The following is a 72,089-nucleotide window of genomic DNA, read 5'->3' on the forward strand; positions in this document are numbered from 1 at the left end:
TAAAAGTGCACAATAAAAATTGTTGTTTTTTTTAAATCTTACAACATAAATAATTGAACCACTTACTCATAATATGCAGGAAAAAAATTGTATTGTTAAGGTACATCATAAATTGTAACAAATTTGTTCACCAAAAATTGTATTTTAGCAAAAACATAAAATTTGTATGTAAATCACACAGGAATAAATCATATTAAATATGCACAGATTAAATTGTAATTTAAGTACACTTGATGTGCAAAAAACACATAGAAATTTGTACTTATAAGTACAACAAAATTATAGGGAGTCGAAAAGTGAGTTTAAAATCCTCCACTATGCACAAACATGTAGAGAGAAAAACTTATTGTGTAACCCATTAACAAATATAGACAAGTTAGAAGGTTCGCTTTTCCCACAGAAGTCCCCTGGATACATTGTTTCTAATAATGCAAAGGATTCTGGGTAAGACATGCAAATGAGGTTCACAATGACTCCCTTTTTTACTTCAAGGGATATGAAACCCAATTTTTTTCTTTCATATTTCAGATAGAGCATACAATTTTAAGCAACTTTCTAATTTACTCCTAATATCAGTATTTCGTCGTTCTCTTGATATCTTTATTTAAAAAGCAGAAATGTAAGCTTAGGAGCCGAACCCATTTTAAGTTGAGCCCCTGGGTAGCGCTTGCTGATTGGTGGCTAAATGTAGCAGGGTTAGTTTTGAGAAATCGGCATGGTGCATTTCAAGTTCTAAGAATTAGAAATTGCATAATTTTCAAAGCTAAATTATATGAAAAGGGGGCAAAATAATTAATGGAAATATATTGCACAAAATCTAAAAGGACAAGATTACAAGTCGTGCGGTATGGGTTTTCCGTGCTCGATATGGTCTTTTCGCAATCAACTTCCATTGCGCAGGTATTATAAGTCTTGAGAAATCGCGATTGTGCACGCTAAATCGCCTTTTACGCAACAATCCTTTCCGTGCTCGAAGAGCTGTAGTTGACATTTTTCCGCAACATAAAAGTTTCACGAAACACTTCAAAAATACATTACAAAGTACAGTTACACTCATATTAACACTGTCTTTTAAAAATATTTTATAAAAATATTGCACACCAAAGTTATAAGGGCTAAAAGAGATCTCGGGTGTTACAATATCTCAGAGGGATTTTCAAAGAGATATTCGCATATAGATCTCGAGATATCTAGACATATATATATTCATCTACATATCTCGCAATAAATAGATATATCAGTCCAAGAATCATCTCATATATAGAGAAATATTTATTTATAAATAAATAGAACATATTCCGTTACGAAAACATTTTCGCAATATGAAATATTCGCATTTCCATGTACACTTTTTGAGGAGAATACGTCATGGGCTTTGCGCAACAGATTAGGATCTTAGTTTTTTTTTCCTATTTGTCTTCTCCATTAACTTCTATGGGAGAATACATGAACACGCACGCAATTTAGCTTTTTGGATTACACGGGTTAACACGCGTGCAAAATAAGTTATTTTACAATTTGTAATACCTGTGCAACCCCAGATCTTAGTTTTTTTTTTCCTATTTGTCTTCTCCATTAACTTCTATGGGAGAATACATGAACACGCACGCAATTTAGCTTTTTGGATTACACGGGTTAACACGCGTGCAAAATAAGTTATTTTACAATTTGTAATACCTGCGCAACCCCAGATGAGAAAAAGCCATAACGCGCGTGGTGTTTTCGCATCGGCAAAAAACAGATTTGCAGCGCGAATTATAATCTTGCCCATGGAGTAAAACTATTTTTTTGGAGAGTATTGCAAGTGGCTATTCTATATCTTTTAGGCCATTGTTTTGTTTTTTTGGTCAAAATCTATCTCCTACTATAAAGTAAAGATCTGGTGACTGCTAATATTAGGATATCAGTATGTTTGATGTGTTTTCCAGTAATTGTTCTGCTTGGAGACACACAGTACAAAAGTTTGCTAACTACAGTATGTGTCATTTGTATTTTGTAGTAATAGGACAACATTCCTAATCATAAATAAAGAACATTACAGCACTTCAGTAAACAGCATTCACTTATAGTCTCAGGTACAATAATGGGGGAGAGGGGAGGGGGAGGTTTGTGTGACTGGGGGGGGGGGGGTCGGCGGTTGGAAATTCCAGAATACTCCACCCTAACCCTGTCCCTATATAAATGGGTTATTGGTGAAGCAGCCATCACAAGAGGGAGACAGAATCAGAGGACAAGATGATGCACTTACTGTTGCTTCTCCTGGGAGTTTTACAAATCCATGCTGCCTCTCTGGTGAGTAAAAGACACAGCATCACAATTGTCTATTGCAGAAACCATAAACATTTACTTACAAATATGTAGAGATGCAGATATGTGGAGAAGTGATGTGGTATGTATGAGAAGCTGGCTGTTATTTAAAGGGATATAAAACTCAAACATTTTCAGAGCAGGCGGACAAGTTATGCAGCAGCGGTCTTTAGACCGCTGATTCATAACTTCTGTTTCCGGCGAGCCTGAAGGCTTTATTATTCGCCCCAGAGAATACAGTTTTTTTAAAAAGTTTACAATTTACTTCTATTATCAAATTTGCTTAGTTCTGATATTCTTTGTTGAAGAGCTACCTAGGTAGGCATCTGGATGACTACATGGCAATAAATAGTGCTGCTATCAAGTGCTCTTGCCAAGGGATAACATTCTTGCAGATCTGCTGCCATAGAGTGCTGGCTCTTAAGCATACGGCCCTGCTTTTCAACAAAAGATACCAAGTGAACGAAGAAACAATTATAATCAAAGTCAATTAGAAAGTTGTTTAAAATTGCAGGCTCTATCTGCATCATGAAAGACAAATTTGGGGTTTTATGTCCCTTTAATAATACAATAAAAGTTTTATCATTAAAAGCACTATCATACCACAAAAGACAGCAAGGGACAGTGGACTAAATTAATGCCACTGTGATAATTTTGGTGCAGACAGTGGTGTATTTAGTACTTTAGAAGTCAATTAGAAAGTTGTTTAAAATCACAGGCTCTATCTGAATCATGAAAGAAAATGTTAAGTTTCATGTCCTTTTAAAGGTACTTTATTATTTATAAGACAATTCTTTGATCTTGCTATAGAATAAGATATCAGCCAAGTCTAAACATTTGTAAAATAAATTAACATCTTGTTTGATGCAAATGTTTTTCAAAAGCCAAACGCCACATTTAGAGGATCCAATCTGGGCTTGAGTCTGCAAACAACAGGGCTAACCATGGCCATATTATTAGTATGAAGCACAAGGTTTTGTTTCATCTGTTAAAGCCAGCTAGGGAAATATATGTAGCAGGGTAAGCCTTAAGAAGTCAGCTGGGTGCGTTTTTAGTTCTGAGAATTAGAAAAGCCATCATTTTCAGACCTAGATTACATGAACAGGGGACCAAATACATAATGAAAGTATATTGCAAAGTTGTTTTACTGTACATAACTAAAGATTTCATATTAAAATCTAAAGCTGTTTACTTTCCCTTCAGATGGGGTGTATTCTGGGTTTGAGGGATTATTATTGTTAAAAAGTATCTGTCTGTCTATCTGTCTATCTATCTATCTTTATCTGTCCGTCTATATGTATATCTATCTGTTTGTCTGTGTGTCTATCTGTTTGACTATCTATAGGTATATCTGTCTGTCCATCTATTTATTTTAACTTTATCTATCTATCTATCTATCTATCTATATCTATCTATCTATCTATCTATCTCTCTATCTATCTGTTTGTCTGTGTATCTATCTCTCTATCTATCTGTTTGTCTGTGTATCTATCTCTCTATCATAAATCTATATACTGTATCTATTTCTGTCCTATCTATCTATATCTGTCCTATTTATCTATATATTTCCTATCTATCTATATCTGTCCTATCTATTTATCTATCTATCTATCTATCTATCTATCTATATCTATCTATCTATCTGTTTGTCTGTGTATCTATCTCTCTATCTTAAATCTATATACTGTATCTATTTCTGTCCTATCTATCTATATCTGTCCTATCTATCTATATATTTCCTATCTATCTATATCTATCTATCTATCTATCTATCTATCTGTCTAGCTATCCATATGTCTGTCTATCTATTTATCTATCTATCTATATCTATCTATCTATCATCTATATGTCTGTCTGTCTATCTATCTGTCTGTCTATCTATCTGTCTGTCTACCTATCTATCTGTCTAGCTATCCATATGTTTATCTATCTATCTATCTATCTATCTATCTATCTATCTATCTATCTATCTATCTATCTATCTATCTTGAAATGTTCATATAAACTGTTATGAATAGTAAACAACTTTGCAACACACTTCAATTATTATTTATTTTGCTCCCTTTCATGTAGTTTAGCTCTGAAAATTGCAGATATTTTAATTCTCAGAACTTAAATTGCACCCAACTTATCAAGGCTAACTCTGCTACATATATATTCCTAATGGGATTTAACTAATAATTTTGGCAAAACAATGCATTTTATACTTACATTATGGGCTAGATTTAACAAGCAGTGGATGCTCCTGTGTCCTCCCAAAGTTTCCGGCTCATGAAACTGAAGTTAGGAAGCAGCGGTCATACAGCTGTCGGCATTAAGCAGTGTCGGGCGGACATGATTGGCTACATTGAATCATGTCCGCCCATCATTTAATAAATCTACCCCATAGACTGGCTATTGCTAAATAATTGTAGTAAAATGATGTTAATTTGTTTGAAAATGTTTAGACTTGGCTGATCTGTTATTCTATAGCAACACAACAAAAATGTCTTGTAATGTCCTGATAAGTAGTGAATTCCACTAAACACAGTGTTCGTCTCTCCATGGGGCATATTTACCAAGCTCCGTATGGAGCTTGAAGGACCGTGTTTCTGGCGAGCCTTCAGACTCGACAGAAACACCAGTCATGAAGTAGCGGTCTAAAGACCGCTGCTCCATAACCTGTCCGTCTGCTCTGAGGAGGTGGACAGACATCACCGCAATTCAACCCGATCGAATATGATCGGGTTGATTGACACCCCCCCTGCTAGTGGCCGATTGGCCGCAAATATGCAGGGGGTGGCTTTCCACCAGCAGTTCACAAGAGCTACTGGTGCAATGCTGAAAGCGGAGAGTAAATTGGAACGTTTTTTAAAATTACGTGCCCTATCTGAAACATGAAAGTTTAATTTTGACTAGACAGTCCCTTTAATTTTGCTTTTACTGTTACTTTTAATTAAATGCTTGGTAAAATGTGACATTTGGTTGATATTATTGCCATAAATCAATACAGGTATACCTCACTTTACAGCGCTTCACTTTACAGCGATTCGCTAATACAGGGCTTTGTGGAGCTGAAATTTAACCTCCAAGGATTTTGAAACTGTGCTGTAATCATTGTGAGATTGCGAGAAAAGTGACTGGCACCATTTTGTTATGCTTAGTTCACTCTGTTAACAGCATTACAGTGCAATCTGTGTCTCAGTGTTATAGTCTGGCAAATTTTACTACAGTAATTGTCACTATTTTACAGGTACAGTATTTATGGAATACTAATTGAATACTGTGCTGTGCTAGTGTTAAACTAAACGTAGCACTACTGCATCCCTAATATATGTTAGTTCAAACATGTTTTTAAGATTTTCAACACTGAAACGAAAGCTAAAACTGCCTTGTTTCACTTTAAGGCGGTTTTCACTTTACAGCGGGGCTCCGGTCCCTAACCCGCTGTATGAGTGGGGTATACCTGTAGAAAGTTACATGTATTTTAAACGTCATTGTGATGTATATTTACATTCTATTGACTTTACGTAGAGATTGCAAACAGCAGAACTCAGAAATGTGGTATATTTGCAGATGTGTGCATGCATTGTGGGTATTTTGTACTCATTTGCCTATTCCTTATTGATTGGTAAATAACGTTACCCCTCCCATGAAGAAAGTGATGTCATAATGAGTCTTTTAGTTCTCTTATTCTCACAAATTTGTGAATCTGATATTTCTTACTTATAGAGCTCGTGGCTCAGTTTGGTTTTCTGAAAAATAAGTGGGTACATTTTTCTCAGATTCTACCAATACACAATCTTTTACAGACGGTGAACTCTACGGGGTCTGTGGATGAATCGGGGGTCTGTCAGTGCTCGGTGATCTTACCAGATACAAGCTTTCCAACATATCGGATGGAGATACTGGAATCATCCAATTATAACCTAAGTATCAGCGTCCAGCAGGAAATCACCAAGGTATGGAGAAGGAAGGTTACTGCTATGACACTGTTGTAATTTTTATTCTTACCAAGGAATCAGCCGCACAAACATTTAAAGGCTTCACTAAAACACAGAAGAATAGCATAATCAATACATGCATAATAAAAAAAGACAATGCAAAAGCATTCAGTTTGAATTTCAAATGAGTAGTAGATTTTTTTCTGACAAATGTCAAAATTTATTGCATTCTTCTTCTTAAAGTGAATGTAAAGTTTAATGAATAAGTGCCCGTTTTTTAAAAAAATACTCTTAAAAACAGAGGAACTTTCATTCATTAAACTTTACATTGAAGCATATTTTTTTATAATACTTACCTTTTATTTATGAAAACAGACCGGTGATCTTACGCCCGCAGCTACTTAGCAGAGCGATGATGAATCCGGCTTCCTCCAATCGTTGCGTTCCCCCCAAGGCATCCAGCTCGTGAGGCCATGCAACGATTGGAGGAAGCCGGATTTTTCATCGATATGCTAAGTATAGCAGGATCTGCAGGCGGAGGATCGCCGGTCTGTTTTTATAAATAAAGGTAAGTATTTTAAAAAAAAGATTAAAGTTTATTAGGAGAGCGCCACCTAGTGTAATTCCAAAAAAATAATACCTATATCTATATATATATGATAGATATGTAGTGATGCAGATACTGAACAACAGCTATTCTAACAAAGATAAAACTTTTTTAGGGAGACAGAAACAGCGCTAGTTTCAGTTAATAAATTAAAATATTCAAAAATGTATAATTCTGCTAAAGATTATTTTCATAAAATCTCAATAAAAAGTACAGTGCACATCTAAAGTTCTTTCAAATGTAACAATTCTAACGATGAATGCAAGTAATATGATACAAATTTAGCAAAGAACGCTTGATCAATAGACAATATAGCAGTATATATTCCTTACTGCGAAGATCAAGCAACCGTCTAAAGGCTTTACTTAAATAAAAAATGTTAAAAACACATTGCAGGATTTATATATAAATATATACAGTTAGTATAAGCCAGCTGCGTTGTTCGGTGTGTGTTAAATATCGCCATTTAGTAAACCCCGCTTTTTTAACAATATTCCTGTTACAATTAGGTAGACAGAATGTTTGCAAAGTATAAAAACAACAACATAAAAATAAAACAAGACAAACCTTGTAAAAAACATACATAGAGCGAATTTTGTAGAACACTTGGCTGGCCAGACCTGTGTTTGTTCGCTACCACTACGCGTTTCTGGATCACGCCCCTTCCTCAGGTGTAACTCTCCATTAAGACTGTTGATATGTCTCAGGAGTGTCCTCTAGTAATGTTGGTGTCTTTATCAGCAGCAGTTGCCACCAATGTGTTACATATTGTAATTAGGAATATTAATAATTAAAATCAATCATAAAATTATCGTCAGCAATATCTCCAATTAATTTAGCAGAATCTTGTCAATACACTCCAGTAAGATGTTACATTTCTGTAGTGTATTTCAAAATGCTATTATGATATCTAGAAATTATAACGATAAAATTATTATAAAAATGTATATTTAATCTCAAATTAAATTAATTTCTAAGTCCTGACCAGTTAATTTTTATATACACATTGACTATATTTATGTAATAACTGAATGTCACCTATGACCAGATATATATACCTATATATATATATATCAATTTGTCAATACAATATTAAAATTTAAAGCAGGCTATAGAGATATCTAGATTAATTACTATTCAATAGATATTGTCTATTATTATTATTATTATTATCGGTTATTTGTAGAGCGCCAACAGATTCCGCAGCGCTATTATCCCATGTATGGACACAATATTTCTATAAATTAACCTTAACTCAGAATGAGTTAAAGGTACCTTAGTATTATGGGCACAATATTTTTTATAAATTAACCTTAACTCAAAATGAATTAAACATCAAATATTACCATCAAACTTACAAGAACAATTTGTATTTAGCCAGAAATATTAGTCCAATGCCAAAATATGGATTACTAATTTACAATGCTTAATTAACAACAACCAGAGATTTAACCACAATAAGAAATGCAATTGTTGTAATATACCACAGTACCTTCGGTTTAACCTATGACCATTAAAATACTTAATTCTTTCCTCTAAATAATACATTTTCTTAGTACGAATATAATTATTTATGGACTACACAGGTCTCTAAAATGTAAATTATAACTATAAATTACACCTTTAAATACAGCTTTAATTAAACTACTGCTATAGACACTACCTTTGATTTAAAATATTAAATATATTTAACAATCGCTATACTTTACCAGCAAACAATATTTGAGAGTTTCAGCTTTTCCAACCAGAGATTTTCCAAAGTCATATGTGAAGGTTTTTTTGCAAACAGGGTATCACAAACACAGAGGTATTTCTCTCTTTCCAACAGAGAGTTATTCTAAGTCAGCCCCCAAACCAAAGTGTGTTTTTTGTCTCCCTTCCCTTCTTTGCATAGTCTTTTTGTCTGTGAAAAATTCCACCTTAATTTCTAAATCACCCAATGGAAATTCTCTGGGTACACCCTTAGCTTCTTATTAGCAACTGTGAAATGCCACTTTGTAATTCAACCCCCATGGTTGAATATCTCTGGCTGTAATTCTCACACTGAACACCGGGGCAACATCTCTAGGAATGAGATATTTCATTTTTAAAATATTCTATTTCTCAATTACAGGGATATATATATTTTTTATAAAATGTCTATTTAATACACTCATAATTTCCTAGCCTTAATAAACTTTTTGGTCAATATATATGTGACTATTTGGCTTAAAGGGACAGTCTACACCAGAATTGTGATTGTTTTAAAAGATAGATAATCCCTTTTTTACCCATTCCCCAGTTTTGCATAACCAACACAGTTATATTTATATATTTTTTACCTCTGTGATTATCTTGTATCTGAGCCTCTGCAAACTGCCCCTTTTTTCAGTTCTTTTGACAGACTTGCAGTTTAGCCAATCAGTTATAGCTCCCAGGTAACTTCACGTGCATGAGCACAGTGTTATCTATATGAAATTCGTGAACTAACACCCTCTAGTGGTGAAAAACCTATTAAAATGCATTCTTAAGAGGCGGTCTTCAAGGTCTAAGAAATTAGCATATGAACGTCCTAGGTTAAGCTTTCAACTAAGAATACCAAGAGAACAAAGCAAAATTGGTGATAAAAGTAAATTTGAAAATTGTTTAAAATTACATGCCCTATCTGAATCATGAAAGTTTATTTTGGACTAGACTGTCCCTTTAACTGAGCACATATATTTTAAGACTAAGCATGAGTATATTGATTTAGTATGTATTCTTATACATTAAATATTAGACCTGGGCACAATATTAAATCCTATATATATATATATATAAATATATATAAAGGCCATGTTTATACACATATATATAATATATATTTCCTACTGATAATGTTTCAAAAGATGTACTCTAAAGTCATATTTCTGTGAGGGGACTTAAAAGGATTTAAATTTTTAGTACCATGTTAATTAATATTTAGGAAGTTTAATAATATTTAATATTCTGCTGTTATATCACCACATTTTCCAGTCATTTCCATATTCCATATGTACCTGCACTTAGAATTATGTAGCAATAAAATCATGACAGATATATATAAGCATTATAATTATTGACTATTTAATATATATATTTCATTTACTCATTTCACATGTCTTAATAATGTTTAAAAATATGGACTCATGTCTATGATTATATTAATAGGACAACTTATTTAATATGTATTCATTTCCAAACCTCATTGGGATCAGATTCTAAAATAAAGCAAATGTTTATTTTGAAATACAGTCCAACATTTTAAATTTAATACAGATACATATTCACTTCACTTTATATTAATATAGTATATAAGCATTAGACACAAGTTGTACCTTAAAATCTCAATTTTGATGCTTTCAACTTCCCCCATGCCATCAAGTCTGGGTATTTGTGTATTGAGAAGGTTCGAGGAGACCCAGTGATTAATCATTTGTTTATCAGTATGCCAGTGCTAATTACTACATCCCCTGAAATTCAGCTAGCTTCAGACATGAGTCCAGACCTGTGTCTGCTGTCCACAGGGGGATCTCTAGGTAACACGTTTCTCTTGTCAATTTAAATTAGATTTTAACCTGATATAGATCATAGAACACAAGATCTTTTGAAGTTTAATCCTTTTAGTTGGGGAAGAAATGTTCTCTTTGTAGTTCTGGTTAGTGACCATCTGACCAGCAGGAGGTCTGTGTAAACATACTTTCTTTCTATGTAGTGTATCTTAAAGGGACACCCAGGTCTAATTCAATTTTCATGATTCAGATACAGCAAAACCCAAATATCCAAAAATGCAGCTCTTTTGCCCCTGTTAATGAGGATGAAGTTTCTGCCCTTATACTGTCCTCCCACCTCACTACCTGTCCCCTCGACCCCATCCCCTCACAACTAATCCCCTCCCTCTCTTCTACCCTCACCCTCATACTCACACACATTTTCAACCTCTCCCTCAACACTGGTATATTTCCCTCATCTCTAAAACATGCACTGGTAACACCTATCCTCAAAAAACCTTCACTTGATCCAACCTCCCCTTCCAATTACCGCCCTATTTCCCTTCTCCCTCTTGCCTCAAAGCTCCTCGAAAAGCTAGTTTACGCACGTCTATCCCATTTCCTTACACTAAACTCTCTTCTTGACCCACTGCAATCTAGATTTTGTTCCCATCACTCTACAGAGACAGCAATTGTCAAGGTTACCAATGACCTACTTACAGCAAAATCCAAAGGTCACTCTCTGCTTATCCTCCTTGACCTGTCTGCAGCCTTTGACACTGTTGACCACCCCCTTCTGCTCCAAACCCTCCAATCCTTCGGCATCTGTGACACAGCTCTCTCGTAGTTCTCTTCCTATCTGACTAACCGTACATTTAGTGTAGCCTTCTCTGGAGCATCCTCTGCCCCGTTACCACTTTCTGTTAGGATAGGCATAAGAGCCGACTACAACAGTGAAACTCTCGGCAGGGCCCTCTACCCACTTGACCCCTACAGAAGCTATCCTGTACACCGACTATGTTTACAGTGCTGCGGAATCTGTTGGCGCTCTACAAATACCTGATAATAATAATAATACAGCATGTCATTTTAAACAACTTTCCAATTTATTTCCATTAAAAACATTTGCACAGTCTTTTATATTTACACTTTTTGAGTCACCAGCTCCAACTGATTATTTATGTGCAAGAATTCATAGACTATACTTATATGCATTTGTGATTGGCTGATTGCTATCACATGGTACAGGGGGAGTGGAAATATACATAACTTTGAAATTTTGTTAGAAAAAAAATCTACTACTCATTTGAAATTCAAAGTAAATGCTATTGTATTGTCTTGTTATCTTGCATTTGTTGATTATGCAAATCTGCTGTGTTTACTGGTCCTTTAATCGGTAAGGGGGTTTTGTGTCACCCATTTACAAATGCTGTATCATTACAGATGACAAGGCATTTTTATATCAGAGGATATATATGAATTAACTATTTATCTGTATATTTTACAAAAGTCACTTACCTTTTACATGACAAGATGCTCTCTTTTAAGCTGACATTAAATACGCCCAGTTATATTTTAACCTATAGGTTACGTATCTAGTCTTGTTACAGCTGCATTTTAAAATATACACTTGCTTTTTTCTGTAAGTTATCTGAACTATCTGTTAAACTAATCTATTTCCATTTTGTTATGCAGTGGTTAAAAATCTCTTATAAATAAATCCCTTATAAACATTTTATCAATAGAACATTAGTGCAAAAATTAGTGATAGAATAATTTAATCATTTTATAGGTCCGTGCAAATTTATATAAATACTAAGGCCCCTATTTATCAAAGGTGTTGCGGATCTGATCCGACAGTGCGGATCAGGTCCGCAACACCTCGCTAAATGCGGAGAGCAATTCACTCTCCGCATTTAACATTGCACCAGCGGCTCACAAGAGCTGCTGGTGCAACGCCGCCCCTGCTGACTTGCGGCCAGGTGTCAATCAACCCGATCGTACTCAATCTGGTTGATTTCCAGCGATTCCTGTCCGCCTGCTCAGAGCAGCCGGACAGGGTTATGGAGCAGCGGTCCAGGGTTATGGAGCAGCGGTCCAGGGTTATGGAGCAGCTGCTTCATAATTTGTGTTTCTGGCGAGTCTGAAGACTCGCCAGAAACAAGGGCCCACAAGCTCCGTTCGGAGCTTGATAAATGGTCTCCTAAGTATGCACTAATATAGTACACATCTAAGTGTTTGATCTTCTTCTATAAATTAAATTCTTTATACTGTGGAAATGTTTAGTGAGGTATAGGTAGGTGAATTACACATGTAATTATAGTGAAATGTTAGCATATATACTTTAATAATTCCTAATCAATCTGCTACACTTATATAAAGGGGTCCATGTATCAAGCTCCGAACGGAGCTTGTGGGCCCGTGTTTCTGGCGAGTCTTCAGACTCGCCAGAAACACCAGTTATGAAGCAGCGGTCTAAAGACTGCTGCTCCATAACCCTGTCCGCCTGCTCTGATGAGGCGGACAGGAATCGCCGGAAATCAACCCGATCGAGTGCGTATTGCTCTCCGCATTCAGCGAGGTCTTGCGGACCTGATCCGCACTGTCGGATCAGGTACGCAAGACCTTTAATAAATAGGCCCAAAAAAGCGTGTCAAAACAGATTATGGGGTAGATTTATAAACTGTCGGGCGGACATGATCCACTGTAGCGGCATACGCTGTCGGCATTTAACATTGCACAAGCATTTCTGGTAAAATGGTTGTGCAATGCCGTCCCCTGCACATTTGCGGCCAATCGGCTGCTAGCAGGGGTGTCAATCATCCCGATCATATGTGATCGGTATGATTGCTGTCCACCGTCTCAGAGGTTTAGTTAAGGAGCAGCTTCTTAACGTAAGTTTCCGGCGAGCCTGAAGGCTTGCACACAAACCGTTGCATTCGCAGCATGATAAATCGGCCCCTATGTGTTGCCCATTTAGACCCCCAGCTGGCTTGAGGACCCAAATGGGCAAGACAAGCGTTTTTTGCAAAATTTGTATCATATTACTAGCAGTCATTGTTAGAATTGTTACATTTGAAAGAACTTTTAATGTGCACTGTTCTTTTTTTTGAGATTTTATGAAAATACATAATCTTTTGCAGAATAATACGTTTTAAAATAGATGCTTTAATGTAAAATTTTATGAATGAAAGTGCCCCTGTTTTAAGAGTATTTTAAAAAAAACGGGCACTTATTCATTAAACTTTACATTCACTTTAATGCATCATGTGACAGCCATCAGCCAATCACAAAATGCATATACATATCTCCTGTAAAGCTTGCACATGCTCAGTAGAAGCTGCTGCCTCAGAAAGTGTAAATACAAAAAGATTGTGCACATTTAGAAAATCTAAGTGAATTGGAAAGATGTTTAAAATTGTGTGCTCTATCTGAATCATGAAATTTTAATTTTGACTGTCCCTTTAATGAAAATAGCATTAAACTCATAATGTTGGCTTTTGTGACCTGTATTACACAAGGAAGGTCATCAGAAACAAAGACTCAGTAGCCAGTGTGGTTTCTTTCAGTAGGGTAATATGATATATGATTGGCTGTACTGCCCACCATTAGTGAAACAATGAATGGAAAGAATCTGCTGTCTATATATTTAACACAATACAAATGTATGTGCCATTCCCTTATTAAAAGGGGACTACTTGATTTTTTTTATTGTATAAAAAGATAGATAACAACCTTTACTACCCATTCCCCAGCTTTGCATAATCAACATTATTATATTTATATACTCTATAACCTCTGCCTCTTTCTAAGCCCCTGCAGGCCACCTCTTAGCTTTTTATTAGCTTTTTACAGTCCGAGAGTGCTAGCTCGTGTGTGCCTTAAAGATAACATTGTGCTCACTCACATTAAGTTATGCAGGAACCAGCACTAATTGGCTACAGTGCATCTAAGTAGAGGCTTAGATATGGGTAATTAGATAGGTATAACAGTGCTGGTTATGCAAAACTGGGAATGGGTAATAAAGGGATTAGCTATCTTTTTAAACATTAACAATTTTCAAGTAGACTGTTCCTTTAACTGCCTGGGGTCCTGATCTGAGTATCTGCCCTGGTACTATGGAACACTTTGTTACCCCCCAACAGACTTAACAGTGATGCTTTTCAAACTCACTATGTCATTTCGTGTAGCTTTCAAGACAAGGCTACACCGCTTAAAACCTTAACCAAGAGACATCCTTTGTAAACTAAAGAGCAAACTATCAAACTAAACAGATGAACAATTTTTCACCATTTCACCAGAAGGTTGAACTAAGTACCGCCCACACAGAGCTTTCAACGTTGTCTTTACTTCTTCAGATGTCAGGGAATAGTTTTCGTAAAATGCAACTTTAAAGATATATGCTTGATTAATTTTCCATGAAGTTGGCACAAAGGATAAACCTTTGACATTTTAAATTCTTTGTACACCATCTATCTATTTACTTAATTTAACTCTTTAAAGGATGTTAGCTGTTACACTCAAATAACTTCTTCTCAACCCAATACATTTATATAATCTCCACAGATACAAAACTACCAGGTCACGTTGACTGGTTACCTTGAGAAGCTGAAGAACCTGACCAAAAGAGTAGAAGTGGTGGAGATGGGAGGTATCTCAATTACAGAGCTGGACTTTGAACTACTGAAGCTGGAGATTAGAGAGATGGAATCATTGGTTGTGCAGCTAAGGGAATCCATTGATGGCTCTAATGTTTTAATAGAAACCCTCTTTGTAGAGGTGAGTAATTATCTGCTAAAAAAAATGTATACTTGTTTAAATATAAGCACATTGATAACACTATCATGGTTGAATCTGTGATGGGAATTTAATAAGTCCAGCTATGTTATGCAGATCTTCTTAAGGTACTGAATTTGTATTTTCTATATTCCTCAGATTCGTAATATATCAATCATGGTCAACCAGCTGGAATCATTTGACAAGAATAATGTGCTGGCTATAAGACGGGAAATAACTTCCCTGAAAAAACGCCTGGAAGATTGTGAGAAGAGCCAAGGTCTTCCTGTTCCTCCTACAGTCAGCTACGGTTAGTGATGATCTTTCCCAACGGGTTAAAAATTGTTTCTTTTTTTAAATAATATCTTCTCTGTTTAAAATAACCTAGTCAAAGATAACAGCACATTCAAGCCATAGATTTAATGAATAGGTTGAGTATTCTTAAACCTTTTACACCAAATTGTGAAAGCTTGAGATAATAGAACCTGTTTTCATAATGACATTGTATTGAACTAAGTTGTAGCGGTTCTTGGTACCCCAGACTGGGTATACTTGCTAAAGTTGGCTTCCTCCCACCAAACACCAACTGATAAACCTCCGCTGGATACCAGCTGCTATTAGAATAGCAAGCTGTTATAGCTACCTCTAACAACATTAGCCGAGACTGAATGCTTGAGGGTCAAAATAGGAACAGCTTTATTGCACAGAAAACACAGCTTTTATACATTTCCAACAAGGAGGGTAGTAACCACATAAACAATAGAAACAAATAGTATACAATGGGACACACATCAGACAATGGTTAGCTAAATAAAACTCTAATCACATCCTAACTTACAAAAGGACAATGAATGACTCACACTATGACAGAAAGACACTTCACACCTAGGGGTAGATTTAACAAGCAGCGGATGCTGCTTTCTATGCCCGAAGTTTCCGGCTCACCGGAAACGTAAATTAAGAAGCAGTGGTCCTAAGACTGCAATCATCCCGATCCGAATGATTGACACCCCCTGCTAGCGAATGTGCATTCGCTGTCGGCATTTATCATTGCACAAGCATTTCTAGTGAAATGCTTGTGCAATGATAAATGCCAACAGCGAATGCTGTCGGCATTTAGCGATGTCGGTCGGACATGATTCGCTACAGCAAATCATGTCCGCCCGGCATTTGATAAATCTACCCCTAGACTGGATATGCAGAAACATAACAGCAGGAGGTCCCAGCATTAGAATGTCTGTGCTGAGTGCAATCTCCTGCTCTGAGTCTAGGGGAGGGGGGTTTGGAGCAGGCAATGCTAATTTGGGCTGTCACCTTATACCCCAACAAAACACAGGAACCCTAATTCTGTATCAGGGCCCTCCAGTTCTCAGAGTCTCTGGGAATTCGGGGAAACGGGGTAAACCTGAATCCTGGGTAAAAGTACTCTAAATGTCCCCTGGGCACCCACCTCCCAAAACACAGAATCCCCTCAAGTTCCAGGGTCCATAGTCTGGGGGAGGAGGCTGGCCTAACCTTGTTAATAACGTTAGTATAAAATGCATTTATTTGCAGTTGTTATCAGTTAAAGCCAATTAGGGATGGGAATGTAGCAGACTTAGGGGCCGATTTATCAATGCCTGTCCGACATTATACGCTGTAGTGGATCATGTCCGGAAGACATCGCTGAAGCAGTTAGACATTGCTGAAGCAGTTCTGGTGAACTTCTTGTGCAATGCTGCCCCCTGCAGATTTGAGGCCAATCGGCCGCTAGCAGGGGGTGTTAATCAGCCCGATCGTATAGGATCGGGCGGATTGATGTCCGCAGCCTTAGAGCAGGCAGGCCAGTTAAGGAGCAGCGGTCTTACGAACGCTGCTTCATAACTGCTGTTTCTGGCGAGCCTGAATAAATCGGCACCTTATCCTTGAGAATTCAGCAGGGCGCATTTAAAGTTCTGAGAATTCGAAATTGCTCAATTTTCAGAGCCCAATCACATTAAAATGGGGCAAAATAAATAATGAAAAAATATTGCAATGTTGTTTTATTATGCATAACTAATCTTTTTATATAAATAAATCTCAAGGTATTTACTGTCCTTTAAAAAATACAATTCTCAAACATAAGATTCACTTTCTGCAGAGAAACAGCTACAATATATCTATTTTTTTTTTAAAGTATTAAGAATTATTGGTTTAACTGTTGTGTTGATCTTATTTTATGCAGGTAAATGTACACATGGAGGGATTGCAAACATCAGCAAACCCTTTGTGGTTCAACTGAACTGGTTAGGATTTGCCTATAAATTTGGAGGTTGGGGAAAAGACTCATTATTGGGTGCCAATCAAGATGTGCACTGGGTGACCCCTCTAAGCACAGATGCAAGGATGATGAACACCCTACGTTTCTACCCATCATATGATGACCTCCTTCTCTACAAGAGACAAACAGAAAGGGTGCTCGCTAGGACTATTTCTTACAACAACATTGACTACTCAAATTGTGGACAAGGTGGTGGAATGATTATGTTTAACAATTCATTGTACTACAATTGTTACAACACCAGGGACCTTTGTAAGTTCAATACAGAAACCACTGCCGTAGAACGTAAAACTCTTACAGATGCTGCCTTCAACAATCGGTTCTCATATGCCTCTTCTCTGTGGCAGGACATTGACCTGGCCAGTGATGAGGATGGTCTTTGGGTCATTTACTCAACAGAAAAGAATTCTGGAAATATTTTAATTAGCAAACTTAATGCTACTTCCATGACTGTAGAAAACACCTGGACCACATCTCAGTACAAGCTTGGAGTAACCAATGCCTTCATGGTATGTGGAGTCATGTATGCCACAAGGACCCTCAACACAAGGAGAGAAGAAATATTCTATATGTACAACACCAGAACTGGCCAGGAAGGACAGATGAGTGTAATTCTTGACAAGATGATGGAGAATGTTCAGAGTCTCTCATACAATCCAAATGACCACAAACTCTACATGTACAATGATGGTTATCTGGTCACTTATGACCTTAACTTCAAACCATTGCCAGGCCAGACATAAATGAAGATCATTTTCCATAATTATCCTAAAAAATGTGGTTGAATGTTGTAGTTGTTTATAAATGGAGATATATTCAATCCCAAGCAAAGCACTCCAAATCTATCATCTTCTTCTGACCTCTAAAACTCTTGTTTTTTTCTGTTATTATTAGACCATAAAATAAGTCTACAGATCCAGAGATTTATCACAAAGTAAAAGTTATAATGTGACTTAAATATTGTGTATGAATTAAGCAGCAGATATTATTGATTTTACTCATCACAAATACATTTGTAAAACTCATGCATAGTGATTTTTTTATCAATAAAATGTTTGTAGCCTATACACTTGATAGCTATTTAATTACTATAAATACAATCATTATATATACAATTACAATAACTATGTGTTTCCTATTTCAACATAAACATATTTCTAAGGGAATTTGCTTTGCCATAAAACCACGTATATTCTTCTTTTGCTTTGTGGAACAGCTTCCTTTGATAATTACATAATTAGAAGAAAGGCACTTCAGCACAGCATTCCATGCCATAGCGAGAGTTCCCTCCTCAACCCAACCATCTCATTCTCTCTTCATTTTCCCCCATACTACTTCAGCCACTCTTAGACAATACTAGATTTAAAGGGACATGAAACCCACAATTTTTCATATAGAGCATAACATTTTAAACAACTTTCCAATTTACTTCTTTTATCAATTTAACTCCATCCTCTTGCTATCCTTTATTGAAGAAGCAGCAATGCACTACTAGAAGGTATATATGTGCAGCCAACAATAAGCAGCTAGCTCCCAGCTCCTGAGGTATGCTTTTCAGCAAATGATACCAAAAGAATGAAGCAACTTATCAAATATAAGTTTATTGGAAAGTTGTTTAAAATTGCATGCTCTATCCGAATCATGAAAGAATAAATTTGGGTTTAGTATCCATTTACGTACACTGGAGGTGCAAAAAACACATAAAAAACAACATTAATTTTAATTCTTATGCCAGTATAATGTACTCAACCCAGTGCCCGTCTTAGAGCTTACATGGGTAGTGATTGGTTAGTGCTTTAAATCAAGCTAGTCAATAAGAACCTACTTATCCACCAGGATTAAAGAATGATTTTGGATTGGTAAAAAAAAACTATTTTTTAAATCACCCAGTTTCTTCAAGTGTGTATGTCTCTTTAATGTGTTTAATTGTTGTCCTTTTATATGTAATATTAAAAAGGTTTGAATTCAAAGTCTTTTTTTAAAACACCAGTACAAGACTTTCTATGCCTCTGTTGCTCAACTAATAAGTGCTGTAATATTTATCCACATAGTAACACCCATAACAATCACAAAGAACAGCTAACCCTGTATTTGGGAATTAATGTATTTGGGAATTGCTCCAGGCAGGCAGACAAAGCATGTAATACTGTAAGTAATACAAATGCCAGTCCAGTGTGAATTTATAACACTGACATGCAGCACAAATGAGCACATGAGCATGAATTCATAAATGAAAGTTATGAAACCTTCATTATAACACATGAGATATGGGGGGTGATTTATCACGGCCCGAATGGGGCCGTATACCCGTTTCCCTGTGAGCCTTCAGGCTAGCTGGAAACAGGAGTTAAGAAGCAAGTGAAGACCGCTGCTCCTTAACTCGTACGCCTCCTCTGAGGCGGCGGACAGCAAACCGTCCGATCATATATGATCGGGTTGATTGACACCCTCTGCTAGCGGCCAATTGGCAGCGAATCTGCAGGGGGCGGAATTGCACAAGCAGTTCACCAGAACTGCTTGTGCAATGTTAAATTGCTGTCGGCATTCAGCGATGTCTGGCGGACATGATCCGCTACAGCGGATCACGTACGCCAGACACTTGATAAATAGGCCCGTGAAGGTTTAATTTATGAATTAATGATAATTGTGCACTGTCTGTGGGTCAGTTTATAAACTGAAAAAGTTAAGGGAATGGCAAAGCCTGATAACACTGTGGAAGCAAGCACAGATGACCCCCCTGCTTGGAGTATCTAAACTATACCCCCATGGGGGATCTCTCAACTAAGCTGGTGAGAGATCTGCCTTGGGGGTATGTGACAGCTTAGAAGCTTCAATCAGGGGTCATCTGTTTGTTTCCAATGTTGTATCATATGAGGTGGGAGGGGCAATAGGGTAGGGGAGGGGTACGAGAGGTAGGTGGAGCAAAAAGGTGGTGGGGGGCCCTGACATACTTTTGCCTGGGGGCCCTGGTTGGTCTCAGTCCGCCCCTGGCCATTTGGGGTTTTGCTTTTTTTTCAAAATCTATCTCCTACTATAAAATATGTTTGATGTGTTTTCCAGTAATTGTTCTGCTTGGAGACACACAGTACAAAAGTTTGCTAACTACAGTATGTGTCAATTGTATTTTGTAGTAATTTAATCATAAAGTATAATAATAATAATCAAAGGACATTACAGCACTTCAGTAAACAACATTTACTTATAGTCTCAGGTACAATAATGGGGAGAGGGAGTTTTGTGTGACTGGGGGGGGGGGGGGTGGCAGTTGGAAATTCCAGGAAATTACTCCACCCTAACCCTGTCCCTATATAAATGGGTTATTGGTGAACCAAGAGGGAGACAGAATCAGAGGACAAGATGATGCACTTACTGTTGCTTCTCCTGGGAGTTTTCCAAATTCATGCTGCCTCTGAGGTGAGTACAAGACACAGCATACAAGACACAGCGTACAAGACACAGCATACAAGACACAGTGTACAAGACATAGCATACAAGACACAGTGTACAAGACACAGCATACAAGACACAGCGTACAAGACACAGCATACAAGACACAGTGTACAAGACATAGCATACAAGACACAGTGTACAAGACATAGCATACAAGACACAGTGTACAAGACATAGCATAAAAGACACAGCGTACAAGACACAGCATACAAGACACAGTGTACAAGACATAGCATACAAGACACAGTGTACAAGACACAGCATACAAGACACAGCGTACAAGACACAGCATACAAGACACAGCATCACAATTGTCTATTGCAGAAACCATAAACATTTACTTACAAATATGTAGAGATGCAGATATGTTGGAGAAGTGATATTTATGGGCATATGAAACCAGAAACCAAAACATTTTATTTTGTGATTCAGACAGAGCAGACCATTTTTTTAAAAGTTTCTTATTTACTTCTATTATCAAATTTACTTTGTTCTCATTATATTATTTGTTGAAGAGCTACCTAGGTTGGCATCTGGATCACTACATGGTAGGAAATAGTGCTGCCATCTAGTGCTCTTGCAAATGGATAACATTCTTGCAAAACTGCTGCCATATAGTGCTCCAGAAATGGGCCGGCTCCTAAGCATACATCCCTGCTTTCCACCAAAAAATACCAAGTGAACAAAGAAACATTTATAATAGTATTGCAGGCTCTATCTGAATCATGAAATAATTTTTGGGGGTTTCATATCCCTTTAAAAGTAGTTAAACACCATTTTTTTACAAGACAATTCTTTTATCTTGCTATAGAATAAGATATCAGCCAAGTCTAAACATTTGTAAAATAAATTAACATCTTGTTTGATGCAAATGTTTTTCAAAAGCCAAACGCCACCCACTGCTTGCCTCATTTAGAGGATCCACTCTGGGCTTGAGTCTGCAAACAACAGGACTAACCATAGCCATATTATTTGTATGAAGCACATGGTTTTGCTTCATCTGTTAAAGCCAGCTAGGGAAATATATGTAGCAGGGTAAGCCTTAAGAAGTCAGCTGGGTGCTTTTTCAGTTCTGAGAATTAGAAAAGCCATCATTGTCAGACCTAGATTACATGAACAGGGGACCAAATACATAATGAAAGTATATTGCAAAGTTGTTTTACTGTACATAACTAAAGATTTCATATTAAAATCTAAAGCTGTTTACTTTCCCTTCAAATGGGGTCTATTCTGGGTTTGAGGGTCTCTGATTATTATTGTTAAAAAGTATCTGTCTGTCTATCTATCTATCTATCTATCTATCTATGTATCTATCTATATCTGTCTGTCTGTCTATATGCACTGTATATCTATCTGTTTGTCTGTCTGTGTGTCTATCTGTCTGTCTATCTATAGGTATATCTGTCTGTCTGTACATCTATTTATTTTAACTTCTATCTATCTATCTATCATCTATCTATATCTGTCTGTTTATATTTATATCTATCTGTTTGTCTGTGTGTCTATCTGTCTGACTATCTATAAGTATATCTGTCTGTCTATTTTTTTAACTTTATCTATCTATCTATCTATCTATCTATCTATATCTTTCTGTTTATATGTATATCTATCTGTTTGTGTGTCTGTCTGACTATTTATAGGTATATCTGTCTGTCTGTCTATTTATTTTAACTTTATCTATCTATCTATCTATGACCTATCTATCAATCTATTTATCTATCTATCTATGCCTGTTTATATGTATATCTATCTGTTTGTCTGTGTGTCTATTTGTCTGACTATCTATAGGTATATCTGTCTGTCTGTCCATCTATTTATTTTAACTTTATCTATCTCATATCTATAAATATATCTATCTGTTTGTCTGTGTGTCTATCTATCTCTCTATCTTAAATCTATATATCTATTTCTGTTCTATCTATCTATCTATCTATCTATATCTAGAAATGTTTATATCAACTGTTTAGTTATGAATAGTAAAACAACTTTGCAATACACATTGATGATTTATTTTGCTCTCCTTTCATGTAATTTAGCTCTGAAAATTGCAGATTTTCTAATTCTCAGAATTTAAATTGCACCCTGCTGACTTCTCAAGGCCAACTCTGCTACATATATATATCCCTAATTGGATTTAACTGATAAGAAATGCAAAACAATGCATTTTATACTGACATTATGACTGGGGCTAGACTTGTAAGCTGCACACTAAAGTCAAAATTAGCTCCTCAAAATAGGGCAAATGGTGGATGGAATTGGGCTTTTGAAAAATAATTGCAGTAAAAATTATGTTAATTTGTTTTCAAATGTTTAGACTTGGCTGATCTGTTATTCTATAGCAACGCAACAAAAATGTCTTGTAATGTTCTGATAAGTAGTGAATTCCACTAAAAACAGGAGTGTTCGTCTCTCTATGTAGCTGTAGGTATAGAGATACTATCCGGTATGCATTTGTCATATTTGTTTGCTTTTAACCTCTGATCCATCAGTAGTGTTTTAGTTTTAATGGGACAGTGTACATTATATAATTAGACACTACTATACAAAAGAATATGCACAGATACTGATCTAAAAATCTAGTATAAAACCTTTTAAAACTTCTTATAAGCTCCCAGTTTAGCACTGTTGATGAGGTTAGGCTGGGACACCCACTGAAAGGGCCTTGGAAAACAAGAAATGCAGACACTGACCCTTTCTCCTTCCCTGCATATGAAAAGACAGATAACACTAACAGGAGCCAGAAGGAATCTGTAGACATCAGTATACATCTGACACTGTGGGGCTTGGTTAGGAGTCTGAAAATCAGCACAATGTTATTAAAAAAATAAGCAAAACTATACATTGTTACAAAAACACTCCCAGATGGGCTATATAAATGGATCATCTACAAAACATTTATGCAAAGACAAATCTAGTGTACAATGTCCCTTTAACCTCTGTCCCCTCATTAAAACCATTTAAAAATTCAGACAGTTTATAATCAAAGAGAGATCCTGAAGAATTCTTTACCAGTGATGGATAACTTTATGGCACCCCAGATGTTTAAAAATAAATTTCCCATAATGCTTAGGGACTCTGCAGTCTAGACGAGCATCATGGAAACCTTAGTTCCAAAACATCAAGGGTGCAAAGGTTAAACATCACTTATGTTATTGTTCAAAAAGATAGATAATCCCTTTATTACCCATGCCCCAGTTTTGCATAACCAACACTGTTATATTAATATACTTTTTACCTCTGTGATTACCCTGTATCTAAGCCTCTGCAGACTGCCCCCTTATTTCAGTTCTTTTGACAGACCTTCATTTTAGCTAATCAGTGCAGACTCCTAGGTAACTCCATGTGAGTGAACACAATGCTATCTTTATGGCAAACATGAACTAGTGCTGTCTAGCTGTGAAAAACTGTCAAAATGCACTCAGATAAGAGGTGGCCTTCAAGGGCTTAGAAAGTAGCATACAAAGTCTACCTAGATTTAGCCTTAAACAAAGAATACCAAGAGAACAAACAAATTACATGCCCTATCTGAAACATGAAACTTTAATTTTGACTAGACTGTCCCTTTAATTTTGCCTTTACTGTTGCTTTAAATTAAATGCTTGGTAAAATGTGACATTTGGTTGACATTATCAATAAATCAATAGAAAGTTACATGTATTTTAAACTTCATTGTGATGTATATTTACATTCTATTGACTTTCCGTAGATCTTGCAAACAGCAGAATTCAGAAATGTGGTATATTTGCAGATGTGTGCATGCATTGTGGGTATTTTGTACTCATTTGCATATTCCATATTCATTGGTAAATAACATTAACCCTCCCATGAAGAAAGTGATGTCATGTTCTCTAAGTCTCACAAATTTGTGAATCTGATATTTCTTACTTAAACGGACACTAAACCCAATGTTATTATTTAATGATTCAGAAAGAGCAGCAATTTTAAGCAACTTTCTAATTTACTCCTATTATCAATTTCTCTTCGCTCTCTTTATTTAAAAAGCAGGAATGTAAAGCTTAAGAGCCGGCCCATTTTTGGTCCAGAACCTGGGTTATGCTTGCTTATTGGTTTGCTAAATGTAGCCACCAATAAGCAAGCGCTATCCAGGTTGCTGAACCTAAAATGGGCTGGCTCCTAAGCGTTAAATTTCTGCTTTTTAAATAAAGATAGCACGAGAACGAAGGAAAATTGATAATAGGAGTAAATTAGAAAGTTGCTTAAAATTGCCGGCTCTATCTGAATCATAAAAGTAAAAAATGTGGGTTTAGTGTCCCTTTAATCATAGTAGAGCTGCTGGCTCAGTTTGGATTCTGCAAAATAAGTGGGTACATTTTACCATACACAATGTTTTACAGACGGTGAACTCTACGGGGTCTGTGGATGAATCGGGGGTCTGTCAGTGCTCGGTGATCTTACCAGATACAAGCTTTCCAACATATCGGATGGAAATCCTGGAATCATCCAATTATAACCTAAGTATCAGCGTCCAGCAGGAAATAACCAAGGTATGGAGAAGGAACGTTACTGCTCTATGACACTGTTGTAATTTGTATCTTACCAAGGACTTAGCCGCACAAACATTTAAAGGATTCACTAAAACCCAGTGGAATAGCATAATCAATAAATGCATAATAAAGAGGCAATGCAAAACATTTAGTTTGAATTTCAAATGAGTAGTAGATTTTTTTGGAATTTGTTTTCAAAATTAGTTCCATTTTCCTTGCTAATGCATCATGTGACAGCCATCAGCCAATCACAAAATGCATATACATATGTCTTGTAAATCTTGTACATGCTCAGTAGTTGATAGTGCCTTAGAAAATGTAAATACAAAAAGATTGTGCACATTTAGATAATCTAACTAAATTTGAAAGTTTTATAAAATTGTGTGCTCTGTCTGAATCATGACAGTTTAATTTTGATTTGACTGTCCCTTTAATGAAAATAGTATTAAACTCATAATGTTGGCATTTGTGACCTGTATTATACAAGGAAGGGAATCAGAAACAAAGAGTGGTTTCTTTCAGTAAGGTGGTATGATATCTAATTGGCTGTACTGCCCACCAATAAGGCTGTTGGAGTGGGCGTCTGGGAAGGTAAAGAACGTGTGAAAATGAGGGTACAGATTGATTAGAGTCTATGCAGTGAATCCTACTAACAAGAGCTACATACTAAAAATAACCCTGTCAAAAAAGCAGATTAACCCTTTGAGTGCTAAGCACTTTCCCAATATTTCTTTAAATATTTTTTTTTTACAGATCTCCAAGACTTACACTGTTGGAAAGGTTATGTGATTAGCTTTCCAACGGTGAGTCTTGGGGGTCTGTAGCTGCTTAGATATCTGAGATGCAGGCTCCTAAGCAGCATGCCCCTTTTTAAAATAAAGTTGCGCAGTGACGTCATCACGTCATTACGTGTGACGTCACCGCGCATAACGTGAAGCCCCGGCGATGCCTGTCACTATACAGGCCCGATCGCCGAGGTAGGAGCAGGTGGGAGCCCCCAGATCTCACTCAAGGTAGGAGACTGCTAGCGACGGCTCTGAGCCTTCGTTAGTACCTCAGTGGGACAGAGTTGCAGTAGTCGAGATGAAAAAGGATGAGAGAGTGGATTAAAATCTTAGTTGTGTCTTGTGTAAGGAAATGTCTAATTTTAGAGATGTTTTTAAGGTGGAAGCGGCAGGCTTTAGCCAAGGACTGAATGTGAGGAGTGAAGGAAAGGTCTGAGTCAAGTGTGACCCCCAAGACATCGGGCATGTGGGGTAGGGGTAATGATGGAATTATCAACAGTTATAGAAAATTGGGGGGGAAGGGTGTTGTGGAGATTTTTGAAGAAGGGGGAAAAATAAGGAGTTCAGTTTTGGAGAGATTTAGCTTAAGGTAGTGAGAGGACATCCAAGATGAGATATGAGAAAGACAGTTAGTGACACAGGTTAGTAAAGAAGGAGGTAGGTCTGGTGCAGAGAGGTAGATTTGGGTGTCATCGGCATACAAATTATATTGAAACCCGTGGGACTTTATTAAGGAACCTAATGATGATGTGTAGATTGAAAAGAGAAGGGGACCGAGAACAGAGCCTTGAGGTACAGCAACAGAAAGTGGTAACGGGGCAGAGGATGCTCAGGAGAAGGCTACATTAAGGTACGGTAAGATAGATAGGAAGAGAACCACAAGAGAGCTGTGTCACAGATACAGAAGGATTGAAGGGTTTGGAGCAAAAGAGGGTGGTCAACAGTGTCAAAGACTGCAGACAGATCAAGGAGGATAAGCAGAGAGAAGTGGCCTTAGGATTTTGCTGTAAGTAGGTCATTGGTAACCTTGACAATTGCTGTCTCTGTGGAGTGATGGGGGCAAAATCCAGATTGCAGTGGGTCAAGAAGAGTTTAGTGTAAGGAAATGGGATAGACGTGCATATACTAGATTTTCGAGGAGCTTTGAGGCAAGAGGGAGTAGGGAAATAGGACGGTAGTTGGAAGGGGAGGTTGGATCGAGGAAAGGTTTTTTGAGGATAGGTGTGACCAGTGCATGTTTTAACGATGAGGGAAATATACCAGTGCTGAGGGAGAGGTTGAAAATGTGTGTGAGTATGGGGGAGAGGAGTAGCTGTGAGTGGATAGGGTCAAGGGGACAGGTAGTGAAGTGGGAGGACAGTATAAGGGCAGAAACGTCTTCCTCGGTAACAGGGGCAAAAGAGCTACATTTATGGGTATTTGGATGATTGTGAGCTTTTGTGGGGGTGGGAGATTGGTAGTATGTTGAGAGCTGATTTAATTTCTGATGGAGTCAATTTTGTTATTGAAGTGTCTGGCAAAATCTTGAGCTGAGAGAGAAGTTGTATTAGGAGGTGGGCGGAGAAGAGTATTAAACGTGGTAAACAGACGTTTTGGGTTAGAGGAAAGAGTAGAGATGAGATTAGACAAGTATTGTTGCTGATAAAGATTAAGGGCAGAATAGTAGGAGTTCAGGATGAACTTGTAATGAAGAAAGTCAGCTGAACGAGATTTCCTCCAGTGTCGCTCAGAAGTACGGGAACATCTGCGTAGGTACAGTGTCATAGGAGTATGCCAGGGCTGAGGATGAGAGTGTGGTTTCCGAGCTATGGTAGGAGGGGCCAGAGTGTCAATGACTGATGTAAGGGTGGTGTTATAGTATCAGATAGATTGGTCAGGGCAGGAAAAGGAGGTGATGGAAGAGAGGAGAGGTTCGAGAGAGCTAGCGAGCTGATGCTGATCTAATGACTTAGTGCTTCTGTGAAGTTTGGTGTGAGGGGTAGAGAAAGGGGGGTTGTAGGGAGGGAAGTAATGTTGCAAGTTATGAGATGATGGTCAGAAAGAGGAAAAAGGGAGTTTGTGAAATTTGAGATAGTGCATTGATAGCTGAAAATCAGATCAAGGGAGTGACCATCTTTGTGAGTGGGAGAGTTGGGCCATTGTGACAGGCCGAAAGAGGAAGTGAGTTGCAGAAGTTGTTTTGCAGATGAGGCAGTGGGATTGTCAAGAGGGATGTTGAAGTTACCAAGAATGAGGGCAGGGGTATCTGAGGAAAGGAAATAAGGAAGTCAGGCAGCAAAGTGATCTAAAAATTGAGTTGGGGAGCCCGGAGAGCGGTATATGACTGCAACACGTATAGAGAGGGGAGAAAATAAACGAATCATGTGTTCTTCAAATGGAGAAAATGTGAGTGAAGAGAAGGTCTGTATTTGTTGGAAGGTGCAACAAGAGGAAAGTAAAATACCGACACCACCTCCTTGTCTTTTGCCAGACCTAGGAGCGTGTCTGAAATGGAGACCCCCATGTGACAGTGCAACAGTGGATGCTGTGTCTGAAGCAGAGAGACAGGTTTCTGTAAGAAAAGTTTAAGAGAGTAGGAGATAAAGAGATCATGGATAGAAGTGAGCTTGTTGCAAACAGAGCAATAGTTCCAGAGTGCACAAGTGAAGGGGGAGGTGGTTTTAGATGCAAGAGGAATAAGATTAAGGTTACCAGAGTTTAGTTTTTGAAGCCTATTGAAAGGCACACATTGATGTTCAAGGCTAGGAAGTTGTGGGGGACCAGGATTAGGGGAGATGTTGCCAGCAGCTAGTATGAGCAAGAGGGATAGTGACTTGAGAAGAGATTTGCAGGCGGGCTGAAGTGCAAGGGGGAGAAAGAGTTTTTAGGAATGTGTGAAGTTCATGAATACAAAAGTAAGGTGAGGTTAAGAGAGATGGGCTAATGAACAGTGCAGGTGGTGAGGGGGGTGGAGCAATAGAAAAAAGTAGTTTGTTATAGAGACAAAAGGTACCAAAAAGGAATGTGAAGAAATTGAGCATTTTAAAAAACTAACACCTAGATTACGAGTTTTGCGTTAGACCTAACACTACACTATAATTAAATTATTTCCCTAAATTAAATAAAAATATCTAAAGTAGAAACCCCCCCCCCACTAAATTACAGAAAATAATAAACAAATTACAAGATTTTTAAACTAATTACAACTAATCTAATCCCCCTAACAAAATAAAAAAGCCCCCCCAAAATAAAAAAAAGCCCTACCCTACACTAAATTACAAATAGCCATTAAAAGGGCCTTTTGCGGGGCATTGCCCCAAAGTAATCAGCTCTTTTACCTGAAAAAAAAATACAAATCCCCCCCCAACATTAAAGCCCACCACCCACACAACCAACCCTACCCTAAAACCCACCCAATACCCCCTTAAAAAAACCTAACACTAACCCCTTACCGGGAGAAGTCTTCATCCAACCGGGCCGAAGTCCTCAACGAAGCCGGGAGAAGTCTTCATCCAAGCCGGGCGAAGTGGTCCTCCAGACGGGCAGAAGTCTTCATTCAGACGGCATCTTTTATCTTCATCCATCCGGCGCGGAATGGGTCCATCTTCAAGACATCCGACGCGGAGCATCCTCTTCATCTGACTGCTAAGACTGAATGAAGGTTCCTTTAAATGACATCATCCAAGATGGCGTCCCTTGAATTCCGATTGGCTGATAGAATTCTATCAGCCAATCGGAATTAAGGTAAAAAAATCCTATTGGCTGATGCAATCAGCCAATAGGATTGAGCTTGCATTCTATTGGCTGATTGGAACAGCCAATAGAATGCCAGCTCAATCCTATTGGCTGATTGGATTTTTTCTACCTTAATTCCGATTGGCTGATAAAATTCTATCAGCCAATCGGAATTGAAGGGGCGCCATCTTGGATGACATAATTTAAAGGAACCTTCATTCAGTCTTAGCAGTCGGATGAAGAGGATGCTCCGTGTCAGATGTCTTGAAGATGGACCCGCTCAGCGCCGGATGGATGAAGATAAAAGATGCCGTCTGGATGAAGACTTCTGCCAGTCTGGAGGACCACTTCGCCTGGCTTGGATGAAGACTTCTCCCGGCTTCGTTGAGGACTTCGGCCCGGTTGGATGAAGACTTCTCCCAGTAAGGTGATCTTCAAGGGGTTAGTGTTAGGTTTTTTTAAGGGGGGATTGGGTGGGTTTTAGAGTAGGTTTGGTTGTGTGGGTGGTGGGTTTTAATGTTGAGGGGGGGATTTGTAATTTTTTTTACAGGTAAAAAAGCTGATCACTTTGGGGCAATGCCCCGCAAAAGGCCCTTTCAAGGGCTATTTGTAATTTAGTGTAGGGTAGGGATTTTTTTTATTTTGGGGGGGGGCTTTTTTATTTTGTTAGGGGGATTAGATTAGGTGTAATTAGTTTAAATATCTTGTAATTTGTTTACTATATTCTGTAATTTAGTGTTGCTGTTTTTTGTACTTTAGATCATTTTATTTAATTGTATTTAATTTAGGGAAATAATTTAATTATAGTGTAGTGTTAGGTGTAATTGTAACTTAGGTTAGGTTTTATTTTACAGGTAACTTTGTATTTATTCTAGCTAGGTAGTTATTGAATAGTTAATAACTATTTAATAACTATTCTACCTAGTTAAAATAAAAAAATAAATACAAACTTGCCTGTAAAATAAAAATAAATCCTAAGATAGCTACAATGTAACTATTAGTTATATTGTAGCTAGCTTAGGGTTTATTTTATAGGTAAGTATTTAGTTTTAAATAGAAATTATTTATTTAATCATAGGAATTTTTATTTAGATTTCTTTTAATTATATTTAAGTTAGGGGGTGTTAGGGTTAGACTTAGATTTAGGGGTTAATAACTTTAGTATAGTGGCGGCGACGTTGGGGGCGGCAGATTAGGGGTTAATAAATGTAGGTAGGTGGCGGCGATGTTAGGGACGGCAGATTAGGGGTTAATAATATTTAACTAATGAGTGCGGCGGTTTAGAGGTTAATATGTTTATTATAGTGGCGGGGATGTCCGGTTCGGCAGATTAGGGGTTAAAAATTTGATTTTAGTGTTTGCGATGCGGGAGGGCCTCGGTTTAGGGGTCAATAGGTAGTTTATGGGTGTTAGTGTACTTTTTAGCACTTTAGTTAAGAGTTTTATGCTACAGCGTTGTAGTGTAAAACTCTTAACTACTGACTTTAAAATGCGGTACCAGTCTTGACAGGAGAGGGTGTACCGCTCACTTTTTGGCAGACTCGTAATACCGGCGCTATGCAAGTCCCATTGAAAAAAGAGGATACACAATTTACGTAAGTGGATTTGCGGTATTTCCAAGTCTGGCCAAAAAAGTGAGCGGTACACCTGTACCTGCGAGTCGTAATACCAGCGGGCGTTAAAAAGCAGCGTTAGGACCTCTTAATGCTGCTTTTTAAGCCTAACGCACAACTCGTAATCTAGCCGTAAGCAAACAGTGAATAAAACACAGTGTTACAACAGGACTTGCCTTATCCCTTGTCCAATCCTTGTTCAATTCTTGTGTAATTCTTTTGCCCAATTGTTAATGTCTCACTTGTAAATGTTCACTTAAGAGATGTGAACAGATGATGTTACACTACTGCTCTCTAACTTGCATTGCTAGCACCTTACAGTTTTCAAGTAGACTGTCCCTTTAACTGCCTGGGGTCCTGATCTGAGTATCTGCCTTGGTACTATGGAACACTATGTTACCCCACAATAGACTTAACACAGATGCTTCTCATACTCACCATTAGTGATGTTGCGAACCTAAAAATTTCGGCCGAACCGCCATTGACTTCAATAGGCAGGCAAACTTTAAAACCAACAGGGACTCTTTCTGGCCACAATAGTGATGGAAAAGTTGTCAAGGGGACTAACACCTGGATTGTGGCATGCCGGAGTCGGATTCATGGCAAAACTCCCACGGAAAATTACATAGTTGATGCAGAGTCTGGTTTTAAGCCATAAAGGAGATAAATCACCTAACATTCCTAAATTGTTTGGAATAACGTGCTTTAAAACATCAGGTATGATGTTGTATCGATCAGGTAGTGTAAGGGTTACGCCCGATTCACAGTGACAGACCAAACTCCCCGTGTAATGCACCGCAAACAACCACAAACAGTCCATTTGCACAACCACGAGATAGATAGATTTGATAGATAGATAGATTAGATAGATAGATCAATAGATTCAATAGATACATTTGATAGATACAATAGATAGATAGATTTGATAGATAAATAGATAGATTTGATAGATAGATAGATAATTTCCCAGACAGAGAATTTTACAAGACGTGCGTTCTGGGACCCATGGTAAGGTTACTTCCTTTTGCACAATCGAGTACAAGTTGGGGATTGCCTTTTGTGCAAAGAAATTTCGGCCGTGTAGCTTCCACTGCGGTGTCCCCTATCAGGGGACGTGTATATGGCATGGATTTTAGGAACCGGGAGATGGAAAAAGATGCTTGGTTGGTCCTCCTACTTCAAATTTGGGGCACTGCGCGTGCAATCTACTGTGCCACCAGATATGAGTGGTGTGTTAAGTAGTACTATTCTTAGCAGTTTAATCCCTGTTATGTGCCTTTTTTTTGGTTTGGGTTTTGAAGCCACGGTGCAGCACCAAAGGCCAGAAAAATTAGGCATGTACACATGCCTGAAAAATTAGGTATTGTCGCAGCCGCTTCTGTAGTAGCGGCCAGAAAAATTGATGTTTGTTTGACAGTTAGAAAGTGCCCTAAAACATTGCGGCTTGAACCCTAGTTGTTGGCGGATAAGTCAAGCAAGTCATCCGGCATTCGAAGATAAAATACAGCAGCGTGTGGACCATTTTTAGCCCAAGGCAGCTCATCTCATCAGGCCTTTTTTACTTCTCTTCTCAGTGACAGTACCTCCTGCTGCACTGAAGGTCCTTTCTGACAGGACACTTGAAGCGGGGCAGGCCAGTAGTTGGATTGCAAATTGGGATAGCTCAGGCCACAGGTCAAGCCTGCACACCCAGTAGTCTCAAGGGGTTCATCGCTCCTCAGAGTGTCGAGATCTGCAGTTAAGGCGAGGTAGTCTGCTACCTGTCGGTTGAGTCGTTCTCTGAGGCTGGATCCCGAAGGGCTGTGGCGATGCATAGGAGTTAAAAAGATCCACATGTCCTCCATCAACAACACGTCTGGAAAGCGTCCTGTCCTTGCCGGCATGGTCATGGGAGGAGGAGTATTACTTTCACCTCTTCCCCTGTTAGATTCCCGTTGTGCTGTGACATCACCCTTATACGCTGTGTAAAGCATACTTTTTAATTTATTTTTGAACTGCTCCATGCTTTCCGACTTGCGGGAATTCGGTAACATTTCAGTCACTTTATGCTTATACCGGGGGTCTAGTAGCGTGGACACCCAGTACAGTTCGTTCTCCTTCAGCTTTTTTATACGAGTGTCCCTCAACAGGCACGACAGCATGAAAGACCCCATTTGCACAAGGTTGGATGCCGAGCTACTCATGTCCCGTTCCTCGTCCTCACTGATCTCACTGAAGGTATCTTCTTCCCCCCAGCCACGTACAACACCACGGGTACCAGATAGCTGACAACGAGCACCCTGGGATGCCTGTTGTGCTTGGTCTTCCTCCTCCTCCTCAAAACCACATTCCTCCTCTGACTCCTCTTCCTCACAATCCTCTTCCTGCGTTGCCTCTGGTCCAGCAAGCGATGCTGATAAGGCTGTTTCTGGTGGTGATGGTGACCACAACTCTTCCTCTTCACACTCATCTACGGCCTGATCCAGCACTCTTCGCAGGGCACGCTCCAGGAAGAAAACAAATGGTATGATGTCGCTGATGGTGCCTTCGGTGCAACTGACTAGGTTTGTCACCTCCTCAAAAGGACGCATGAGCCTACAGGCATTGCGCATGAGCGTCCAGTAACATGGCAAAAAAATTCCCATCTCCCCAGAGGCTGTCCTAGCACCCCGGTCATACAAATACTCATTAACGGCTCTTTCTTGTTGGAGCAGGCGGTCGAACATTAGGAGTGTTGAATTCCAACGTGTCGGGCTGTCGCAAATCAAGCGCCTCACTGGCAGGTTGTTTCACCGCTGGATATCTGACAAGTGTGCTATGGCCGTGTAGGAACGCCTGAAATGGCCACACACCTTCCTGGCCTGCATCAGGACGTCCTGTAAGCCTGGGTACTTATGCACAAAGCGTTGTACAATCAGATTACACACATGTGCCATGCACGGCACATGTGTCAACTTGCTCAATTTCAATGCCGCCACCAAATTACTTCCGTTGTCAGAAACCACTTTGCCGATCTCCAGTTGGTGCGGAGTCAGCCACTGATCCACCTGTGCGTTCAGGGCGGACAGGAGTGCTGCTGCGGTGTGACTCTCTGCTTTCAGGCAAGTCAATCCCAAGACGGCGTGACACTGCCGTATCCGGGATGTGGAATAGTACCTGGGGAGCTGGGGGGGTGCCATTGATGTGGAGCAAGACGCAGCAGCAGAAGAGGACTCAGCCGAGGAGGTTATGGAAGAGGATGGAGTAGGAGGAGTAGAGGAGGTGGCAGCAGGCCTGCCTGCAAGTCGTGGCGGTGTCACCAACTCCTCTGCAGAGCCAGGCATTCCATGCTTGGCAGCCGTCAGCAGGTTTACCCAATGCGCAGTGTAGGTGATATACCTGCCCTGACCATGCTTTGCAGACCATCTATCAGTGGTCAGATGTACCCTTGTCCCAACACTGTGTGCCAGACATTCCATTACTTCCTTTCGCACAATCAAGTACAGGTTGGGGATTGCCTTTTGTGCAAAGAAATTTCGGCCGGGTACCTTCCACTGCCGTGTCCCAATAGCTACAAATTTTTTGAATGCCTCAGACTCCACCAGCTTGTATGGTAAAAGCTGGTGGGCAAAGAGTTCAGACAAGCCAGCTGTCAGATGCCGGGCAAGGGGGTGACTTGGTGACATTGGCTTCTTACGCTCAAACATGTCCTTGACAGACACCTGACTGTGGGCAGATGAGCAGGAACTGCTCCGGAAGAGAGACGGATTGGCGGATGGTTGAGAGGGGGCAAGGAGCACAGCAGTGGTTGACATGGCTGAAGATGCTGGACCAGGAGGAGGATGGCGGTTTTGAGTTTGTGTGCTGCTTGTCCTCATGTGTTCATCCCACAGGCGTTTGTGATGTGAGATCATGTGCCTTCGCAAAGCAGTTGTACCTAGGTGGGTGTTGGACTTCCCACGACTCAGTTTCTTTTGGCACAGGTTGCAAATGGCATTGCTGTTGTCAGAGGCAGACACATAAAAAAATGCCACACTGCTGAGCTCTGCGATGACGGAATTCTGGTAGTGGCAACAGCATGCGTTGATTGGCATGCTGTCTGGCTGACCCCGGGTGCCGATGCATGCTGTCTGACTGTGCCACTAGCTCCTTGCGACGACCTCCCCCTGCTTCCAACTCGTCTCCTCCTCCTGCTCCTCTCTGTCTCCATCTGAACTTTCCCCCTGCTCTTCTTCTCTTCTACCGGGCACCTACGTGACATCCACGGACGCATCGTCATCATCAACCCCTTCACTTGTATCTGACAACTCAACAACGGAAGCAACGGCGGGTACAACATCATCATCATCATCACACCGTGCGTCGTCCATGTCTGTAATGCTGCCTGACTGAGAGATATCACAGTTATCTACATCCTCTGTCAATGATGGTTGCGCATCACTCATTTCTTCACACTGAGGTGTACATAACTCCTCTGACAGATCAAGTGAGGCGGCTGTGGTGCTAGTGTCGGTGGTGGCAGCAGGCGGGCGAGTGGTAAGTTGAGAGGTGCCCGAAGCTAAGCTAGAGGAGGAGGATGGTGCGTCAAGGTTACGAGCGGAAGCTGTAGAAGATTGGGTGTCCTGTGTTATAAAGTCAACTATTTCATCAGAACTTTTCGTGTTCATGGTACGTGGCCTAACACTGGGCATTATTCTATGGCCAAAGGGAATCACAGCACCACGACCACGACGGCCCCTGCGGGTTGGCCTGCCTCTGCCTGTCATTTTTTTTTCAATTAGTGCTACTATGCGTGCAAGCTACTGTGAGTGGGCACAGTATACGCTGTGAGTCTGACACAAAAAACCAGACTGATGTTTCACAGTAAAAAATGTTTTTTTTTTAAATGTACACTGACACTACTATTAAACAAGATAATATGAGTGGTGGCACTGGTCAAGTGGGCACAGTATACACTGTGAGCCTGACACAAAAAAGCAGACTGATGTTTCACAGTCAAAATAGTTTTTTTATTTTTAAAATGTACACTTACACTACTATTAAACAAGATAATGTGAGTGGTGGCACTGGACAAGTGGGCACAGTATACGCTGTGACCCTGACACAAAAAAGCAGACTTATGTTTCACAGTTAAAATAGTTTTTTTATTTTTAAAATGTACACTTACACTACTATTAAACAAGATAATATGAGTGGTGGCACTGGGCAAGTGGGCACAGTATACGCTGTGAGCCTGACACAAAAAAGCAGACTGATGTTTCACAGTCAAAATAGTTATTTTATTTTTAAAATGTACACTTACACTACTATTAAACAAGATAATATGAGTGGTGGCACTGGGCAAGTGGGCACAGTATACGCTGTGAGCCTGACACAAAAAAGCAGACTGATGTTTCACAGTAAAAATAGTTTTTTTATTTTGAAAATGTAAACTTACACTACTATTAAACAAGATAATATGAGTGGTGGCACTGGACAAGTGGGCACAGTATACGCTGTGAGCCTGACACAAAAAAGCAGACTGATGTTTCACAGTCAAAATAGTTTTTTTATTTTGAAAATGTAAACTTACACTACTATTAAACAAGATAATATGAGTGGTGGCACTGGACAAGTGGGCACAGTATACGCTGTGAGCCTGACACAAAAAAGCAGACTTATGTTTCACAGTCAAAATAGTTTTTTTATTTTTAAAATGTACACTTACACTACTATTAAACAAGATAATATGAGTGGTGGCAGTGGGCAAGTGGGCACAGTATACGCTGTGAGCCTGACACAAAAAAGCAGACTGATGTTTCACAGTCAAAATAGTTTTTTTATTTTTAAAATGTACACTTACACTACTATTAAACAAGATAATATGAGTGGTGGCACTGGACAAGTGGGCACAGTATATGCTGTGAGCCTGACACACATGCTGGTAGTGGCAGGCTGGCCTGGCAACTGCAATTAGATTACACTAGCAGACTGATGTAAAAGTTTTTTTTTTTTTTTACAAATTTACACTACTGTTACACCAGATATGACTGGTGGTGGCACTGAGAAAGAATGCACAGTATATGCTGTAAGCCTGACACACAGGCTGGCAGCGGCAGGGAGGCAACTGCTATTAGATTACACTAGCAGACTGATGTAAAAGTTTTTTTTTTAAAATTTACACTACTGTTACCACCAGATACGACTGGTGGTGGCACTGAGCAAGTAGGCACAGTATATGCTGTGAGCCTGACACACAGGCTGGCAGTGGCAAGCTGGCCTGCTGGCAACTGAAATTAGATTACACTAGCAGACTGATGTAAAAGTTTTTTTTTTAATAATTTACACTAATGTTACACCAGATATGAGTGGTGGCACTGAGCGAGTAGGCACAGTATATGCTGTGAGCCTGACACACAGGCTGGCAGTGGCAGGCAGGCAACTGCTATTAGATTACACTAGCAGACTGATGTAAAAGTTTTTTTTTTTAAATTTACACTACTGTTACACCAGATATGACTGGTGGTGGCACTGAGCAAGTAGGCACAGTATATGCTGTGAGCCTGACACACAGGCTGGCAGTGGCAGGCTGGCCTGCTGGCAACAGAAATTAGATTACACTAGCAGACTGATGTAAAAGTTTTTTTTTTAATTTACACTAATGTTACACCAGATATGAGTGGTGGCACTGAGCGAGTAAGCACAGTATATGCTGTGAGCCTGACACACAGGCTGGCAGTGGCAGGCAGGCAACTGCTGATAGATTACACTAGCAGACTGATATAAAAGTTGTTTTTTTTTAATTTACACTACTGTTACACCAGATATGACTGGTGGTGGCACTGAGCAAGTAGGCACAGTATATGCTGTGAGCCTGACACACAGGCTGGCAGTGGCAGGCTTGTCTGCTGGCAAATGAAATTAGATTACACTAGCAGACTGATGTCAAAGTTTTTTTTTTAAAAAAATTACACTAATGTTACACCAGATATGAGTGGTGGCACTGAGCAAGTAGGCACAGTATATGCTGTGAGCCTGACACACAGGCTGGCAGTGGCAGGCAGGCAACTGCTATTAGATTACACTAGCAGACTGATGTAATTTTTTTTTTTTAATTTACACTACTTTTACACCAGATATGACTGGTGGTGGCACTGAGCAAGTAGGCACAGTATATGCTGTGAGCCTGACACACAGGCTGGCAGTGGCAGGCTGGCCTACTGGCAACTGAAATTAGATTACACTAGCAGACTGATGTAAAAGTTTTTTAAAAAAAATTTTACACTACTGTTACACCAGATATGACTGGTGGTGGCACTGAGAAAGAAGGCACAGTATATGCTGTGAGCCTGACAGACAGGCTGGCAGTGGCAGGCAGGCAACTGCTATTAGATTACACTAGCAGACTGATGTAAAAGTTTTTTTTTTTTTAATTTACACTACTGTTACCACCATATACGACTGGTGGTGGCACTGAGCAAGTAGGCACAGTATATGCTGTGAGCCTGACACACAGGCTGGCAGTGGCAGGCTGGCCTGGCAACTGAAATTAGATTACACTAGCAGACTGATGTCAATTTTTTTTTTTTTAAATTTACACTAATGTTACACCAGATATGACTGGTGGTGGCACTGAGCAAGTAGGCCCAGTATATGCTGTGAGACTGACACACAGGCTGGCAGTGGCAGGCTGGCCTGGCAACTAAAATTAGATTACACTAGCAGACTGATGTAAAAGTTTTTTAAAAAAAATTTACACTAATGTTACACCAGATATGAGTGGTGGCACTGAGCGAGTAGGCACAGTATATGCTGTGAGCCTGACACACAGGCTGGCAGTGGCAGGCAGGCAACTGCTATTAGATTACACTAGCAGACTGATGTAAAAGTTTTTTTTTTTAAATTTACACTACTGTTACACCAGATATGACTGGTGGTGGCACTGAGCAAGTAGGCACAGTATATGCTGTGAGCCTGACACACAGGCTGGCAGTGGCAGGCTGGCCTGCTGGCAACTGAAATTAGATTACACTAGCAGACTGATGTAAAAGTTTTTTTTTAAAAATTTACACTAATGTTACACCAGATATGAGTGGTGGCACTGAGCGAGTAGGCACAGTATATGCTGTGAGCCTGACACACAGGCTGGCAGTGGCAGGCAGGCAACTGCTATTAGATTACACTAGCAGACTGATGTAAAAGTTTTTTTTTTTACATTTACACTACTGTTACACCAGATATGACTGGTGGTGGCACTGAGCAAGTAGGCACAGTATATGCTGTGAGCCTGACACACAGGCTGGCAGTGGCAGGCTTGTCTGCTGGCAACTGAAATTAGATTACACTAGCAGACTGATGTAAAAGTTTTTTTTTTTTAAAATTTACACTAATGTTACACCAGATATGAGTGGTGGCACTGAGCAAGTAGGCACAGTATATGCTGTGAGCCTGAAACACAGGCTGGCAGTGGCAGGCAGGCAGGCAACTGCTATTAGATTACTCTAGCAGACTGATGTAATTTTTTTTTTTTTTTTAATTTACACTACTGTTACACCAGATATGACTGGTGGTGGCACTGAGCAAGTAGGCACAGTATATGCTGTGAGCCTGACACACAGGCTGGCAGTGGCAGGCTGGCCTGCTGGCAACTGAAATTAGATTACACTAGCAGACTGATGTAAAAGTTTTTTTAAAAAAAAATTTACACTAATATTACACCAGATATGAGTGGTGGCACTGAGCGAGTAGGCACAGTATATGCTGTGAGCCTGACACACAGGCTGGCAGTGGCATGCAGGCAACTGCTATTAGATTACACTAGCAGACCGATGTAAAAGTTTTTTTTTTTTAAATTTACACTACTGTTACACCAGATATGACTGGTGGTGGCACTGAGCAAGTAGGCACAATATATGCTGTGAGCCTGACACACAGGCTGGCAGTGGCAGTCTGGCCTGCTGGCAACTGAAATTAGATTACACTAGCAGACTGATGTAAAAGTTGTTTTTTTTTACATTTACACTAATTTTACACCAGATATGAGTGGTGGCACTGAGCAAGTAGGCACAGTATATGCTGTGAGCCGGACACACAGGCTGGCAGTGGCAGGCTGGCCTGGCAACTGAAATTAGATTACACTAGCAGACTGATGTAAAAGGTTTTCTTTAAAAAAAATTACACTAATGTTACACCAGATATGAGTGGTGGCAGTGAGCAAGTAGGCACAGTATATGCTGTGAGCCTGACACACGCTGACAGGCAGGCAAATGCAATTAGATTACAAAGAATAAAAAAATTAAAATAAAAAAATGATGTTTTAGCCCTAAAAAGGGCATTTTGGGGTGCTGTCCTTACAGCAGAGATCAGATGAGTCCTTCAGGACTGTAGTGGACACTGAATACACTAGCCTAGCTATCGATTTCCCTATTAAATTAGCAGCAGCTACACTTTCCCTCCTCTCACTAGCAATGCAGCTTCCAAATGAATCTAAAATGGCTGCTGTCCATGAGGTGTAAGGGTCTGGGAGGGAGGGTCTGCTGCTGATTGGCTGGAATGTGCCTGCTGACTGTGAGATACAGGGTCAAAGTTTAGGCAATGATGAAGAATAGGGGCGGATCGAACATCGCATATGTTCGCCCGCCGCTGTGAACGCGAACAAGCTATGTTCGCCGGGAACTGTTCTCCTGCGAACTGTTCGCGACATCACTACTCACTATGTCCTTTTGTGTAGCTTTCAAGACAAGGCTGGTCTACACCGCTTAAAACCCTAACCAAGAGATATCCTTTGTAAACTAAAGAGCAAACTATCAAACTAAAAAGATGAACATTTTTTTACCATCTCACCAGAAGGTTGAACTCAGTACCGCACAGAGCTTTCAACGTTGTCTTTACTTCTTCTGATGTCAGGGAATAGTTTTGGGGAAATGTATCTTTAAAGATAAAAATATATGCTTGATTCATTTTCCATGAAATTGTCACAAGCCTTTGACATTTTGAATTCTTTGTACACCATCTAGCTCTTTACTTAATTTAACTCTTTAAAGGGTGCTAGCTGTTACACTCAAATAACTTCTTCTCAACCAAATTCATTTATATCATCTCCACAGATACAAAACTACCAGGTCACTTTGACAGGTTACCTTGAGAAGCTGAAGAACCTGACCAAAAGAGTAGAAGTGGTGGAGATGGGAGGTATCTCAATTACAGAGCTGGACTTTGAACTACTGAAGCTGGAGATTAGAGAGATGGAATCATTGGTTGTGCAGCTTAGGGAATCCATCAATGGGTCTAATGTCTTAATAGAAACCCTCTTTGTAGAGGTGAGTGACTATCTTCTAAAAAAATGTATACTTATTTAAATATAAGCACATTGATAACACTATCATGGTTGAATCTGTGATGGGAATTTAATAAGTCCAGCTATGTTATGCAGATCTTCTTAGGGTACTGAATTTGTATTTTCTATATTCCTCAGATCCGTAATATTTCAATCATGGTCAACCAGCTGGAATCATATGACAAGAATAATGTGCTGGCTATAAGACGGGAAATAACTTCCCTGAAAAAACGCCTGGAAGATTGTGAGAAGAGCCAAGGTGTCCCTGTTCCTCCTACAGTCAGCTACGGTTAGTGATGATCTTTCTCAACGGGTTAAAAACTGTGTTTATTTTTTTTTTTATAATATTATCTTCTGTGTTTAAAATAACCAGTCAGAGATAACAACACATTTAAGCCATAGATTTAATGAATAGGTCGAGTATTCTTCAACCTTTTACACCAATTCGTGAAAGCTTGAGATAATAGAACCTGTTTTCCTAATCACATTCGGCTAGATTACGAGTTTTTGTCAGTAAGGCTTGCGGTGCTAACGCTCAGTTTCTGCTCACCGCTCACCTACAAACAACGCTGGTATTACAGGTTTTTTTAAACCCGGCGTTAGCCGCAAAAAAGTGAGCGGAGAGCAAAATTTAGTTCCACATCTCACCTCAATACCAGCGCTGCTTACGGTAGCGGTGAGCTGGCTAAACGTGCTTGTGCACAATTTCCCCATAGGAATCAATGGGGCAAAATCGGCTGAAAAAAAAACTAACACCTGCAAAAAAGCGGAGCATCCTGTTCCAATCAGCCAATAGAATGCGAGCTCTATCCTATTGGCTGATCCTACCTTAATTCCGATTGGCTGATAGAATCCTATCAGCCAATCGGAATTCAAGGGACGCCATCTTGGATGACGTAATTTAAAGGAACTTTCATTCTTCAGTTGGATGTCGTTGGAAGAGGATGCTCCGCGTCGGCTGGCTTGAAGATGGACCCGCCTGGATGAAGACTTCTGCCAGTCTTGAGGTCCTCTTCTGCCCGGATCAGATGAAGACTTCTGCCCCTCTGGAGGACCACTTCTGCCTGGTTGGGTGAAGACGTCTCAAGGTAGGGTGATCTTCAAGGGGTTAGTGTTAGGTTTTATTAAGGGGGGATTGGGTGGGTTTTAGAGTAGGGTTGGATGTGTGGGTGGTGGGTTTTAATGTTGGGGGGGTATTGTATTTTTTTTTACAGGTAAAAGAGCTGATTACTTTGGGGCAATGCCCCGCAAAAGGCCCTTTTAAGGGCTATTTGTAATTTAGTATAGGGTAGGGATTTTTTTTATTTTGGGGGGATTTTTATTTTATTAGGGGGATTAGAGTAGGTGTAATTAGTTTAAAATTCTTGTAATTATTTTATTATTTTTTGTAATTTAGTGTTTGTTTTTTTCCTACTTTATTTTATTTAATTTAATTGTATTTAATTGTAGTTAGTTTAGGTAATTAATTTAATTATAGTGTAGTGTTAGGTGTAATTGTAACTTAGGCTAGGGTTTATTTTACAGGTAAATTTGTACTTATTTTAGCTAGGTAGTTATTAAATAGTTAATAACTATTTAATAACTATTGTACCTAGTTAAAATAAATACAAAATTGCCTGTAAAATAAAAATAAACCTTAAGCTAGCTACAGTGTAACTATTGCGTCAACTTTTTACTTTCAACTGTTAAAATGGGTGCTAAGCCGCCCACATCGAAAGTTTACTTTTAGCGCTACTTGTAATCTAGCCCTACATTTTTAGTCATGAATTTACAACCATTAAAGGGACAATTAACCCCTTGTAATAAAAACACATTTCTGTTGTGTTGCTATAGAATAACACATCAGCAAGGTCTAAACTTTTTTAAAACAAATTAACATCCTTTTTACTGCAATTGTATATAATTAGCCAAACTCCGACCACCATTTGCCTTATTTGGAGGAGCCAATCTGGGCTTTAGTCTGCAGACTACTAGGCTAACCATGGTAATAAAGTTAGTATAAAATGCATTTATTTGCAGTTGTTATCAGTTAAAACCAATTAGGGATGGATATATAGCAGACTAAGGGGCCGATTTAACAACCTGTCAATCAGCCTCAATGTAGCTGTTTCCGCGCGAGCCTTCAGGCTCGCCGGAAACAGCAGTTAAAAAGCAGCAGTCTTAAGACCACTGCTCCTTAACTGGATCCACAGCCTCTGAGCGGCGTACAGCAATCAACCCGATCAAATACGATTGGGTTGATTGACACACGATTGGCCGCAAATCTGCAGGGGGTGACATTGCACAAGCAGTTCACTAGAACTGCTTGTGCAATGCTGAATGCCAACAGCATATGCTGTCTGCATTCAGCGATGTCTGTCGGACATGATACGATACAGCGTATCATGTCCGACAGACATTAGTAAATCGGCCCCATAGCCTTAAGAATTCAGCAGGGTGAATTTCAAGTTCTGAGAATTAGAAATTGCTCAATTTTCAGAGCCAAATTACATTAAAATGGGGCAAAATAAATAATGAAAATATATTGCAATATTGTTTTATTATGCATAACATTATATAAAAAATCAAGAAGGGTTTACTGTCCTATAAAAAACAATTCTCAAACATAAGATTCTCTTTCTACAGAGAAACAGTTACAAGATATGCAATGATTTAAAAGTGTTAAAGGGACAGTACAGTGTAAAATTGTTTTTATATTAATGTATTTTCAATGACTTGTTATACCAGCTGCAGAGTATAACATTTATGAGTAATTGCATTTTCAGGGGTGTTTGTGTATATGAAGTAGCTGGTTTTGTGCTTTTAAACCACAACCTATTACAATGGGTTGAGCTTCAGGTAATATCAGATCTCATTATGTTATCACTTTTATGTACACACAATTGCTTCCTTATCTTATATTTGCCTAGAAAACCAATGCTCAATACTTAGAGAGAACAAAAGGAAAATTATCATTTTATTACTTAACTATCATGCCCCCCACTGAGAGTGTAATCTCTTCTGCTGGCTGTGTTTACTTGGGCTATTCAATAGAATATACTCCAGTATAGAAACTTTCAGTATAGGTTGGGATACCACAGGCTAAATCAGCTTTTTCAAATGCCAAAATAGGGGTAAAGGAGATACTTATAAACAATTTAAAACACTCCAGCAGGTAAAATGAATCATTGGGAACAATTTAAAGGAGAGAACATTTTTGGGTGAACTGTCCCTTTAAGGAGATATTGGTTTAACTATTGTGTTGATCTTATTTTATGCAGGTAAATGTACACATGGAGGGATTGCAAACATCAGCAAACCCTTTGTGGTTCAACTGAACTGGTTAGGATTTGACTATAGATTTGGAGGTTGGGGAAAAGACTCATTATTGGGTGCCAATCAAGATGTGCACTGGGTGACCCCTCTAAACACAGATGCAAGGATGATGAACACCCTACGTTTCTACCCATCATATGATGACCTCCTTCTCTACAAGAGACAAACAGAAAGGGTGCTCGCTGTGCAACAGCGTTACATTGACTACTCAAATTGTGGACAAGGTGGTGGGATGATTATGTTTAACGATTCATTGTACTACAATTGTTACAACAGCAGGGACCTTTGTAAGTTCAATAGAGAAACCACTGCTGTAGAACGTAAAACTCTGACTGACGCTGCCTTCAACAACCGGTTCTCATATGCCTCTTCTCTGTGGCAGGACATTGACCTGGCCAGTGATGAGGATGGTCTTTGGGTCATTTACTCAACAGAAAAAAAATCTGGAAATATTTTAATCAGCAAACTCAATGCCACTTCCATGACTATAGAAAACACCTGGACCACATCTCATTACAAGCTTGGAGTAACCAATGCCTTCATGGTATGTGGAGTCATGTATGCCACAAGGACCCTCAGCACAAGGAGAGAAGAAATCTTCTACATGTACAACACCAAAACTGGCCAGGAAGGACAGATGAGTGTAGCTTTTGACAAAATGATGGAGAATGTGCAGAGTCTCTCATATAATCCGAATGACCACAAACTCTACATGTACAATGATGGTTATCTGGTCACTTATGACCTTAACTTTAAACCATTGCCAGGCCAGGCATAAATGAAGATCATTATTATCATAAAATATGTGGTTGAATGTTGTAATTGGTTATAACTGTAGATATCTTCAATCCCAACCAAAGCACTCCAAATCTATCATCTTCTGACCTCTAAAACTCTTGGTTTTTCTGTTATTATTAGACCATAAAATAAGTCTACAGATCCACAGATTTATCAAAAATAAAAGTTATAATGTGATTTAATATGGTGTATGAATTAAGCAGCAGATTTTACTCATCACAAATAATAAATTAGTAAAACTCATGCATAGTGTTTTTTTTATCAATAAAATGTTTGTAGCCTATACACTTGATAGCTATTTCATTACTATAAATACAATCATTATATACACAATTACAATAACTATATGTTTCCTATTTCAACATAAAAATATTTCTAAGGGCACCTACTTTTCCATAAAACCACTTATATCCTTCTTTTCTTCTATAAGGTACGACGAGTCCACGGATTCATCCTTTACTTGTGGGATATTATCCTCCTGCTAACAGGAAGTGGCAAAGAGCACCACAGCAGAGCTGTCTATATAGCTCCTCCCTTAGCTCCACCCCCCAGTCATTCTCTTTGCCTACTCTAAGTACTAGGAAGGGTAAAGTGAAAGAGGTGATAAAATATTAGTTTTTAATTTCTTCAAGCAAGAGGTTTTTGTTTTAAATGGTACCGGTGTGTACTATTTACTCTCAGGCAGCAGATGGATGAAGACTTCTGCCTGGAGGATGATGATCTTAGCATTTGTAACTAAGATCCACTGCAGTTCCCACAGATGCTGAGGGGTACAGGAAACTTCAGTGTGAGGAACTTTTTTATGCTATACAGCAATGAGGTATGTTCAGTAATTTTTTCTGGAGAGACTGTGTATTTCAGAAAGGCTGACAGTATCCCTGTGAGGGTAAGCAGTAATCCTAAGAGCTATAGAAGGGCATTACTAAGCTTGCATAAGGGGCTAATTAAAAAATGGTTGACAATCAGTTTTTGGATGTTTGTGGGCAAACGTTTTGTGAACTGGGAGTGCTGTTAACGTTTTTTTGGGCAATATCGTTTTGTGGCACTTTATTGAGGGTACACTTGGCTTATTTTTTAGGTCTCAGACCCACATGGCTAGTTTAAAACCGCTCTGGTGCAGTTCTTTGAGGCTGTAAAGACATCGAGTGTGATGGGCGGGACCTATTTTCACGCCTCAGATGCGCAGTTGTTTTCTCTCAGCAAGCAGCAAGCTCCAACTCCTGAGGGCCCTTGTGGATGTTTTGGGTCAAATCGAAGCTTTAACCCCATATTTACAATCCCTAAGGGCAGGTAGGAGCCACAGCAGGGCTGTGTCAAGGTGCTGGGGGTGTTTTTTTCCAGATTTAGGCCTTATTTTCAATCCGGTTTGCACAATAAAGGGTTAAATGTTAAATTTTCTTGTGGGGCAAACTTAACTACACATATTGAAAAATTTGGTGTATTTTAAAGCAGTTTTGCAGAACGTGTATGCTTTTTTTCTCTTAAAGGCGCAGTACCATTTTTTAAGATTGTTATTTTTTTCACTAAATAAAGTGTTTCATGCTTGTTTGTGGTCATTACTAGCCTGTTCAACATGTCTGACATTGAGGAAAGTCAATGTTCAATATGTTTAGAAGCCATTGTGGAACCCCCACTTAGAATGTGTCCCTCATGCACTGAAGTCTACCGCCACACTGCCCTGAAAGCACCTGATCCCGTCTGATCTCGGAAGTTAAGCAGGGCCAGGTCTCGTCAGTATCTGGATGGGAGACCGCCTGGGAACACCAGGTGCTGTAGGCTTTCCAAGTGTCACAACCATTAACGCCCGCACAAGCGACGCCAAGTACTTCTAGTGCGTCTAATTCTTTCACCCTGCAAGATATGGCCGTAGTTTTGAATACTACCCTCACAGAGGTTTTATCTAAGCTGCCTGGGTTGCAGGGGAAGTGCAGTAGGTCTGGTGTGAAAATAAATGCTGAGCCCTCTGACGCTTTATTAGCCATATCCGATGTACCCTCACAATGTTCTGAGTTGGGGGTGAGGGATTTGCTGTCTGAGGGAGAGACTTCTGATTCAGGAAAGATGTTCCCTCAGAGGGACTCCTTCAGATATGACGGCTTTTAAATTTAAGCTAGAACACCTCCGCTTGTTGCTCAGGGAGGTTTTAGCGACTCTGGGTTATTGTGACCCTATTGTAGTTCCAGAGAAATTGTGTAAAATGGACAGATTTCTAGAGATTCCTGCCTACACTGATGTTTTTCCGGCCCCTAAGAGGATTTCGGACATTGTTACTAAGGAGTGGGATAGACCAGGTATTCCGTTTGCTCCCCCTCCTACTTTTAAGAAAATGTTTCCCATATTAGACACCATGCGGGACTCGTGGCAGATGGTCCCTAAGGTGGAGGGAGCTATTTCTACCCTGGCTAAGCGTACAACTATACCTATTGAGGACAGTTGTGCTTTCAAAGATCCTATGGATAAAAAATTAAAGGGTCTCCTAAAGAAAATATTTGTTCATCAGGGTTTTCTTCTCCAACCTATAGCGTGCATTGTTCCTGTAACTACTGCAGCTGCTTTTTGGTTCGAGGCTCTGGAGGAGGCTCTTCAGGTTGAGACCCCGTTAGATGATATTATGGATAGAATTAGGGCTCTCAAGCTAGCTAATTCTTTCATTTCAGATGCCGCTTTTCAACTGGCTAAATTAGCGGCAAATAATTCAGGTTTTGCCATTTTAGCGCGTAGAGCGTTATGGCTTAAGTCTTGGTCTGCTGATGTGTCATCAAAATCTAAGCTTTTAGCCATCCCTTTCAAAGGTAAGACCCTATTCGGGCCTGCACTGAAAGAGATCATTTCAGACATCACTGGAAGGAAAGGCCATGCCCTTCCTCAGGATAAGACTAATAAGATGAGGACCAAACAAAATAATTTTCGTTCCTTTCGAAACTTCAAGGGTGGTCCCTCTACCTCTTCCCCTGCTGCAAAATCAGAGGGGAATTTTGCTCAATCCAAGTCAGTCTGGAGACCTAACCAGACTTGGAACAAAGGTAAACAGGCCAAGAAGCCCGTTGCTGCCACCAAGACAGCATGAAGGGGTAGCCCCCAATCCGGGACCGGATCGAGTAGGGGGCAGACTTTCTCTCTTTGCTCAGGCTTGGGCAAGAGACGTTCAGGACTCCTGGGCTTTAGAAATTGTAACCCAGGGGTATCTTCTAGATTTCAAAGATTCTCCTCCAAGGGGGAGATTCCATCTTTCTCAATTGTCTGCAAACCAAACAAAAAGAGAGGCGTTCTTACACTGTGTAAAAGACCTATATACTATGGGAGTAATCCGCAGTTCCGAAAGCAGAACAGGGGCAGGGGTTCTACTCCAATCTGTTTGTGGTTCCCGAAAAAGAGGGAACCTTCAGACCAATTTTAGATCTTAAGATCCTAAACAAATTCCTCAGAGTCCCATCTTTCAAGATGGAGACCATTCTATTTTACCAATGATCCAGGAGGGTCAATATATGACCACCGTGGACTTAAAGGATGCGTATCTACATATCCCTATCAACAAAGATCATCACCAGTTCCTCAGGTTCGCCTTTCTGGACAAGCATTACCAGTTTGTGGCTCTTCCCTTCGGGTTGGCCACAGCTCCCAGAATTTTCACAAAGGTGCTAGGGTCCCTTCTGGCGGTTCTAAGGCCGCGGGGCATAGCAGTGGCGTCTTATCTGGACGATATCTTAATTCAGGCGTCGACTTACCAACTAGCCGAGTCTCACACGGACATCGTGTTGTCTTTTCTAAGATCTCACGGGTGGAAGGTGAACGTAAAAAAAGAGTTCACTTATCCCTCTCACAAGAGTTCCATTCCTGGGAACTCTGATAGATTCGGTGGACATGAACATTTTTCTGACGGAGGTCAGGAAATCAAAGCTTCTAACCACCTGCCGAGCTCTTCATTCCATTCCTTGGCCGTCAGTGGCTCTGTGTATGGAGGTAATCGGCAATGGACATAGTTCCGTATGCTCGCTTGCATCTCATTCCATTCCTTGGCCGTCAGTGGCTCTGTGTATGGAGGTAATCGGCAATGGACATAGTTCCGTATGCTCGCTTGCATCTCAGACCACTGCAACTATGCATGCTCAAACAGTGGAATGGGGATTATGCAGATTTATCTCCTCAGATAAATCGGGATCAAGAGACCAGAGACTCTCTTCTTTGGTGGTTGTCAGAGGATCATCTGTCCCAGGGAATGTGTTTCCGCAGGCCAGCGTGGGTCATAGTGACGACGGACGCCAGCCTATTGGGCTGGGGTGCAGTCTGGAATTCCCTGAAAGCACAGGGTTTGTGGACTCAGGAGGAGGCCCTCCTCCCGATAAATATTCTAGAGCTGAGAGCGATATTCAACGCGCTTCAGGCATGGCCTCAGCTGGCTTCGGCCAGATTCATAAGATTCCAGTCGGACAATATCACGACTATAGCATATATCAATCATCAGGGGGGAACAAAGAGTTCTCTAGCGATGATAGAGGTTTCCAAAATAATTTGATGGTCAGAGACTCACTCTTGCCATCTATCAGCAATCTATATCCCAGGAGTGGAGAACTGGGAAGTAGATTTTCTAAGTCGTCAGACTTTTCATCCGGGGGAGTGGGAACTCCATCCGGAGGTGTTTGCACGATTGATTCAGCAATGGGGCACACCAGAATTGGATCTGATGGCGTCTTGTCAGAATGCCAAACTTCCTTGTTAAGGGTCCAGATCAAGGGATCCTCAGGCAGTACTGATAGATGCTCTAGCAGTACCCTGGTCGTTCAACCTGCCTTATGTGTTTAAACCATTTCCTCTCCTTCCTCATTGATTGCCAGAATCAAACAGGAGAGAGCTTTGGTGATTTTGATAGCACCTGCGTGGCCACGCAAGACTTGGTATGCAGACCTGGTGGACATGTCATCTCTTCCACCATGGACTCTGCCACTGAGACAGGACCTTCTGATTCAAGGTCCGTTCCAGCATCCAAATCTAGTTTCTCTGTGGCTGACTGCCTGGAGATTGAACGCTTGATTTTATCCAAGCGGGGTTTCTCGGAGTCGGTCATAGATACCTTGATTCAGGCTCAAAAGCCTGTCACTAGCAACATTTATCATAAGATATGGCGTAAATATCTTTATTGGTGTGAATCCAAATGCTACTCATGGAGTAAGATCAGGATTCCTAGGATTTTGTCCTTTCTCCAAAAAGGATTGGAGAAGGGGCTATCAGCTAGTTCCTTAAAGGGACAGATATCTGCTTTATCAATTCTACTACACAAGCGTCTGGCAGATGTTCCAGACGTTCAGTCGTTCTGTCAGGCTTTAGTTAGAATCAAGCCTGTGTTTAAACCTGTTGCTCCGCCATGGAGTTTGAATTTAGTTCTTAAAGTTCTTCAAGGGGTTCCGTTTGAAACTATGCATTCCATAGATATTAAGCTTCTATCTTGGAAAGTTCTGTTTTTAGTTGCTATCTCGTCGGCTAGAAGAGTTTCTGAACTATCTGCATTGCAATGCGACTCGCCTTATCTTGCTTTCCATGCTGATAAGGTGGTTTTGTGTACCAAACCTGGATTCCTTCCTAAGGTTGTTACTAATAGGAATATCAATCAGGAAATTGTTGTTTCTTCTCTGTGTCCTAATCCTTCCTCTAAGAAAGAGCGTTTGTTGCACAACTTGGACGTGGTTCGTGCTTTGAAGTTTTACTTACAAGCAACCAAAGATTTCCGTCAAACATCTTCTTTGTTTGTTGTCTATTCTGGAAAACGTAGAGGTCAAAAAGCTACGGCTACCTCTCTTTCTTTTTGGCTGAAAAGCATCATCCGTTTGGCATACGAGACTGCTGGACAGCAACCTCCTGAAAGGATTACAGCTCACTCTACTAGAGCGGGGGCTTCCACATGGGCTTTTAAAAATGATGCTTCTGTTGAACAGATTTGTAAGGCTGCGACTTGGTCTTCGCTTCATACCTTTTCCAAATTTGATACTTTTGCTTCTTCGGAGGCTATTTTTGGGAGAAAAGTTCTTCAAGCAGTGGTGCCTTCTGTTTAATCATCTGTCTTGTCCCTCCCGTTCATCCGTGTCCTGTAGCTTTGGTATTGTATCCCACAAGTAAAGGATGAATCCGTGGACTCGTCGTACCTTATAGAAGAAAAGTAAATTTATGCTTACCTGATAAATTAATTTCTTCTATGGTACGACGAGTCCACGGCCAGCCCTGTCATTTTAAGACAGATTATATTTTTTTATTTTAAACTTCAGTCACCTCTGCACCTTTTAGTTTCTCCTTTTTCTTCCTGTACCTTCGGTCGAATGACTGGGGGGTGGAGCTAAGGGAGGAGCTATATAGACAGCTCTGCTGTTGTGCTCTTTGCCACTTCCTGTTAGCAGGAGGATAATATCCCACAAGTAAAGGATGAATCCGTGGACTCGTCGTACCATAGAAGAAATTAATTTATCAGGTAAGCATAAATTTACTTTTGCTTTGTGGAACAACTTCCTTTAATAATTAGATAATTAGAAGAAAGGCACTTCAGCACAGCATCCCATGCCATAGCGAGAGTTCCCTCCTCAACCCAACCATCTTGTTCTCTCTTCATTTTCCCCCATACTACTTCAGCCACTCTTAGACAATACTAGATTTAAAGGGACATGAAACCCACAATTTTTCATATAGAGCATAACATTTTAAATAACTTTCCAATTAACTTCTATTATCCATTTAACTCCATTCTCTTGCTATCCTTTATTGAAGAAGCAGCAATGCAATACTGGAAGGTATATATGTGCAGTCACCAATAAGCAGCTAGCTCCCAGCTCCTGAGCCTGCCTAGGTATGCTTTTCAGCAAATGATACCAAAAGAATGAAGCAAATTATTGAATAGAAGTTCATTGGAAAGTTGTTTAAAATTGCATGCTCTATCTGAATTAGGAAACATTTTTGGGGGGTTTCATGTCCTTTTAATGGTATCTTTCATTCTTCTCCTTAAGTCTCTTGCCATAGTTTTATTTTTCTACTCTTAATGCTCCTCCCATCTCATTTCATTTTTACACCTTCTTCTCCCTCTTTTCTTCCTATCTCCATCATTTTCCTCTTTCTAGCTAAAGTTACTCTAAAGAAAGCCCTAAAAAATTTCTGCGTTCAGAAAGGAAGACCAACATGATCATATTTCCTTGGCATCTTATTTGGATCCAGAAACCCAAGTTAAAGGGACAGTCTAGTCAAAATTAAACTATCATGATTCAGATAGCGCATGCAATTTTAAACAACTTTCCATTTTACTTTTATCATCAGATTTGCTTTGTTCTCTTGGTATTCTTTGTTGAAAGCTAAACCTTGGTAGGCTCATATGCTAATTTCCATGCCCTTGAAGGCCACCTCTTATCTGAATGCATTTCACATTTTTTTTTTAAAGCTAAAAGGCGTTAGTTCATGTATGAAATAAAGATAGCATTGTGCTCACACACGTTGGAGTAACCTAGGAGTCAGCACTGATTGGCTAAAATGCAAGTCTGTCAAAAGATCAGAAATAAGGGGGCAGTCTGCAGAGGCTTAGATACAGGGTAATCACAGAGGTAAAAAGTGAATTTCTATAACTGTGTTGGTTATGCAAAACTGGGGAATGGGTAATAAAGGGATTATCTATCTTTCTTAACAATAAAAATTCTGGAGTAGACTGTCCCTTTAACTTGTGACTAATCCATACGTAACCTAACTAGACATTGTCACAGATTCCCTAGTATGTGCATTGCTAAAACAAACATTTTTTTTTAAGTGAAAGACTTCCATAATGGCAAGTAGAGACTACTACTACTAAAGGTTAAGCCCAAGCGTCTATCCTCCCATGAATGTGTGTGGCTGTATCCCAACATGCTAACTGCCTCAGATACTCTTGAAACTAGGTGTTCTGCTGTATCCTTGCTTCTATCTAGTACCATAGAAGAAAAAATTACCTCCTTCTTACACCTGCTTGCAGTATATTCCTATACTGTAGCAGACAACATTTCTCCTTTCCACATTTAGCATTTTGGACTGTACTGTAGGTTGTGATTTCTAAAGGAGGCCAGTAAGCAGATGTAAATGTTAAAACAGGAAAGAATAAGGAAAATGGGTTTGCACTTCACAGATACCTCAGTGGTTATCTGTGTAAAACATATTTCTTTCATGTAATTGGCAAGAGTCCATGAGCTAGTGACATATGGGATATACAATCCTACCAGGAGGGGCAAAGATTCCCAAACCTCAAAATGCCTATAAATACACCCCTCACCACACCCACAATTCAGTTTTACAAACTTTGCCTCCTATGGAGGTGGTGAAGTAAGTTTGTGCTAAGATTTCTACGTTGACATGCGCTTCTTAGCATTTTGAAGCCCGATTCCTCTCAGAGTACAGTGAATGTCAGAGGGATGTGAAGGGAGTATCACCTATTGAATACAATGGTCATCCTAACGGGGATCTATTTCATAGGTTCTGTTATCGGTCGTAGAGATTCATCTCCTACCTCCCTTTTCAGATCGACGATATACTCTTATATAACATTACTTCTGCTGATTCTCGTTTCAGTACTGGTTTGGCTATCTGCTATATGTGGATGAGTGTCTTTTGGTAAGTATGTTTCATTTATTTAAGACACTCTCAGCTATGGTTTGGCACTTTGTATATAAAGTTCTAAATATATGTTTATACTTATATTTGCCATGATTCAGGTTTATCAGTATATTTCCTTTTTTGCAGACTGTCAGTTTCATATTTCGTAAATGCATTAAAAAAAATTAAAAAATGTTACCTTAGGTTTTCCAATTGATTCTTTTTTCTAAATTGCGGGCTGTGTTAGGCTCGCGTGAGCGCAAAATGCTATAATTTATTGCGTCATTCTTGGCGCAAGACTTTTTTGGCGCGAGAATTACGTTTGTTTACGCAAATTCGTAATTTCCGGCGTCTTAGTTGAGTCTTTTCACGAGGTTGCGTCATCTATGACGCTCATGTTTGTTGCAGACGTTTTTGGCACCAAATTTTTTTTTTCAGTTGTGGGCAACATACTTGGTGCCAAACTGTTTGTCATTATTTAAGACTTCATTTCCTTTTGCCTCTGGTCCTTTTTTCTTTGTCAGAGGCCTATTCTGTTTGCATTTTTTCCCATTCCTGAAACTGTCATATAAGGAAATAGATAATTTTGCTTTATATGTTGTTTTTTCTCTTACATATTGCAAGATGTCTCAATCTGATCCTGTTTCAGAATCTACTACTGGAATCCTGCTGCCTGATATCGGTTCTACCAAAGCTAAGTGCATTTGTTGTAAACTTGTAGTAACTGTTCCTCCGGCTGTAGTTTGTAATAGTTGTCATGATAAACTTTTACATGCAGAGAATATTTCCATCAGTAGTGTTGCATTACCTGTTGCTGGTCCATCAACATCTAATGTTCAGGATATTCCTGTCAATTTGAGAGAATTTATTTCTGATTCCATCTAGAAGGCTTTTTCTGCCATTCCGCCTTCTAATAAACGTAAAAGGTCTTTTAAAACTTCTCATACAGTTGATGAATTTTCAAATGACTGACAACATACTGATTTATCTATCTCTGATGAGGATCTGTCTGATTCAGAGGATCCTGCCTCAGATACTGACACTGACAAATCTTCATATTTATTTAAAATGGAGTATATTCGTTCTTTACTGAAGGAAGTGTTGATTGCATTAGATATAGAGGCGTCTAGTCCTCTTGATACTAAAACTAGTAAATGTTTAAATTCAGTTTATAAACCTCATGTTGTTATTCCAGAGGTTTTTCCAGTTCCTGATGCTATTTCAGATATGATTTCAAAGGAATGGAATAGACTGGGTACTTCTTTTACTCCTTCTTCAAGGTTTAAAAAATTGTATCCTTTGCCAACTGATAGATTGGAGTTTTGGGAAAAGATCCCCAAAGTTGATGGGGCCATCTCTACTCTTGCTAAGCGTACTACTATTCCTACGGAAGACAGTACTTCTTTTAAAGATCCTTTAGATAGGAAACTTGAATCCTATCTAAGGAAGGCTTATTTATGTTTAGGTCATCTTCTTAGGCCTGCTATTTCTTTGGCTGATGTTGCAGCTGCTTCAACTTTTTGGTTGGAAACTTTAGCACAACAAGGATCAGACCATAATATGTATAGCATTGTTAAGTTAAATCAACATGCTAATAATTTTGTTTGTGATGCCATTTTTGATATCATCACAATTGATGTTAGATATATGTCTTTAGCTATTTTAGCTAGAAGAGCTTTATGGCTTAAATCTTGGAATGCTGATATGACTTCTAAATCGATGTTGCTATCTCTTTCTTTCCAAGGTAATAAATTATTTGGTTCTCAGTTGGATTCTATAATTACAACTGTTACTGGGGGGAAGGGGGCTTTTTACCTCAGGATAAAAAATCTAAGGGTAAATTTAAAGCTTCTAACCGTTTTCGTTCCTTTCGACAGAATAAGGAACAGAAACCTAATCCTTCCCCTAAGGAATCTGTTTCCAATTGGAAGCCTTCCTCAGTCTGGAATAAATCCAAGCCATTTAAGAGATCTAAACCAGCCCCCAAGTCCGCATGAAGGTGCGCCCCTCATTCCAGCTCAGCTGGTAGGGGGCAGACTAAAATTTTTCAAGGATGTTTGGATAAATACAGTCCAAAATCATTGGATTCAGAACATTGTCTCTCAGGGGTACAGAATAGGTTTCAGAGTAAGACCGCCCGTGAGAAGTTTCTTTCTCTCACATATTCCAGTGAATCCCGAGACACCACAGGCTTTCCTGAAGTGTGTTTCAGACCTGGAGTCTTCTGGGGTAATCGTGCCGGTTCCTTTTCAGGAACAGGGTCTGGGGTTTTATTCAAATCTGTTCATTGTCCCAAAGAAAGAACATTCATTCAGACCAGTTCTGGATCTAAAAATCTTGAATCGTTATGTAAGAATACCAACATTCAAAATGGTGACTATAAGGACTATTCTGCCTTTTGTTCAGCAAGGGCATTATATGTCCACAATAGACTTACAGGATGCATATCTTCATATTCCGATTCATCCAGATCACTATCAGTTCCTGAGATTCTCTTTTCTAGACAAGCATTACCAATTTGTTGCTCTTCCTTTTGGCCTAGCAACAGCTCCAAGGATCTTTTCAAAGGTTCTCGGCGCCCTTCTCTCTGTAATCAGAGAGCGGGGTATTGCGGTGTTTCCTTATTTGGACGATATCTTGGTACTTGCTCAGTCTTTATGTTCTGCAGAATCTCACATGAATCAACTAGTGTTGTTTCTTCAAAGACATGGTTGGAGGATCAATTTACCAAAAAGTTCTTTGATTCCTCAGATAAGAGTACCCTTTTTAGGTTTCCAGATAGATTCAGTATCTATGACTTTGTCTCTAACAGACAAGAGACGTTTGAAGTTTGCCTGTCGGTTCCTTCAGTCTCAGTCATTCCCTTCAGTAGCTATGTGCATGGAGGTTTTAGGTCTCATGACTGCAGCATCGGACTTGATCCCCTTTGCTTGTTTTCACATGAGACCTCTTCAGCTTTGTATGCTGAACCAATGGTGCAGGGATTATACAAGGATATTACAATTAATATCCTTAAATCCCAATGTTCGACTATCTCTGACTTGGTGGTTAGATCACCATCGTATAGTTCAAGGGGCCTCTTTTGTTCGTCCAACCTGGACCGTGATCACAACAGATGTCTGGGGATCTCTGACAGCACAAGGGGTTTGGAAATCTCAAGAGGCGAGATTACCAATCAATATTTTGGAACTCTGTGTGATTTTCAGGGCTCTTCAGATTTGTTCTCTCTTGAAGAGAGAACCGTTCATTTGTTTTCAGACAGACAATATCACAACTGTGGCATATGTCAATCATCAGGGTGGGACTCACAGTCCCCAAGCTATGAAAGAAGTATCTCGGATACTTGCCTAGGTGGAATCCAGCTCCATATCCCAGGTATAGACAATTGGGAAGCGGATTATCTCAGTCGTCAGACTTTACATCCAGGAGAGTGGTCTCTTCACCCAGATGTGTTTTTTCAAATTGTTCAGATGTGGGGGCTTCCAGAAATAGATCTGATGGCATCTCATCTAAACAAGAAACTTCCCAGGTACCTGTCCAGGTTCAGGGATCCTCAGGCGGAGGCAGTGGATGCATTGACACTTCCTTGGAGTTATCAACCTGCCTATATTTTTCCGCCTCTAGTTCTTCTCCCAAGAGTGATTTCCAAAATCATCATGGAGCAATCGTTTGTGCTGCTGGTGGCTCCAGCATGGCCACACAGGTTTTGGTATGCAGATCTTGTTCGGATGTCCAGTTGCCAACCTTGGCCACTTCCGTTAAGACCAGACCTTCTATCTCAAGGTCCGTTTTTCCATCAGGATCTCAAATCATTAAATTTGAAGGTATGAAAATTGAACGCTTAGTGCTTAGTCATAGAGGTTTCTCTGACTCAGTAATTAAAACTATGTTGCAGGCTCGTAAATCTGTTTCTAGAAAGATTTATTATCGAGTTTGGAAGACCTACATTTCATGGTGTTCTTCTCATAACTTCACTTGTCATTCTTTTAGAATTCCTAGAATTTTACAGTTTCTTCAGGATGGTTTGGATAAGGATTCGTCTGCAAGTTCTTTGAAAGGACAAATTTCTGCTCTTTCTGTCTTATTCCACAGAAAAATTGCTAAACTTCCTGATATTCATTGTTTTGTACAGTCGTTGGTTCGTATCAAGCCTGTCATTAAATCAATCTCTCCTCCCTGGAGTCTTAATTTGGTTTTAAAGGCTTTACAGGCTCCTCCGTTTGAGCCTATGCATTCTTTGGACATTAAATTGCTTTCTTGGAAAGTGTTGTTTCTTTTGGCCATCTCTTCTGCTAGAAGAGTTTCTGAATTATCTGCTCTTTTTTGTGAGTCTCCTTTTCTGATTTTTCATCAGGATAAGGCGGTTTTGCGGACTTCATTTAAATTCCTAGCTAAAGTTGTGAATTACAACAATATTAGTAGAGAAATTGTTGTCCCTTCCTTGTGTCCTAATCCTAAGAATTCTTTGGAAAGATCCTTACATTCTTTGGATGTGGTGAGAGCGTTGAAATATTATGTTGAAGCTACTAAAGATTTCAGGAAGACTTCTAGTCTATTTGTTATCTTTTCTGGTTCTTGTAAAGGTCAGAAGGCTTCTGCTGTTTCCTTGGCTTCGTGGTTAAAGCTTTTGATTCATCACGCTTATTTGGAGTCGGGTAAATCCCCGCCTCAGAGGATTACGGGTCATTCTACTAGGTCTGTTTCCACTTCCTGGGCTTTTAAGAATGAAGCTTCAGTTGATCAGATTTGCAAAGCAGCAACTTGGTCTTCTTTGCATACATTTACTAAATTCTACCATTTTGATGTTTTTTCTTCTTCAGAAGCAGTTTTTGGTAGAAAAGTTCTTCAGGCAGCTGTTTCAGTTTGATTCTTCTGCTTATAATTTCAGTTTTTTTCTTTTTCTTTATAAGATTAAAACTTATGATTTGGGTTGTGGATTCATTTTTTTCAGCGGAATTGGCTGTCTTTATTTTTATCCCTCCCTCTCTAGTGACTCTTGAGTGGAGTTCCACATCTTGGGTATTTGCTATCCCATATGTCACTAGCTCATGGACTCTTGCCAATTACATGAAAGAAAACATAATTTATGTAAGAATTTACCTGATAAATTCATTTCTTTCATATTGGCAAGAGTCCATGAGGCCCACCCTTTTTATGGTGGTTATGATTTTTTTGTATAAAGCACAATTATTCCAATTCCTTTGTTGATGCTTTTTTACTCCTTTCTTTATCACCCCACTACATGGCTATTGGTTAAACTGAATTGTGGGTGTGGTGAGGGGTGTATTTATAGGCATTTTGAGGTTTGGGAAACTTTGCCCCTCCTGGTAGGATTGTATATCCCATACGTCACTAGCTCATGGACTCTTGCCAATATGAAAGAAATGAATTTATCAGGTAAATTCTTACTTAAATTATGTTATTCTTTTGCAATTGTATTCAAACAATAAAGTTTTGCAATTGTACTCAAACAATAAAGTTTTCATTCTTAATAACCAAGTAACATGTCATGTGTGCTTATTTATCAAAAATATTAAACATGCACATATTGATTTTTCATTAATTCCCCTTTCACTTTTCATGTAAATCAATCTCACAAACTTTATATTCTTATCTATACAAGGAAATGTCATACATAACAGGATATGTAATAACAGACATCCCAACCTGCAAAAACTAATTTCAGGGAGGTGGCTTCACCCGCTACTGCGCCGCCGCAACCCCCCCCCCCCCTCCCAGTTATATCTTGGACACCTTGAAACCCTAAATAAGATAGAGACTTATTAAAGTAGCTTCCCACTAAAGTCACATTTAAAAAAGTAGCTTTATTTCACAACCACATACAACAAACCTTTTTTTCCAGTGATCTTACGCTTGTTGAATGCTTAAATATTTTAGAATACGAAGTTTAATTACGTGCAGTAATTTGTGCTTTATTTTATTAAAACCAGTGGGGGCTTTTTGGTTACTGATGCATGCTTTGAGGGTTCTATAACGTCCCAGCAATTAAAGGTTTTCCTTAAAGAACCACTTTTCCAGATTTGGGCCACATTGGATCATGGTACTTGGAGTTTCAGGGAGATTGCATTCCATTTGCTGGTATCAGGGAGTCGCTATTACAATCAGGGAGACTCCCTGAACTTCAGAGAGAGTTGGGATGTTTGCAATAAATATTTTCTAATAGAAGACAATAATGTATCTGAGATTATCTGCATATAAAGTACATTTTAACTGCATATAAAGTACATTTAACTGTAAATAACTGACTCTTTTGTCAGACAGTGCTGTTACCATTACACATTTTGTATTAACATTAACACTAAACATCAATATAACATTCAGCACCAATGAATACTGCATCAATAAAATAATATTTAAAAGTAATTGGAATGGATACTGCATTAATAAAATAATTTAAAAGTAACTGGAATGAATACTAAATTAATACAATTATTTTTTATAAAGTTTTTGCAATGAATACTACATTAATACAATTATTTTTTATAAAGTTTTTGCAATGAATACTACATTAATACAATTATTTTTTATAAAGTTTTTGCAATGAATACTACATTAATAAAAAATTTAGAAGTAACTGGAGCCTTACAATCTTATTTTGATTACCTTAGACACATTTACAGATCAACTGATTCATTGAATACAGAAATGTTAACATATCTCTTTATTTTCTCGTATCTGACATACTGCACATGTAATAAAGCTGTACATAAATATCTCTTTTACACCTGAAGTGTTTTGTCATTGTGCGGTTTTTCTTTAGGCATAAAACAGGAAATAATAATGAGAATGGGTGTGTACTTCACAGAATCCTCAATGGTTATGAGGTAAAACAGTCTCATGGCTCCACCCATGATCTCCCACAATCCTTCAGGCCACCTAGCATGAGAGTCCCAAGCTCTCACAACAGAGTTGCATTTTCATAGTAAATTATTACAAAACTAGTCCTAAAGCCAGTTCACACGGGCCATTTTTTGCAGTACAGCGGTCCCACCCCTTGCGCTCTCTCCCTCCCCCTCTTTTTTGCTCTCTTTCCCCCTCTCTTTTAAGCTCTCTCTCTCCCCCTCTCTTTTGAGCTCTCTCTCTCCCCCCTCTCTTTTGCGCTCTCTCCCCGTCTCTTTTGCGCTCTCTATCTCCCCCTCTCTTTTGCGCTCTCTCTCTCCCCCATCTCTTTTGCTCTCTCTCTCCCCCATCTCTTTTGCGCTCTCTCCCTCCCCTCTCTCTTACCCCCTCTCTTTTGCGCTCTCTTCCCCCCTCTCTCTCCCCCTCTTTTGCGCTCTCTCTCTCCCTCTCTTTTGCGCTCTCTCCCTCCTCTCTTTTTGCGCTCTCTCCCCCCCCACTCTTTTGCGCTCGCTCTCTCCCCCTCTCTTTTGCGTTCTCTCTCTCCCCCTCTCTTTTGCGCTCTCTCTCCCCCTCTCTTTTGTGCTCGCTCTCTCCCCCTCTTTTGCTCTCTTTCTCTCTCCCCCCTCTCTTTTGCTCTCTCTCTCCCCCTCTCTTTTGCACACTCTCTCTCCCCCCTCTTTTGTGCTCTCTCTCTCCCCCTCTCTTTTGTGCTCTCTCTCCCCCTCTCTTTTGCTCTCTCTCTCTCCCCCTCTCTTTTGCTCTCTTTTTCCCCAATCTCTTTTGCGCTCTCTCTCCCCTCTCTTTTGAGCTCTTTCCCCCATCTCTTTTGCACTCTCTCCCCCCCTCTCTTTTGAGCTCTCTCCCCCATCTCTTTTGCGCTCTCTCTCCCCCTCTCTTTTGAGCTCTCTCTCCCCATCTCTTTTGCGCTCTCTCTCTCTCCCCCTCTCTCTCTCTATCTCCCCCCCCTCTCTCTCTTCCCCCCTCTCCTCTCTCTCTCTCCCCTCCTCTCTCTATCCCCCCCTCTCTCTATTCCCCCCCCCCCTCTCTCCCCCCCTCTCTCTTCCCCTGCTCTCTCTCTTCCCCTCTCTCTCTCTTCCCCCTCTCTCTCTTCCCCCCCTCTCTCTTCCCCCTCTCCTCTCTTTCCCCCTCTCCTCTCTTTCCCCCTCTCCTCTCTCTCTCCCCTCCTCTCTCTCCTCCCTCCCCTCTCTCTCCCCTCCTCTCTCTCTCTCCCCCCTCTCTATCTCTCACCCCTCTCTATCTCTCTCCCCTCTAATGCGCGCCCACGCCCCCTCCAAGCCATTCACGCCCTGCCACGCCCCCTTCACGACGGTCATGCCCCTGCTCACGCCCAACCACGCCCACCTCTACCGCAGAGGCGCAGATCAGCTAGGGACTCAAAGGCCAGGTGTGTTTGTCCTCGTGCTCTCTCTACTGCGCATGACAGCTTCGGACAAACACACTTGGCCTTTTATATTATAGGATAAGAGTCCTATGCTCTCACAACAGAGAGTTGCATTTGTATATTAAATTATTACAAAATAAGAGTCCTATGCTCTCACAACAGAGAGTTGCATTTGTATAGTAAATTATTACAAAATTAGAGTCCTATGCTCTCACAACAGAGAGTTGCATTTGTATAGTAAATTATTACAAAATAACACCTAGATTTAGAGTTCTGCGTTAGCAGTCAAAAGCAGCGTTAAGAGGTCCTAACGCTGCTTTTTACTGCCCGCTGGTATTTAGAGTCAGGCAGGAAAGGGTCTATCGCTCACTTCCCTACCGCGATTCCAGGCTACCGCAGATCCCCTTACGCCAATTGCGTATCCTATCTTTTCAATGGGATTTGCCTAACGCCGGTATTTGGAGTCTTGGGAGAAGTGAGCAGTAGAGCCTCTACCGACAAGACTCCTAACGACAAAAAAAAGTCAGTAGTTAAGAGCTTTATGGGATAACACGTGAATATAAAGCTCTTAACTACTGTGCTACAAAGTACACTAACACCCATAAACTACCTATGTACCCCTAAACCGAGGCCCCCCCACATCGCTGCCACTATAAAAAAAAAATTTAACCCCTAATCTGCCGACGTACACCGCCGCCACCTACATTGTCCCTATGAACCCCTAATCTGCTGCCCCTAACACCGCTGACCCCTATATTATATTTATTAACCCATAATCTGTCCCCCCAACGTCGCCGCTACCTAACTACACTTATTAACCCCTAATCTGCCGACCGGACCTTGCCGCCACTATAATAAATGTATTAACCCCTAAACCGCTGCACTCCCGCCTCGCAAACACTATAATAAATAGTATTAACCCCTAATCTGCCCTCCCTAACATCGCCGCCACCTACCTCCAATTAATAACCCCTAATCTCCCGCCCGCACCATCGCCGCTACTATAATAAAGTTATTAACCCCTAAACCTAACTCTAATCCTAACACCCCCCTAACATAAATATAATTTAAATGAAACGAAATAATATTCCTAAAATTAACTAAATTACCGTAATCCTATTTAAAATTAAATACTTACCTATCAAATAAACCCTAATATAGCTACAATATAACTAATAATTACATTGTAGCTATTTTAGGATTTATATTTATTTTATAGGCAACTTTGTATTTATTTTAACTAGGTACAATAGCTATTAAATAGTTAATAACTATTTAATAGCTACCTAGTTAAAATAAATACAAAATTACATGTAAAATAAATCCTAACCTAAGTTACAATTAAACCTAACACTACACTATCATTAAATTAATTAAATAAATTACCTACAATTACCTAAAATAAAATACAATAAAATAAACTATTCTATAATACAAAAAAACAAACTAAATTACAAAAAATAAAAAAGAATTACAAGCAGTTTAAACTAATTACACCTAATCTAAGCCCCCTAATAAAATAAAAAGGCCCCCAAAATAAAAAATTCCCTACCCTATTCTAAAATACAAAAGTAATCAGCTCTTTTACCAGTCATTAATAGGGCTTTTTGCGGGGCATTGCCCCAAAGTAATCAGCTCCTTTACCTGAAAATAAAAATACAATACCCCCCCAACATTACAACCCACCCCCCACATACCCCTACTCTAAGTCACCCAAACCCCCCTGATCGGAACAGCCAATAGAATGCAAGTTCAATACGATTGGCTGATTGGATTCAAATAGGGAATACAATTTTAAACAACATTGCAATTTACTTCTATTATCTAATTTTCTTAATTCTTTAGATGTCATTTGTTGAAGAAATAGCAATGCACATGAGTGAGTCAATCACACAAGGCATCTATGTGCAACCACCAATTAGCAGCTACTGAGCATATCTAGATATCTTTTCAGCAAAGGATATCAAGAGAATGAAGCAAAATAGATAACAGAAGTAAATTAGAAAGCTGTTTAAAATTGCATGCTCTTTCTAAATCATGAAAGAAAAAATATGGATTTTATGTTCCTTTTAGAAATGAGGGGAGGGTAGTTACATATTTTTGTAGGTAATGGTCGATGTATTCAGACACATTGTCAGTGATTGACCCTATTTCGGAAATAATCAGGCGACCTGGGGAGGATGTTATCGATTTATGAATTTTTGGCAAACAATCTGGCTGGCTTTCTTTAAAACCAATTCTAGCTCAGTATTAAACATTATTGTTTAGTTGACATTTTATAAGTGGATTTTATCCACACGTGAATCGTATGCCATTCTCAAATACTGATCTCTATCTAGGATAACTATACCCCCACACTTATCTGCAGGTTTAAAGGGACACTGAACTCAAATTGTTTCTTTCATGATTCAGATAGAGCATGCAATTTTAAGCAACTTTCTAATTTACTCCTATTATCAATTTTTCTTCATTCTCTTGCTATCTTTATTTGAAAAGCAAGAATGTACATTTAGAAGCCGGCCCATTTTTGGTTCACAACCTGGGTTGTGCTTGCTCATTGGGGGCTAAATGCACCGAACCAATAAACATGTGCTGTCCAGGGTAGCAAGAGAACGAAGAAAAATTTCTAATAGGAGTAAATTAGGAAGCTGTTTAAAATTGCATGCTCTATCTGAATCATGAAAGAAAAAAAATGGGTTTAGTATCCCTTTAACCCCTCAGCACTTTTCAATTTTCTTGAAAATTGCGGTGTTTGTGTTTAGCTGTAATTTTCCTCTTACTCATTTACTGCACCCACACATATTATATATCGTTTTCTCGCCATTAAATGGACTTTCTAAAGATACCATTATTTTCATCATATCTTATAATTTACTAAAATATAAAAAAATATGATGAAAAAATGGGAAAAAAAACACACTTTTTCTAACTTTGACCCCCCAAATCTGTTACACATCTACAACCACCAAAAAACACCCATGCTAAATAGTTTCTAAATTTTGTCCTGAGTTTAGAAATACCCAATGTTTACATGTTCTTTGCTTTTTTGGGGGCGTTACAGAGCAATAAGTACAAGTAGCACTTTGCTATTTCCAAACCATTTTTTTCTTCAAAATTAGCGAGTTACATTGTAACACTAATATCTGTCAGGAATCACTGAATATCCCTTGACATCTATATATATTTTTTTAATAGACAACCTAAAGTATTAATTTAGGCCCATTTTGGTATATTTCATGCCACCATTTCAACACCAAATGCGATCAAATAAAAAAAAACACGTTAACTTTTTCACAAACACTAGGTTTCTCATTGAAATTATTTACAAACAGCTTGTGCAATTATGGCACACATGGATGTAAATGCTTATCTGGGATCCCCTTTGTTCAGAAATAGCAGACATATATGGCTTTGGCATTGCTTTTTTGTAATTAGAAGGCAGCTAAATTCCGCTGCGCACCACACTTGTATTATGCCCAGCAGTGAAGGGGTTAATTAGGTAGCTTAAAGTGAGCTTGTAGGGTTAATTTTAGCTTTAGTGTAGTGTAGTAGACAATCCAAACTATTGATCTAGGCCCATTTTGGTATATTTCATGCCACCATTTCACTGCCAATTGCGATCAAATAAAAAAAAAAATCGTTAACTTTTTCACAATTTTAGGTTTCTCACTGAAATTATTTACAAACAGTTAGTGCAATCATGGCACAAATGGTTGTAAATGCTTCTCTGGGATCCCCTTTGTTCAGAAATAGCAGACATATATGGCTTTGGCATTGCTTTTTGGTAATTAGAAAGCCGCTAAATGCTGCTGTGCACCACACTTGTATTATGCCCAGCAGTTAAGGGGTTAATTAGGTAGCTTGTAGGGTTAATTTTAGCTTTAGTGTAGAGATCAGCCTCCCACCTTACACATCTCACCCCCCGATCCCTCTCTGACCCCCCTCAAACAGCTCTCTTCTCTCCCCACCTCACAATTGTCACCGCCATCTTAAGTACTGGCAGAAAGTCTGCCAGTACTAAAATAAAAGGCTTTTTATTTTTATAGTTGTTCTGCAGTGTTGGATCCCCCCTAAACCCCCAACTTCCCTGATGTCCCCCAAACAGCTCTCTAACCCTCCCCCCTCTACCTATTTGCTGCCATCTTGGGTACTGTCAGTTGTCTGCCAGTACCCCTTTTGCTAAAATGAATTGAGGTTTTATTTTTTTTTTTATACAAAAACAATTTTTCTGTAGTGTAGCTGCCCCCCTCAATACCCTCCCCCCTCCCAGATCCCTTTCCAAACATTTATTCCCCCCTCTCCCTCTACCGGCACAATCATCTGGCTTGACAGGAAAAGGAAGTGGATCAGCGATGGGCCACCCACCCGCCTCCCTGCTAAGGCTCCCACCCACCAACGATCAGCACCATTGCTGGCTGATGCTGAGAGGGACACAGAGTGTCAATATGGAAGCATTACTGCAATACCCTGAAAGCGTCTGGAAGCAATCACGATCTCTTCCAGCGCTTGAAGCCCCAGAGGATGTGCCAGGCACGTCCTTGGTCAATAACTGACGTCCTTGGTCGTTACGGGGTTAATGATGACTTCTTTATTACGTTCAAGGTCTCTGATTTCATTTAATTGTTTTTTATTTAAGTTTGAACGTGTTTTTTTCAGTTTATCCTTATTTATATTTCTAATATCGTCTAAGACCATCTTTTCAAAAGTATCTATAGCCCCACCCATTATATATTTTGGGTAAAATGTTGATTTTTGTCGTAAATTTGTATGTACATATGGATCATTATCTTTCCCATTGCTAATGCTGATATTCCTTTTATCTGTGGTTTTTAATTATTTTTTCACAGTCAGATTTTTTTTAATGTATTTATGTACATCAATAAAAGCATTACATTTGTTTAATCTTTGGGTAGGGGCAAAAGACAAATCTTTATTTAATATTTAAATTTGATTTTCTTCCAATTCAATTTTATTTAAATTATATATTTCTTTTTGGTCTATCTTTGCCTTATATTTTTGGCTTGTCTATTGTCCTCTCCCTCTCTTTCCTCATTGTCTGAAGCCCTAATTTTTCTTTGCATCCTTGGGGGTTGGGTGCATTTGTTTGATATAGTTGTGTGTTTTTCTGAAAATCTCTGTGCGGGCACTTGTTTCCTTTGTCTAAAAAAGGCACCTAAGGGCTTTCGCGTTGGGGGACTGAGGTAGATGGTCCATTAATATGTGTTCGGTTCTTGTGTATTTTTAAAATCGTTTTCTAGGGGAGTAAATCTGTTTGTGGTAACTGTAGGAGTTCTTGTGTTTTGTAAATTATAATTATGATTATAATTTCTTCTATTTCTTAATTCCTGCCATACATAGCTGATCTACGCTTTCTGAACAGTAAGTTTTGATATAATTATTATATGTAAACTGCGTATATTGCACTATATAGTCGTATATTGCACTAAGAAAACTATCCGGCTTTTATCATACCACTCAGACGGCTAGATTACGAGTTGTGTGTTAGGCTTAAAAAGCAGCGTTAGCCGGTCCTAACGCTGCTTTTTAATGCCCGCTGGTATTACGAGTCTTGCAGGTACAGGTGTAGCGCTCACTTTTTTGGCCAGACTTAGAAATACCGCAAATCCACTTACGTAAATTGCGTATCCTCTTTTTTCAATGGGACTTGCATAGCGCCGGTATTACGAGTCTGACAAAAAGTGAGCGGTAGACCCTCTCCTGTCAAGACTGGTACCGCATTTTAAAGTCAGTAGTTAAGAGTTTTACACTACAACGACATAGCATAAAACTCTTAACTAAAGTGCTAAAAAGTTCACTAACACCCATATACTACCTATTAACCCCTAAACAGAGGCCCTCCCGCATCGCAAACACTCATTTTTTTTAACCCCTAATCTGCCAAACTGGACATCACCGCAATTATAATAAATATATTAACCCCTAAACCGCCGCACTCCCGCATAGCAAACACTAGTTAAATAATATTAACCACTAATCTGCCGTCCCTAACATCGCCGACACCTACCTACATTTATTAACCCCTAATCTGCTGCCCCCAACGTCGCCACCACTATATTAAAGTTATTAACTCCTAAATCTAAGTATAACCCTAACCACCCTAACTTAAATATAATTTAAATAAATCTAAATAAATATAACTATCATCAACTAAATTATTCGTATTTAAAACTAAATACTTACCTATAAAATAAGCCCTAAGCTAGCTACAATATAACTAATAACTATTTTTATTTAATCGTGTTTAATTTAGGGAATTAATTTAATTATAGTGTAGTGTTAGGTGTTAGTGTAACTTAGGTTTTATTTTACAGGTACTTTTGTATTTATTTTAATTAGGTAATTAGTAAATAGTTAATAACTATTTAGTAACTATTCTACCTAGTTAAAATAAATACAAACTTGCCTGTGAAATAAAAATAAAACCTAAGCTAGCTACAACGTAACTATTAGTTATTTTGTAGCTAGCTTAGGGTTTATTTTACAGGTAAGTATTTAGTTTTAAATAGGAATAATTTACGCCTAAATTTAGAGTTCTGCGTTAGCCGTCAAAACCAGCGTTAGGGGGTCCTAACGCTGGTTTTGGCCGCCCGCTGGTATTTAGAGTCAGTCAGGAAAGGGTCTAATGCTCACTTTCCAGCCGCGACTTTTCCATACCACAGATCCCCCTACGCCAATTGCGTAGCCTATCTTTTCAATGGGATCTTTCTAACGCTGGTATTTAGAGTCTTGGCTGAAGTGAGCGTTCGTTAGAAATCTAACGACGAGACTCCAGCCGCAGAGAAAAGCCAGGAGTTAAGAGCTTTCTGGGCTAACGCTGGTTCATAAAGCTCTTAACTACTGTGCTCTAAAGTACACTAACACCCAAAAACTACCTATGTACCCCTAAACCGAGGTCCCCCCACATCGCCGCCACTCTATTCATTTTTTTTAACCCCTAATCTGCCGATCGCACACCGCCGCAACCTACATTATCCCTATGTACCCCTAATCTGCTGCCCCTAACACCACCGACACCTACATAATATTTATTAACCCCTAATCTACCCCCCCCCAACGTTGCCGCTACCTTACCTACAATTATTAACCCCTAATCTGCTGACCGGACCTCACTGCTACTCTAATAAATGTATTAACCCCTAAAGCTAAGTCTAACCCTAACCCTAACACCCCCCTAAGTTAAATATAATTTTTATCTAACGAAATAAAATAAATTTTATTAAATAAATTAATCCTATTTAAAGCTAAATACTTACCTGTAAAACAAACCCTAATATAGCTACAATGTAAATAATAATTATATTGTAGCTATTTATTTTACAGACAACTTTGTATTTATTTTAACCAGGTACAATAGCTATTAAATAGTTATTAACTATTTAATAGCTACCTAGTTAAAATAATTACAAAATTACCTGTAAAATAAATCCTAACCTAAGTTACAATTAAACCTAACACTAAACCTAACACTACACTATCAATAAATTAATTAAATACAAATACCTACAAATAAATACACTAACTAAAGCGCTTTTTCCAACTTTTTGTAGAAGAGCTGTCAATCCCCCTGGTCGGACGACACCAGGCAGGTTACAATTTTTCACGTAAGAGGTGGAGAACAGGGCAGATAAGCAGTGGTCTGATGACCGCTGCTTGATAAATCCTGACTGCAGGTTCTCTTGTGTGAACCTGCAGTCAAAGGAGGAGAAGGGCTTGATAAATCGAGCCTTAACAAAGGGATAGTAGCCGGCTGTCTCTACTCCTGGAATAAGTCTAAGAGGAGTTTGACCACTGAGATCAAGGAGTTATTGCTGATATTTACTTTACATATATAGAAGAAAAACTTTAATATCTATTTAAAGTGATGGTAAAGTTACAACTAACAATATATCCCAAATCTAACTTTTATTTTAATAGGAAATTCATTAATAATTTTTGAAAGATTTGCAATTTTTTTTATTTTTTATTATCTTCTATCGGTGTGATTATTCCTCGTCCGGCCTCCTTCTACAAATGTCTTATTTTCCTTGAGGTGACATTTTCCCCTCCATCCAATCCGCTTTGCAGCCATACGGCACAGATGCGTTCTGATCTCATCTTTTTTTTATGTGCCGAGGACGACTGAACTGGGAATAATCCAACTAAAAGGGACATAATACTAATGCTAAAATTACTTGAAAGTGATACAGTATAAAATGTAAAAAAGTTGACCATAAAATATCACTTGAACAAATCAAAGTAAAAAAGGAAGATATTTTACCTCAACATTTATATCACAATTGTAAGTTCTCTATGAACAGTTATTCTTCAGCTACTGTCCATCTGCAGGTTAAAAAAAAAACAATAGCCAATCAGCATCAGCAGTGCTGATGTCATGCTTTACTTTATTGTGATCTCATGAGATTTTACTGAAATCTTACAAGATTTCATAGTAAACTTCCTTAAAATTAGGGAAATAACATGACTGTGCCTGCACATGCCAGATGCATGCTCACTTGCAAGTCCCGGGACTAGCATCCTGATTGGCTGCTTAAAGTCCCTTTACAATGGGATGTGGCTACTGAGGACATTTTAAGGTAAAATATCTTCCTTTTTTTTTACTTAGGGATGTTCAGGTGATATTTTCTAGACAGCTTTCTACAGCTATGCTGCGTCACTTTCAAGTGCTTCAGTATTTCGGTATCATGTCCCTTTAAGATAATGAAAAAAGGATTTTGTAAAAAAATAAATAAAAGTCCTATTAATATAAAAGTCATATTTGGGATTTACTGTTTGATAGTTGTAAGTTTACCTTCACTTTAAGGTCATGCTGGCTTTCCATACTGTTTTGTTGTTTGAACGATGAACCCAGTTTGACAGTCTGTTTGTTATTATTAATAAATGCTATGATTAAATGTTTTTAATTAAAGAAAATATTGCCGTCTTCTCTTATACACACATACTGAATCTCATTCTGTAGCTCTGATGCAGTTAATCATTTCAGAGAAATACACTATATATAACTTTAGAACAAATATTTACTAATTGTCGCTCAAGGGTTACAGAAATGTATTGGTTCCCAAAGCAGATAACCTCATAATACATTTACTGTGATATAGAAACAATGTACTAAAGATTGTTCGGGATTTCCCAATACAGGTCATTTCAGGTTATTTCTTACCTGCACATTAAAGGGTTATGAAACCCAATTTTTTTCTTTAATGATTTAGATAGAGCAGCAATTTTAAGCAAATTTCTAATTTACTCCTATTATCAATTGTTCTTTTGGTATCATTATTTGAAAAAAGCAGGAATTTAAGCTTAGGAGCCAGCCCATTTTTGGTTCAGACCTGGGTAGCACTTGCTGATTGGATGGCTAAATGTAGTGATACT

At 39.2% G+C, this 72,089-nt stretch overlaps 2 protein-coding genes and 1 pseudogene across 2 annotated transcripts; all 3 read left to right on the top strand.

The window, feature by feature from the left end:
- Positions 1 to 2,213: 2,213 nt before the first annotated feature.
- LOC128636029 (olfactomedin-4-like) lies at positions 2,214 to 19,370 on the top strand. Its single transcript, XM_053689103.1, has 5 exons — positions 2,214 to 2,292; positions 6,099 to 6,248; positions 14,892 to 15,104; positions 15,261 to 15,411; positions 17,305 to 19,370. The coding sequence occupies exons 1-5, from the start codon at positions 2,236 to 2,238 to the stop codon at positions 18,141 to 18,143; spliced, it is 1,410 nt and encodes a 469-aa protein (XP_053545078.1). The 5' UTR covers positions 2,214 to 2,235; the 3' UTR covers positions 18,144 to 19,370.
- A 1,381-nt stretch (positions 19,371 to 20,751) lies between these two features.
- Positions 20,752 to 45,833, top strand: LOC128636030 (olfactomedin-4-like). Its single transcript, XM_053689104.1, has 5 exons — positions 20,752 to 20,814; positions 25,206 to 25,355; positions 41,511 to 41,723; positions 41,879 to 42,029; positions 45,001 to 45,833. Exons 1-5 carry the CDS (start codon positions 20,758 to 20,760, stop codon positions 45,831 to 45,833), a joined length of 1,404 nt encoding a protein of 467 aa, XP_053545079.1. The 5' UTR covers positions 20,752 to 20,757.
- A 1,680-nt stretch (positions 45,834 to 47,513) lies between these two features.
- On the top strand, positions 47,514 to 47,632 carry LOC128637102 (uncharacterized; annotated as a pseudogene).
- Positions 47,633 to 72,089: the final 24,457 nt, after the last annotated feature.

The sequence above is a fragment of the Bombina bombina genome, chromosome 7, assembly GCF_027579735.1.
Source record: "Bombina bombina isolate aBomBom1 chromosome 7, aBomBom1.pri, whole genome shotgun sequence".
NCBI lineage: Eukaryota > Metazoa > Chordata > Amphibia > Anura > Bombinatoridae > Bombina > Bombina bombina.

Excerpts from the sequence above, each read along its gene's own strand:
- LOC128636029 (XM_053689103.1), top strand. The coding sequence starts at position 2,236 with ATGATGCACTTACTGTTGCTTCTCCTGGGAGTTTTACAAATCCATGCT. Across the intron at positions 2,293-6,098 it reads AAATCCATGCTGCCTCTCTG|ACGGTGAACTCTACGGGGTC; the intron begins GTGAGTAAAAGA and ends AATCTTTTACAG. Across the intron at positions 6,249-14,891 it reads TCCAGCAGGAAATCACCAAG|ATACAAAACTACCAGGTCAC; the intron begins GTATGGAGAAGG and ends TAATCTCCACAG.
- LOC128636030 (XM_053689104.1), top strand. The coding sequence starts at position 20,758 with ATGATGCACTTACTGTTGCTTCTCCTGGGAGTTTTCCAAATTCATGCT. Across the intron at positions 20,815-25,205 it reads AAATTCATGCTGCCTCTGAG|ACGGTGAACTCTACGGGGTC; the intron begins GTGAGTACAAGA and ends AATGTTTTACAG. Across the intron at positions 42,030-45,000 it reads TCCTCCTACAGTCAGCTACG|GTAAATGTACACATGGAGGG; the intron begins GTTAGTGATGAT and ends TATTTTATGCAG.